At 40.2% G+C, this 72,089-nt stretch overlaps 1 protein-coding gene and 1 long non-coding RNA gene across 6 annotated transcripts; both read left to right on the top strand.

Moving 5' to 3' along the window:
- Positions 1-13,696: 13,696 nt before the first annotated feature.
- On the top strand, positions 13,697-29,081 carry LOC100714454 (melanoma-associated antigen 10-like). Of its 3 annotated transcripts, none has more exons than XM_063246508.1 (4): positions 13,697-14,051; positions 15,552-15,690; positions 16,938-17,044; positions 27,148-29,081. In XM_063246508.1, exon 4 carries the CDS (start codon positions 27,415-27,417, stop codon positions 28,159-28,161), a length of 747 nt encoding a protein of 248 aa, XP_063102578.1. In that variant the 5' UTR covers positions 13,697-14,051; positions 15,552-15,690; positions 16,938-17,044; positions 27,148-27,414; the 3' UTR covers positions 28,162-29,081. The 3 variants fall into 3 exon arrangements, with proteins under 3 accessions (XP_063102578.1, XP_063102577.1, XP_063102579.1); XM_063246507.1 differs by lacking the exon at positions 13,697-14,051 and adding an exon at positions 14,830-15,062; XM_063246509.1 differs by lacking the exon at positions 13,697-14,051 and having other exon boundaries at positions 15,684-15,820.
- Positions 29,082-46,206: 17,125 nt separating this feature from the next.
- Positions 46,207-59,564, top strand: LOC134475389 (uncharacterized). 3 transcript variants are annotated; one of them, XR_010046490.1, is made up of 5 exons: positions 46,207-46,506; positions 46,859-46,919; positions 48,717-48,823; positions 49,659-49,743; positions 57,671-59,564. It is a non-coding gene; the product is annotated as an uncharacterized LOC134475389 (long non-coding RNA). The 3 variants fall into 3 exon arrangements; XR_010046488.1 differs by lacking the exon at positions 49,659-49,743; XR_010046489.1 differs by lacking the exons at positions 46,859-46,919; positions 49,659-49,743 and having other exon boundaries at positions 48,710-48,823.
- Positions 59,565-72,089: the final 12,525 nt, after the last annotated feature.

Raw genomic sequence — 72,089 nt, 5'->3', positions numbered from 1 at the left:
CATTTTATATAATGTATAAAGTTTTGGTACAGATCCAAATTTAACACACGGATATTCATTTGTTCAAATATCATGTATTGTAAATATAATATTACCATGTTTTTCAGCTAAATTACTTAGATCTTTGCAAAAAATTGTGTCTGTCATTTAGAAAATAGCATATTGTGTTGTTGACTAAAGATCTATAGTAAATCTTAAAATCATGGAGTATGATTTTATCATCTCTTTTACTTTTTAAAAATTATCTTCTTATATTTCCCTTATCCTTGGTGAGAAGTAACTGATTTACTACATTGAGACGGGTCATGAACACAGTATGATTTTCTGTTTATGTTGGTCTTTATTTCATTGGTGTTTTGCAGTTTTGAGAACAGAGACACTGCATGTATTTTTAGGGTTTATGTGAGTATTTTAATTTTGCTATTAAAATGGTACTTAAATAATTTGTAGTTTTCAAAGATTATAACTTATATGGGAATATAATTTGTTTATATATTAAGAGTCTCTATCATTAGGCTTTGCTAAACTATTGATTTGTGATGAGTCTTTTGAAATCTCTGTAATTTTTTTTCAAATCCATTAATGTGTCTTATGAGAATAACTATATCATATTTCATCCCAATCTGTATGTCTCTTATTTACATTCAATATTTTATCCTATTGATACGATTGCCTCTAAAATTTTGAAAAGGATGAGAGAGAGTAACATCTGTCTCTTAGGATGCAAGAATTTGGTCTTTTCCTACAATGTTTGATGCTAGTTGTAGATATTTTGTAACTATGTATCAGGTAAAGCTTATCTGTTTCCTTCTATGAGGGTCCTTAAACATAAGTGGAGGTTTTACATTATTATCAAGTACTTTTTTATTTAGTTGGAAATGACTAAAAAGTATTTAATTTGTTAGTGTCACTTACTACATTGATTTATTATGACCTACTGAATCAGACTTGCATTCTTCCAAAGTGTCACATCTCATACTGTGTTATAATCATTATATATTTGAAAGTTCTTTGAGTATTACTGTGTTGGGAAGTTTTGTATCCATATTCCTGAGGGATTCTTGTAGTTTTCCTTTTCTCTGCTATCTTATCTTGGTTATGGTATAAATGTAGTGGTAACCTTAAAAAATGGATTGAGATTATTTCCTCTCATTATAGTTTTTGAAAGACATTTCTCATAATTCTTTATCAAATTGGATGAAAGCACCCATATATACATTACATCTAGAAATTTATTTTCAGAAAGTTTTAAAACATATTGAGTATTTTTTATTGAATTACTGATCAGGTGTTGTGAACTGGCTGAGTGAATTAAACCACAGATATTAATTTTGTCCTAGTCCTGGAGGCTGAATATTGGGGTGGCATTGTCTACAGGGATGCACTCACCTGAAACCCTTCTTGTGTTCTAGGTGGGCATAAGCATGCCGGATTTTCACATAAGCATTGCTCTTTGTACGCACGGCCCTGATTATTTTTCTATCGTTCAAATCCACTTTGTTCAAAAGGATGTTACAGAACATGGTTATTTATTCAAACTGCACAATAAGTTGGTAATTGAATAAGCTAGCTTGGTAGCACAGAACAGAAAGACTTCATTTGCATGATGTCCAAGCACAGTAATGGAGAGAATTCTGAAATCTGTGATCCAAGGGTATGGATGGGGCAAAGACAGAAGATTCCTAAAGGAGTACAAAAAGGTAACTGGACACAAAGCAATCAGTAATCTACATGTGTACAATCAATTTTCATAGCTCTTCAGTTGTCATATGTTCTGAATATGGAACTATTTCTGTGATTTCACTTTGGAAGTTTTGGATGTTTGACATCAAAATGTCACCCACTAGACCCTTTCCAAAACTCAAGAGAAGACTCCATGGCATCTACAAGAGCAACCACCTAGTCGTGGGAAGGGAAGCTAGGCAAACTTCACCAACATGACCCAGGTGGTAGCAGGCTGATAAGATTGCTGAGCTGCAGAAACTCCAAAATTAGCAATCTTTCATGTCAATTACAAGGAAGTAATTAAAACCAACTGAACATTTTGGTCTTTCTGTTGATTTGACGGAGACCAGTGAGATGGGATTCAAGCTCAAACCAACATAATAGGAGCCCAAAATTATCAAAGTCATTCTTAGAAGCTTTATGGTACATGATTAGAAGACATTTTGGAGAAGGCAAAGTAGCAGAGATGTTAAAAGACCCCTGACTTGACCGTGGTTCATGGAGGAGGAAGGGAAACAAGATTGATTAGGGGAAGGGAAGGGAATTTTTTTAAATGAGGAAATTTATTCTAAACAATATTGTAATCGTGGTTCCTTCACATTTACGCATTTGTCAAAACTCACTTAACTTGACACTGAGGTAACTGTAGAGTCTTCCAAATTTTGAGTATGAATGTGTCCACCAGAATGGTTTTAAAATCACTGTGTGCGAGACTGCCCTATAATTCCAAATTATGGCAAAGACAATATGAAACATTCCTCTAGCACTCCTACCAAACATGAACCTGGGAGGCTAGGTGCAGTCCCATTGCAAGATGTTTCTTGGCAATTGAGTGGGTCCTTCAGAAGGACTTTCCTTCCCAGAGGTTGGGAGAGACTGGATGCAGAGAGATGGGCCTGGGACATATCTCATTGATCTTCTCCATGGCCAATGCCCACAGCTCAATGTATGGATTCCTATCCTATTTGACAAGTACTGTACTTCATCCCATGTCTTAGTTACTTTTATGTCCTTGCTGAGACAAAACACCTCAAACTCAAAGAAGGAAACTATTTAATTCACAGTTTGTAGAGGTTTCAGTCCATAACCAACTGGCTACAAAGCAGGGTGGCACGTAGCACAGGGGTAAAAGATAAAAAAGGTAGCAGAAGATAGCAAAAGCATGACGCAGGAGAGAGAGAAAGAGACAAACCCCTTTTGATCACTTATATTATATTCAGGGTACCAGCCCTAGGGTGGGTGTAGCATTCCCAACCTTAATCGCAGCATTGGATTATGAATTAATCACAAACTCTAGATTCAGCTGCCTATGCAAAGCCTGCCCTCCATTACTGCCTAAGGCACTGGGAGACATGTAGACACTAACTATAACACCCCACCTAGGGTTATAACAAGATTACAAAATCTCCTGGGCTACAAAACATGACATAAATCATGAATGATGAGTGAATTTCAGAGGGTAAAGGAAAACCATACCAATCAATGCACATTTGAATCACTAAACACATTGCTACTTAGGAATATTAAAATTATTAGGGAAGATGTGCCTTGGACACACAGTAAAAAACCACTTCTGACTACCTTCTTCCTTTGTGGGAGGCATTTGGAATGTGGATTATATTGGATCAAAACTCAAATCAGCTGCTCAAATCTAAAAAATTGCCTTGAGTCTCAAAAGAGATTTGGACTTTGGCACTTGAAAAAAGCTGAAATTGTTCAAACTTGGAGGGGACTTATTTTATTTTTAGTCCTATGGGAAATAGTTGCATCATGTTGCATTAAATTATGAACGTGGTGTCATTGTTTTTATTTTGAGATTAAATATGGCTCTAAAAGATGTGTTTTGGTGTAAAATTCACAGGGGGTGAACTTTGATTGTTAAACTTTATTGGTCAACAAACAGGTTAAACCTAGCGGTTTAAGAAAGGATGCTCCCAAATGTGCTGGGAGCGATCATAGAAGCATGACTTTCAGTAATGTAAATGATCTCTGTCTTCTTCCACTCTGGTATGATTTGCTAGTTTTATTTTCTGGCCACCATGAACCAAGAAGCTTTGTGCCTCCAAGACCTTCTCCAGTGCTGTTTCTTCCTTGGAGCCAGCCTATTATAGACTGAAAACATGAGCCAAGTAACCCTTTCTTGCAGTTGTGGTTGTCGTAGCAGCAAATGAGAAGGATGGGTTACTGTCCTGTGCTTCTGGAATTAACAATGGAAAATAGCAGAAGAAAGAAGGAGAGAGAGAGAGAGAGAGAGAGAGAGAGAGAGAGAGAGAGAGAGAGAGAGAGAAAGAGAGACCTAGTTAAACACATAGAAGAAATTCACTGTAACCCCAAATGTGAAGAAGGCCTGGGGAAGACTAAAGACTGTGGAGCTGGTTCCTGGGTATGGGTGGATAGGGGCAGGGAAGCTGAGGCCTGCACAGGTAGCACATGCCAAACTAAGCCAGGAGGAAGTTTTGAAACTCCTGCCTCTATATCATGTGCTGTGGTAACACCTCATACCAGAGATCTCAGTAACATTCAGGTAACATCAGCCATCAGCCTTCAGGACAAAAGAGACAGTAGCTTTCAGAGACTGAGCTATAACTACCTGAAACCGCCTCATTGGGTGAGGACTGGCTTTCAAATCATCAATATTTGAATGGATGAAAGGAATGTAATAGAAATAGAATAGTAGTTAAAATTGAACCGTGCAGATTAACAGTCGACAAGATCTAATCCAATAAGCATATGTCGTATACCTACATGCATTTGCAAATGTATTTGTACAAATATGTACATAAATAACTGGCTTGACATATATATATATATATATATTAATACATGAGTACATATAATGTACATTATTATAGTCTACATGGATAATATATATATATATATAAATTAATACATGAGTACATATAATGTACATTATTATAGTCTACATGGATACTCTATACACTTTCCATTTCTATTGTATAAATTCCACACAGACATTTAGTCGAGATGATAAATAATTTCCTGTTCCTAAGTGAACACTGAAAGGTGATAATCACACCCTGGACTATGAAAAGTTGGATTACATGACAGATGCAGGGCTCGCCTCAATCCTCTGCTACTGCTCATGCTCTTCTCACTCACTGTCAATCTTTTACAAGGAAAGGATGCAAAGATCTGACTTCAGCAGGGGAAGAGACCTCATAGGAGGATGGGTTGTCCTTGAAGAGGTCACCATAATATTGAGTTCCTCATCATGGCCCCAAAATCAGCCCTGAAGGCCCCAGGGAGCAATATCAGCCTGACCACACCCCTCCCCTTGCAAGGCTGCCACCACCAAGGGCAATTTTGGAGATGGAGAAAAACTCAGTGAGGTGGGCAAGACCACAATCCAGGCTCTTCCAAGAACCAAGTTGACAGCCCACAAAGAGGATGGAGTACCCTGCAGAATTCAGTTCTAATCATTAGACATTACAACCAGTTACTTCCAGACCCATGGGGTCTGATCTGTGTGAGACCATGTTCTGAGTTCTTTGCTTCAGGTGACAGTAGCATAACAATCCTAGCTCAGGTATGTATCAATGTGACACCTGTCAGTGCTATAAGAAATCCCCAAACCAACGAGACTGTCCCCAAACAATTCAAAGGAATCCACACGTGGTCAGCAGAGGAAGAGAAAAGATCCTGTCCGAATCAAATTTGAGGGCTAGAGAATGAGAACTGATCTTGGGGTCTGCAGCCAGAAGGGCTCTCCATGCCTCATGTCGGAGCTCCAGGAACCAGGCAGGGAAGGTCTTGGCCTGAGGCAGTGTCTGCTGTGTTCATGTAGTTGAGTCAGACAGTGTCAGGAGTCAAAGTCAGGTGCATGCCCTACATGAGTACTAATGAACTTACTTGTCAAAGAGCAGAAGACTTCACAGGCCTCGAGTTACACATGCCCCACTATCTGCCCTGGATCCTTGTTCTATGCAGGCTGCCTGCGTCTTAAGGATTCACCTTACTTTCTGTGCCAGGTATACTGGGGACAAGTTCTCCAGGAGCACAAGAGCCTCTGAGGCCCCAGAGTACCACCCAAAATGAAGACCTGTAATAGACAATTCTGAGAACTACTAAGAGTGCTATGCTCAGCTGAGGCTGCTCATCGACTCTCTCTCTCCCACAGTCCTCTGATTCTCCATTATCAAGTCTCTGCCATCTCCAAGGAGTATCATAGTGCCTCATAGTCAGGGGAGTGACAGATCCAAGCTAGAGGGAGGCTGTCCTGCGCAAAGAGGCACTTTCCCTGGAGGGTGTGCAGGTTCATGAGCCTGAAAGGAAGGAAACATAAGTCACTGCTTCCTCCAACTCGTCCTATACTGCTATCCTAGCCATACCAAGAGAAGTGTCTGCTGATGAGACCTCAAATTATTCCTAGAATCTTCTGAGCATCTCCTTGCCCCCCCCATCATAGCCTCTACTCAATGGAGTCAATGCAGTGAGGGATTCAGCAGCCAAGAAGAGGAGATTCCAAGTACCTCACAAGTCCTGGGAGTCCCTCAGCTCCTATTGCTTATATACTATATTAACATGATTGTTATTTTGCAAATCTCTTGCTCCTCAAGTTTCAAAATATGCAACAGTTCACCAATGCAGACATCACTGAATAATGTTGAGCAGGATTTCCAAGACTACTTCCCTTTGATCTTCAGGGAACCCTGACAGTGTGAATGTCTTCTTTGGCACTGAAGTGAAAGAAGAACACCCTGATCACTCCACGATCTTGTCTCTGCCATGAGTCTCACCTATGATGTGATGCTGGGTGACAGATCAGGGCATGGCCAAGAATGGACTCCTGATAATCACCCTGTATGTCATCTACATGAAGGGCAACTGTGCCAATGAGGAGGACATTTGGGAAGTCCTGAGTGTGATAAGGGTGCAGACTTAGTGGAAGCAAGTCAACTATGGGGGGCCTGAGAAGTTCATTTGAAAAGCAGTATCTGGAACACTAGCAGGTGCTCAACAGTGATCCTGCTTGCTACCAGTCCTGTTAGGTCAAGCAAGATGAAAGCCCAAGAGATTTTTGCCAGGACCAGTGGAGGAGATTCCAGATCTACCTGCTTCAATATGAAGAATATGTGAGAGATAAACAAGAGGCAAAAAATACAGAGGGATAGTCAAGTCCATTGAGGATCAAGGTGCATACAAGGGACAGGGGACACTCCAGAGCCATATTACTAGCTTAGATTTTTCCAGTTGTGAAATAAGGCCCATTCCTCATTCTCTAACAAGAGCAGTCAGCCTTTTAAGAAATGGAGATCCAGGCTATGTTGGGGAAAATACGGTGTATAATATTTTGAAGTCAGTCCTATTTCAGTAATGTTGAAATTGATATATGTTACTATTATAATTTTTGAAATCTAGTTCTGTCATCAGAGGATGGAAGCAGCTAACACATCTGATAAATGATAATGATCTCACATAAATTTTTGCTTTTCCATCACGACTATAATAGTTTGCTATTTTCTAAAACCCACTGAGAAACTATTTTACTTTGTGATATGGAACAAAATACCATTTCATGGGAATAGAAATTGCCTTGGAGATGTGTAAGATCTTTACATTAAGACAGATGGAGTCATGAAATAGACATAAAAAAGAGACAATTCTTGACATCTTATCTCTTTTATTCTGTTGCTCTATGCAATTAAAATACTAAACTTCATTGGGTTCTTCCAGAACATTGGAAAAATTTAATATCAGTAAAGAACCCTGTGTGCCCCATGGTACATTGAAACCTAAACCTTCTTTGAGCAAGTGTTGTCCCCCATAGGATGGTGGGGTCTGGGGCAGCAGCCATGTCAATAATAGAGAGATGTCCCCAAGGACCCAAAGAACAAGTAAAAGAGCAGTGAGGGGATGGGGACCAGCAAACAGCAGTCCAGGAAGAATGTGGAGCCACAGAAGTTTGAGGCTTGGGAAAACTGCAATTCTATCTTTGAGAGTTAATTTTAACAGAGCTGCATATTGGCTGGGGCAGGACAATGGTTTAAAGGATCTGGGGGCTGAAACTGGAAAACTGTTCTGAGTAGTTCTATTTGGTTCATGTGGAAAACAGAAAGAAATGTCAACTTGCTCAGGTACGGGACGCATCTTGAGTGCTACCCCAGTACTGCTGGACACAACACAAAACCGAGAGATTTATATCCATTGCAAGAATTTACAAGGAAATGTTTTCTTTTTAAATTTGTGTCCTGGAATTTTGTTGTGTCCTAACAAAAATGTTAGTCAAAATGACTAATAACAACAGCCACTTTTGTGTGGGGTCAAACAGCCCTGTAAGGGCTGATGTACTTACAATGAAATGCAGTGTAATTTAAATAAGAAAAATGGATGAACCTCGACAATATAATTATAAGTGAAAAAGCAGACACAGGATTCAATATCATATAATTTTCTTTCCATAAAAAACCCAAAAGAGAAATAAGTTAGAGAGTAAAATAAAAGATAGATAATATGAAATGGGAAGATAGACCTTTTGCAAAAGCGAGACTCAAGAGATAGAGGACGTGGGCCAGGGAAGGGAGTGTATGCCCAGATACTCCGTAAGAAGAATGCCATCATTTATGTATCACAAACATGTACTTATAAAAATGCAATAAATGTTTCAATTTTAAAATGTATTACAGTAAAAGGTATATTGCCATGGATCCTTTTCAAAAAATTTTTCTTCTTTTTCTCATTTATTTTCCCTATCATTCTTGCCACTTTCAAAAGCAGTTTTAGGTAAATTTCTTTGAAAGTGAATCTTAAGTTGTGCTCTTCTGGCTGCCTTGAAACCCTGAAAACACTGAAAAAGTTTACTGTTATGAGTGAATGGACTTCTGGGAATACCCACAAGTCCCATGGTTTCAGGATCAATGAGGAAAGAGGAAAGGGGCACACCACAGTGTTTCTGGGAGCCTGCCTTTCCATGTGCAGCACGGAGCAGCAGCATTCACTCAGCCTCGTATCTCCACACAACACCTTGCTAATTCCATATAGTCAGGTGCAAATCAGGATGCTCACAGCTTTCTCATATATGAGACCCTCGGGTGAGCCAGAAATATAGGCTTCACCAGAAAGCATGTTTTTAAAAATATAGCACTTTAATCTAGTTGTGGTAATGTGCAGAACGGTGAGGAGATAATTTTCTGTTTTTTAAGCCACCCAGTCTCTTCTTCTTACAGGTAAAAACTAACAGGTAAGAAATCAGAAAATGACTTTGGCAGGGACAATCAGAGCAGTTTGAAAGAAGTAAATCTGATGCACATCTGTAAGCACTGTACTCAGCAACAGCAGCATCAATATTCTTCTCAGTACACAAAGAACTGTCTGCCAGAGAGACCATCTGGTTAAGCACGAAGCACTCCCAAGAAAGTGGAGAGGATTCAAAGTGTCTGTAGGCATATCTCCTCAATTGCTATTATTTCTCTTTTATTTTGCTCACTTAATTAAGTGTACGTGTACGTTTGGATTTCACACGCAGGATAAATCCTAATGTATTTGAGCTTGTGTTTCTGATTTATTTCACTAAATGTTACACTCTCAAGATTTATCCCTTTTCCTACAAATGACTCAAATTTATCATGAGTAATACACTGCCTTTTGTATAAATCCTGTATTTTCTTTTTTGTGTTCTTCTATTGATGGACCTACAGGCTACTTTCAAAGGCTGGCTATTATGAGTTGTGCTCCTCTAAACGCAGATATGCATGTATCACTGTAAAAGACATTTTTCACTCTTTGAGAGACACCTAGAAAGGCTGAGTCCAACAGAATTTCAAATTTTAATTTGTCTAGCAATCTCCATATTGTTTTCCTTAGTGGATATGCCGGTTTACATCGTCACCAATAGTGCAGAGAGGACCCTTTGTCTCTGGAGCTACATAAGCTTTTGTCACTTATGAATTTCTGATGATAGTGATTTTTTCTGGTGTAAAATGGAATGTCAGTGTCGTTGTAATTAGCATTTTGCTAATGACCAAAAACGTTGAACTTTTTTTCATGTACTTATTGGCCAGTTCTATTTTTTCTTTGGAGAAATGTCTACTCATTTCAACTGCCTATTGTTTGAATGGGTCTTTTCTTCTGGAAATTTAATTTTTTAAATTTCTTTATATAGGTATTTGTCCTCTGTAAGAGGAGTGGCTGGCAGAATGTTTTTTGCCTTCTGTAGGTTGTCTCTTCAGTCTGCAGGTTGGTTCCTTTGTTCCCTAGAGTATTTTCAACTCGATATAATGCCATATTTTTCTTTTTTGTCTCATTTCTGTACTGCATTTCCTCTTTAAACATCCACATCCAAACACCATTATATTCTGAGGTCTGAGTGGTGTCTGTCCTATGAATATGCTGGTAAGAGGACAAAATCCTATGCATAAAAACAACAAATAGAGCACAAGAAATGTGACAAGTGAAAGTAGGAGGTTTGCCAAAAGGAACCAAAACAAAACTGAGTGTCACTTGGGTTTAGACTATAATTCAATTGGAAGAGATCTTGCCTAGCATGCACAAGGCCCTTGGTTTGATTGTATGTGGCAATGAAACAGAAAAAATGTATAAGATGCACAAATGCAGCAGCCAGAAATTTAGCACTATAAAGCGTATGACATTCTTAAAGAGGAAAATTATATCAAACAATAACCCGTACTTAAAGACTTAGATTTCTAGTTGTGACCATAAAAGAAAAAGAACAACCAGGATGAGAGAAAGTGAAAAGAAAGAAGAGAAAAGAGAAAAAATCATATATATGATACCTAACACACTTATACTACTAATTTCTTTTAGTTCATTGAAAATATAGGTCTGTGCTTATATTAGTTGATCAATTTTGCATGCCTGTATCTTGTAATCAGAGCAATTATTTTGAAGACAACAATATGCAATATATTAACCATTATCAATTTCCTATTACCCTGTTTTGAGACTCTGTATTATTGTTTTTTTTTTTAAACAAAGCCGAGAGTGGTGGCACAAAGCTATAATCCCAGCACTTGAGAGGCTGAGGCAGGAGGATCATCGCAAGTTTGAGACCAGCCTGGGTTACAAAGTGAGCCCAAGGCAAGCCAGAACTGTATAGCAAGACCTTGTCTGAAAAAGACAAAATAATAATAATGAATTAATTAAATTTTAAAGACTTAGGGAGCAGAACAAGTGCAAGCCATCTGAAAATAAACATAAAGTAGGGATGAATACTACAGAATATGATGGAAAGAATGACATAGAGTGTAAAATAATTAGAGAAAGCTGATACAAGGAAAAATGTTTTGGTACCAGGAGCCAAACTCACAACCTTGCATTTGGCAGGCAGTGCCATGCCACTGAGCGATATCCCCTGCCCCTGAAATTTGATTTTTTGGGTTTTTTAATTTGTAAATGTATTTTTTGTACTGGGGATCGAACTCACAGCCTCACACTCACCAGGTAAGCACTTGAGCACTTGAGCTGCTGAGCTAAAAAGCCAGGGATGTATTTTTAAAAGATTAATGAATTACACACACCTTTGATTAGACCAAGCAAGGTAAGAGAAGCTTAAAATAACCAAAATCACTGTGAAACGTGATATAGTGTATGATTGCAGGTTTGTCATTCTGGAAAAGGTAAAATGAAAGGGGTAATAAAAGATCACTCTCTGAAAGTGGTTCATGGAAAGTAAAATGAAGAAAGGTGTGATACATGGAGGTAAGGTACTGTTGGGCAGGGAATCTATCCTGTACAGTAAATACTGTCACCGTGGTTCCTTGGTGATTACACATTTGAGAAAACCCACTGAAGTTGACAACGAGGTAAGTTTATACTGTCACAAGCCACAGTGTAATCAATAATGGTGTTAAAATCATTGTGTATAGGGCTGCCCTATAATTCCAAGTTATGGCAAAGAGATTGTGGAATTGTGCTCCTGAACTTCCAGCAAACACAAACCTTGCACACTGGGGTCAGGGAAAGTGCAGGCAGTTCCCTGGGCATTCGGCATGTTCTCCTGGAGTTTCTCCCTCCTAGAGCTTGGAAAAGGGGTGAGGTGCAGGGAGGTGAGCATGGAACAGGACTTAGAGGGCCCTCTGTGACTAACATCCATAGCTAAACACCAAGACCCTATCCTATTTGAGGAGGACTGAACATCACCCCCTCCAGGCCTAGAACAAGTTACATCAGGTAACTTTAAAAAGTGGTCAATCCCAGCATAGAATGAAACGATAGAGAAAAATCCTAGATGTATTACAGCTGAATCTACAATGTCAGTGTAATAGGTAGGAGGAAATCACTGTTGGAAATGAGAGAAGTCAGCGAGACTAAAGGTCAGGGAAGCTTCAAATAAAAACTGTGCTCCTGTTGATATAGATGTTCCCTGTGGTGTATAAAGGTAGGTTCAACACATCTGTATCTCCAATTCCAATATACTGGAACTGAACCATTAATTAAATAGAGGGTGTGTGATGGGCAGTATCCAGGATTCTTTCTGACTGAAGGGGGAGCTATAGATTGTCCAGAGGAGATGGTCAAATGATCCTTGTGGACATAGCTTACAGTTGGAGGCATCAGGATAAAGTCACATTCAATTTAATACTGAAACATGAGTTTATGTATGTCTGTAAATAATTTATAAAACATGCTGTATATACACAGTATATTCTTTGTGTACTCAGCAGAAAAAGCTAATAGCTGACAATTCCCCAGTATGACTGAGCATCCATAGCACCCAGATACTGATTTGTAAAACCATTCTCCATAGAAGGAACCAAACTTCCTTGGAGAAATGGATGAACTTAGAGCTGGAGAAGGTCATAATACAAGATGAACCTGTAACACCATTTGGTCCTAGAAACTAGCCAATGAAGAATATCTTAAAGCAGACCATTGTGTGGTGTTCAGCAAAATCGAGAGCATGGAAAATGGAATAGAATAGAGGCTTGCCTTTTCCAACAACTAAACAAATTACAAAAGAAAAGAGAGGAGGAAGAGGAAATCTGTAGATTAAAAATGATTTAATAGGCATAACAAGAATTATGGCATATGTACCACAATTGGATATGAATTCAGAGAAGATAACTATTGCATTTACTTAAATTGCCCTTATTATTCACAAATGTATATTGAAATTTTGTAAGATGAAATAATGGAATTACTTGTTTTCTACACTCTTCCAGTAGCTATGATGTACAAAGTTGGGCAGACAAAATGAAATGAGACTTGCCATGTGGTTTACGTTGGTGCTGCTGTGCTTCAGGTGTGGAGAGTTAAGAATAGTATCTCTGCTGTATGTTTCAGGCTTTCTGTAATAAAATATTTTCATGACATAGATTGTGCATTACAGGTGAAATCCTAATGGGCACTCATCGCCTTTATTCATCAAAGTCAGTAAATGTCCAAACAGGCAAATAAACAGAGAAGACAATTCCACTGCAGGAAATAAAACTGTACTCAAAGGTCAAGCCACCTCAGATGTTTCAGGGTAGAGTGTTTTGGAGAGCAGTTCCACCAATGGTCTGGGAAAACGAATCACCATTAGATGTCTGATCAGAGCCTGGAGAAATAGCATTTGTTCAGACAAGTCCCCAGCTTTTTCAGGGGTCGAGGTGAGAGTTAAAAGGGCATTGTGTAAGGCCCATCCCAGGCAGAGGGTCAGCAAGCAAACCAGATATTCCTGTTTTGTCATTCCAGAACTACAAGGAACACTTTTCAGCTGAGACCACATTGCCATTCAGGGGAGACTGGGAGTCAGCTTCTTGGAATGAGGGAAGCATCCTCAGTCCACAGAGGACAGATATTGGGACTTTGTCTCTAGAGAGGTTGTGAGCACTTAGGGAGACTCCCCTTCCACTCTTGGCGCGTCACACCCCAGGCACGTTGCTGGATGCGGAGTCCACTGACTGGGGCTGATTGTGTTAGAGCGACAGGAGGGCTGCTTAGGAGGTTCTGGCTTCAAGTGAGGAGTAGAGTGGGCGGAGGCTCAGGGTAAGGGTGATGGGATGTAGGGGGAGGAGATACATCCTAATCCAGAGAAAGTGTCTTCCTGTTCCTGTTCTTCCTGTTTCGTCAGCCTTTACCATTATAGAGATCGATTTGTTAGAATGAGCTTCAGCTTCCAAGGACACAGGGAGATAGTGTTTTGGACAGTGGGAAACAGAATGGTATCCATCAAGGATTAGGGTATATAGTCTCTGTCAGGAACCAATGTGTTGATCCTTAGGGACTAGGGAGAGGCCTGAAGAATTTCTTTCTGCTCCTGTTGTCAGCGCTGAGAGACCCCGTGCGTGTTCTCGGATGTAAAGTCCACTCACTGGCTCTGCTTTGGGTCAGTGACAGGAGATCCTGCTGTGAGGTGTGCTCTTCAGGTGAGGAGAGGGGGAGGAGTGGGTGGGGCTCCCTTAGTGGTCACGTTGAAGGATTGTGCAGGAGTGAGGAAGCTTCACTCCAGAGAGAGGGAACTGGAACAATTCAGATTCACTGGTACTGTCAGCTTGCAATACAAGAAGAATTTTTGAGGTGAGGGCCCGGACTTTGCCTCAGGGAAACCCTAGTGCAGAATTATGAGCCTTGTTCTGAGGTCCAGAGAGCAGAAAAAGAGGAATGGAAAGTCTCTGTTTTCCATTCGCTCAAGGTGAGGACTAAGGGAGGGCTGTGAAAACCCGATACCCAAGACGAGGTCCTAGAATATTCTTGAAAAGTATCAGTTGCCTATTCCATGCTGCATATGCAGTACAGAATTCTCCCAGAGACTCCTTTTGTCCTCTCTGGGAACAGAGACAATATGAGAGTCTCGTGATTGCTGAGCTTCAAGTGAGAAGGGCAGAGATTGCCTGGGATGAGTTAGGCCTAAGTGAGGTCCGGTGGGAAGTACTAAGGAATCCTCACCTGGGTGAGATTTCTGAATGTTCTCAAAAAGCCTCTTTTGCCTGCCTTGCACCACCCAGGCAAGATTCTCAGGAAGGCAGCCTCTTTCTCTTCAGAAGCTGAGAATCAAAGACTTTTTCTGAGGACTATGATTCAGATGGGAAGGACGAAAGGCCTGAGGTTAGGGGAGTCAAGATAGGGCTAAGTGAGAAAGCCTTACCTACCTGAGAGAGAGAGAGAGAGAGTTACCATAGTAACATAAACCTGCCTCAGTTGTTAGCTCAGCACCAGGTGAAAATTCTGAGAGAAGCGCACCTTTTATCTTGGAGCACTGGGAGAAGAGAGTCAGAGCCTTGTTGTGCTTGTGGTCTAGAGAACAGGGTGAACTGAGCTTAGTTAGGTCAAGGTGAAGCTATAGGAAAATTGTTAAAGCCTCTCCTCACAGAATTTCTCCAACTAGTTCAGATCTGCCTCTCCCGTGGGCTCTACACCACACAGGCACAGACTTTCAGGTATGAGCTCCTCGCCTATGTCTGTCACAGGGGACCCTGGGAGGTGGAGCCTTGTTCCGAGTTCTACATTTAGGTGGGCTGAGAAAATAGGACTCAAGATTGGTTGAGTTAGATTCAGGAGCTGAGAAAGAGAAAGGAAGCCCCATTATGAGTGGAAGGTCCTCAAATACCGCATGTCTGTCTCTGCTGACTGCGGTGCACTTTGTCATAGAGAATTCTCAGGTGAGTGCCCCCTTTTGCGTTAGGGCACTTCTTCTTGAAGTCAGAACCTGATTCTTAAGTTCCTGCTTCATGTGGGAGCGGGAGAGAACACCTGGGCTCAGCTAGGTCAGGTTGAGGAGTTGTGGGGTAAATGTGGAAGCCCCAAGTCAGGTATCATGTCCCTAAATAGTACATACTTGCCTGTGCTGTCTGCCCGGTACCTGGGACACATTGTCGGGGCACTCCACCTCCACTCCCCATACCCATAATGATGTTCCTCCCTGTCAGAGACTTTGGCTGCAAAGGAACACACCACTCCTGGCCCAGTATACGGGTCCTGGCTTTGGGAGAGAGCAATGTGAAGTCTGAGGAAGAAAGTGTATCCTGGAGCAAATCCCTTTTAGCACCTTCTGTCAGCCCTGTGAAGGTATGTGCGTGACAACCACTGACTTCAGCCTCTGGCGTTAATGAGAGGCAAGGGCCTCCTTCTGATGTCTGTCCTTCGTGTGAGGGAACAGAGAGAACTTGTTGCCACATCAGGTGAGGTCCTCAGGCAGGTAAGTTTCTCTGAACAATCCAGATCTGTCGCTCTTGTCACACCTAGACTCCTCAGAGGCAGGCTTGTCAGAATGAGTCCTCTCCACACTTTGGATTCAAGAGACCTGGAAGTCAGAGTCATTTTGGCACATTTATGTAAACAGGGACATAGGTAGTAACAGCCAGGAGCAAAGTTTGGGATCCAGAGGGAGGAGTAGAGGACATGCCACCAGAGGAGCCCCCGTGAGGGACATTGATGTCACAAGCATCAGGCCTGGCAATCTCTGGACATGGTGCCTGTTTGTGTGGTATACCTACTTCTACAGATGAGTAATCCTTGAGAATGGCACCAGCCTTAGCCACAGAGGAGGGTACCTTACACTCCAGAAGACGAAAGACACAACAGAAGCCTGTGCCTGCTCTGAGTCCACGAAAGCCCCAAGTATATTTAGCAGGCAGGACATTCCTGGCTTTTACAAGAGGGTCTGGGGGACCTTGGGGACTTTGAAGAAGAAGTAAGGCCACAGTCAAAAGGGGATACCAGGGCTGGTCCCTCACAAAAATGATGCAGGACTGTGGGGCCAAGGACACATGACAAATTGGACCCTGCCTGCTAATTCTTTCAGTATGAGTACTGTCTTGCATTGCCACCTAGAATCTAAGGGATGAGAATTCAGTTTTGCAGATGGGTAGGGCTGCTTCCAGGGTTCAAGGGAAAGACTTTGAAGAGACACTTACTGCTAGATCAGAGGGTGACCTCCACCCACACATCATCAGCACCTGGGAATGCAGTACACCATTATCCCTGGTTCTTCGTACCAGGAAAGAGGGAGCCTTGGTTTGAGCAGTGTGACCTCAAGTCTGTAGACTCAAGACATAGGAAGCCTGACCCTGATGGCAGACTTGGGTGGCAGGACTGTAGAGAAGAAACAGCCTGCCCAGTACTTCCGCCTCCGCTGTGATCAGGAGATGGTGGACTGGATTTTCCACCTGCATTTACAAGTCAGCAGCAAGAAAGTGTGAATCCCTCAGACCTGCACCAGATAATGGAGGGCCTCTGGATGACACTATTGTCAGTTTAAGGAAACTCCATAAGAGGTGTCCAGATATATGACATTTTTATTTCCCTTATCTCAGGGAGGTAGCCTTGCTGTGAGGATCTTCACTGCGTCAAAGGAGGAGACACATCCTGTCAGCAAAGGGAGCAGTCCAGGATCTGCTGGGACTCAAGGAGAGGAAGCTAGGTGAGCACTTAAGGTTTTTATTTGGTTTGTAAGGTGTAATGATTACATTCATTATGGGGACATTGTGACACATGTTCATTCTTCTTTCATGCCATTTCTCTCTCCTCAGCCTCTTTCCCTCACATGTTTGGAGTACATAATGATCACCTTCCTCCTAGGTATTTGGTCATGTGGAAACTACGATTTCCCCTTTTTGTGTTATGTCTCACCCCTCTTTCTCCATTCGTTCCATCTCTTGATTTCCCCTCTCATGCTAAAGATCAATCCACTATTTACTATTATCTAGCTTTCATTTTCCTCTTTATTTATAGTTTTAGTTTCTCATATAAGAAACCATGTGATGTTTAAGCCTAATGTCTGATTTTGATAACAATATGTTTTGGTGTACATGCATTTTTCTACAAATGACTTAAACATATTTTTCATGCCAGAGTGATATTCTATCGCACATAACTACCACATTTTCATTATTCATTCATCTATTGGTGGGCATATAGTCTCCTTAAAAGATTAAGCTATTAATAATTGTGCCACTGTAAACAAAGCTATGAATGTATTGCTGCCTGATATCTTCAGTTCTCTCAGGAAGACTCCTGGAAGGAGAATATTTGAGTTGAATGTAATTTTTATTGTTAGCTTTCTCAATAATCTGCGTTCTGATTTTCATAGTATTTGTCAAAGCTAACAGTCCACTCTGCTTAATTGTTTGCCCTGAATCTTTGTGTTTTTATGTTGTTGTTATTGAAATTATGGTCATTTTTATCTCTTGGTAGAATGTCTTTCAGTACTCTTTGTAGTGCTGGTTTGGTGGTCATGAATTTCTTCAGTTGTTCTTTTTCATGGAAGTGTCTTATTTCATTGATTTTGCCAGATTGTTTTGCAAGGCACATCAATCTGGGCTGGATTTTTTTTTTTTCAGTACTTGAAATACTTCACTCTATGATCTTGACTTGACAGTTTGTGTTGAGAATTCTGCCATGATTTTGATAGGCTTTCCTTTATAGGTGATCTTTTTCTTTCACAGCTATGCTGAATTTCTGTGATCTTGATTATCATATGTTGAGGTATAGATTTATTTTTATATGGATAATTTAAGGTCTATATGCCTCGCTTATCTTATGTCAGGTTTTTTTCCATGTTTCGAAAATTTTCTGTTGAACCCTGTTTTTATTACTTCTGCAGATAGTGTTTTTATGTTATTTGTGTTTACCTCTGCTTTTTTATTGACACCTATCAGACTTATCTTTTTTTCTGTATGCATCATCTTGTAGCTGGTGCATTATTATTTACTGATTCTGTGTTATTTTTAAGAGATCTTTCCTTTCATGATCACTAGCTGTAATATTGTCTTCATGGTCTGAAAGTCTGTCTTCAATATTATTTATGCAGTTTTTCCAGCTGTCAGTGGAATTCTTGATTTCCTGGGTATCTCATTGAATTTGATTCATGTATTTGAATTGTTTTCTGTATTGTTCATTCAAGGTTTTCATCATTTTTCTATGCTCCTTTTTTTTAAATCGATGTCTTCTTTGGATACACTTATCAATACTTTCATTATATTTTTGCGGTTTCTGTTTTTACCTAAGAGATTATTTCTCATCCATTTACCTTGATAGCTTCCTGGAGTTGTTTCTTAATTCCATTGCTATCGTTTCAGAAATTTCAGGTGTGCTATTTCATATGTAATACATGTCTATGTCTCCTATACTAGATCTAGTTGGGCTGGAAGTTTGAGGTTGCATTTTGCTTTTGATTTTGGCTTTGTTCTGTGTTCCTCCAAGCCAGCCAGATTGCAAGTCCTAGTTGCTCCCTGTGCCAGCAGTTCATTTGGCGTCAGGCCTTACTGAGGGTTGCCGATGGCTGTGGGTCTCTGGATGCAGACACCTGCTCTGTGCAGGCTTCAGAAATGGTTGCTGGTTGTGGGTGGGTCACTTAGGATAGACTGCCAGTTCCTGCTGGCATCACTGAGGGTTTCCAGGTGACTTCATATCACTAGATGCAGATTCCCAGTTCCCACAGACCTCAGAAATGTTTCCTGGATGTGGGCTTGTCACTCAGAGTTGCTTTCCTGTCCCCAAGAGCCTGACCTACGGTTCCTGGGTGTGGGAAGGTCACTATGCACAGCTTCCCAATCCCTGCAGGTTTCACTGTGGGTTCCCAGGTGACAACATATCTCTGGGCTCAGGCTCCCAGTCACTGTAGCTCTCAGAGATGGTTCCTGGGTGTGGGCACATCACTGGGCAAGCACTCCCTAACCCTGTGGTCCTTGCTGTGTTTTCCTGCATGACTGCAAGTCATTGGGTGCAAACTTCCAATCCCCACAGGCCCCAGAGATGGTTTCCATATGTGATTGCATTGCTAGATACAGCTGTCTAGTTCCCAGGAGTCTTACCTATGGTTCTTGGGTGTGGGCAAGTCACTGGGTTCAGCTTTCCAGTCCCTGCTGACTTCACTGTGGTTTTTTGAATGACAGCAGGACTCTGGGCTCAGACTCCCAGTCCTCACAAGCCTCAGAGCTGTTCTTATTTAAATTCTTTATATCTCCTTTGAAGATAGCCATAACCCTCCTTTCTGTAGTGAGATGAAGTCTTATTTTCCTCTTAATTAGTTATTGTTTTAGAGTCAGCAATGTTCAACACTTTTTTATTGGTCATTTGTACTTCTTCAACCTAGAGCCATTCATTTCAGAAGACCATTTCTTTACTGAACATTTTAATCTGTGTGTACTAAATTTTTGAGGTATTTATATATTCTAGGTATTCATCCATTGTCTGAGAAGTACCTGCCAATGTTTTCCCATTCTTAAGGTTGTCTCTTTATGGATTGTTTCCTTTGCTGGGCAAATGTTTTAAAATTTGACATGATCTTATTTTTTGGTTGTTGATATTATTTAGTGTGCACCTGAGTTTCTGTTCATTAAGAAATTCCCTCTGCCTATATCTAACAGAGTGTTACTTATTTTGTCATCTAGCAGAGTGCTTCTGTTTTAATATTTTGATATTTAATGCCTTTTGATTTTAATTTAGTACATGGTGAAAGATGTGAGTCCAAGTTTAATTTCTGCATAACCAGTTTCTCAGCACTATTTTTTTAAAATTTATTTTAAAAATACAGCATAGAAAACTCAAGAAGCAAAAATAAACAACAACAAAAAAGCAAAATGACAACAAGAACAACAACAGCAAACAATAGTGATATAGGATTTCAAACCAAGGTGATAGAAATTTAATAGTTGTTAAGTTGCATATTGTTATCTTCAAAATAGTTGCCCAGGTTACTAGATACAAGCATGCAAAATAGATCAAACAATGTAATTTCCCTTTGAGTAATTTCGTTCCCTTTTATTATATCTATAATAACTTTTGGGTCTTATTTACTCTTCCAATTTCTTACAATAGTGAGAGAATACAGTGTTTACACGTGCAAGTCTGATTTATTTCACTTATGAGTAAGGTTACATGAGGGCACATATATCGCTGTGGTTTGATGCTTTAAGTTCTTCTGATAAAATACACAGAAGGGGAATAGCTGAATCAAATGGAAACTCTACTAGTAGTATTTTGAGGTATCTCTGCACAGATTTCCAGTGTTTGTACCAGTCTACACTTAGGGATAGGAAAAGATTTCATGAACAAAAGCCAAACCACACATGAAATACTTCAAAGAATCAACAACTGAAATCTCATCTAATTAAAAAAGCTTTTGCACATTGAAAGAAATCACTCACATAGTGAAAAGAAGACCCACAGATTGGGAAAATATTTTTGCCATGGTCCTTCAAACAAAGCACTTCTATCAGTGGAAAAAAATCAGGCCCCCCAAATTCAAAGACCCAGTCCAAAAATGGGCATCTGAGATGAAAACACAATTCTCAGATGATGAAATACAAATGGCAAATAAATATGTGAAAAAATGTTCAACGTAATTGGTCATTCACGAGCTGCAATTTAAAAGGACTCTGAGATATCATCTCACTCCAGAAACAATGGCTGCCATTAAGAAATCAACCAATAATAAATGCTGGCAGGGTTGGGAAACCAGTCACTAAAAGTTGTCTTACCTCTAGGGAAATTATTTGACCCCTTGTAAAAATAACATAGCTGAGTTGCTTGTTGTTGTTTCTTTAGCTTCTATTCTGTTCCATTGAACTACAAGACTGCATTTTGTCAGTACCGTGCTGCTTTCATCACTGTAGCTTTGCAATGAAACTGAAGTATGTTATTGTGATGCCTCTTGGCATACTATTGTTGCCCAGGATTGCTTTTCCTGTTCTAAGTCTCTTCTGGTTCCTTATAAATTTTAAGATTGTTTTTCCTAGTTCTGTGAGAAATGCTATCAATATTTTCACTGCAATTGTGTTAAATCTGGATAAAAGTTTGGAAGTATGACCATTTTGATTATGTTGTTTCTCTCTATTCAGGAACAGGGAATATCTTTTCATTTTATGATATTCTCTTCAATCTCCGCTTGAACATTACTGTAGTTTTGATTGTAGAGGTCTTTCACTTTATTAGGTTACTTTCCAAGTGCTTGATTTTTCTTCTTGATATTATGAAAGTTATACTATCCTTCATTTATTTCTTAGTAATTTTGTTCCTGTTTTATAGGAATGCTATTTATTTTTGTGCATTGACTTTGTTTTTTTCTTTCTTTCTTTTTTTTTTTTTTTTTTTTTTTTTTTTTTTGGTCTTTTTCCTTTTTACGGGTACCAGGGATCGAACTCATGACTGCCTGCTTGCAAGGCAGGCGCTTATGCCGCTGAGCTAAATCCCCAGCCCCCTGTGCATTGACTTTGTAACCTAGTATACTATCTAATTTGGTTATTAATTATAGGTGGGGTTTTTGGTTTTGGTTTTGGTTTTGTTTTTTAGTACCAGGAATTGAACTCATAATCTCGCACTCACCGTGCAGGTGCTTATGCCTAGCTTTGGTGGAGTTTTTTGCATGTGCAGTGCAGAAGATCTTGTCATTTGTAAATTATAATTTAATTCTTCCTCCCCTATTCATATACCTTTAATTTCATTCTTTGCCTGAGAACTCTAGCCAATATGTTGAGAATTTTGTTGAACAACAATGGTGACAACAGACACCCTTGTCTTGTGCCTGGTTTTAGAGAGAGAGATTTCAGCTTCTCTCCTATTTGATATGAATTTAGCCATTGGTTTGTCATAGATAGTTGTGGCAGATTGAGTTTTGAGTTTAGGTTATTCTATACCTATTTTAGTTAGGATACTTCTCATGAATGATTGATGGATTTTATTAAATATATTTTCTGCATATATTGAGATATATTTGTATTGTTGTCCTTTATTCTGCTTATGCAGTGTATTACATTTTGGATTTGTACATGGTGAACCATGCCTGTGCCCTTTGATTTACTTGGATTCAGTGCATTCTGTTTGTCAGTATTTTATTGAGGAATTTTGAATCTCCGTTCATTGAAGAAATTGACTCTCTTTGGATGGATCCATTTTTCCTTTAGAAATCATGTTAGTACTTGCTTTCAGGAATGATTTTGGGAGTACTGCTTCTTTTTCAATTTCATTTAAGAGTATGAGGAATATTGTCATTATAACTCCTCTAAAATTCTGTTAGAATTAAAGACTCAATCCATTGGTACCTGGGCTTTTTTAAGTTGATAGTATTTAAGTAAAATTATTCAGTTTAATTAGCTAATATTGGATTATTTGGAATTTTTCTGTCTTTGTAGTCACTTCTGCTATGTACAATTTCAATGTAATACTTAATCTCTTGAATTTCTGATTGAAATTGTTTCATAGACTGTAATTCTTTCATAAACAATTCATGTTTTGAATGGTTTTGTTTAGCTATACCGACTTTTTATTAATGTCTTCTGCAAGTTCCTTGACCAATTTGGATCCTACTTTAAATATCTGTTTATTTATGTTTTCCTTGATTTCACTGAGCACTTCTTTGACCTTTTTTCTAAACCCCTTTTTCACCCTTCTGAGTTATTCAGGTACATGGTTCATGACATTTTCCCTTATGAAACTCTAGGATTGAATTTGAGATAGGTAGAAATTTTGGGAGACATTTTGTACTCTGGTTTTCTCAAGTTTCTATTTTTTGTATGCTGAAGTTTACAGTGGTTATAATGGAAAGACGTTGTTCCTAGATTAGAGACTTGTTTGGATCATCGCTAACTGCAGTCTTTTCCCTCTGCCCTAAGATCTGACAATTCCTGTTGATTTGGGAGGGGAAGATAATGTTTAATTGGCCCAACAAGAAGTTATCTGGGAATGTACCCTGGTATTATTAATATCACAAAGGAAATCTTGGTAATGTAATACAGAAAACCCATTAATGGTAACAATTGTGTTACCCTGGCAAAATTAAGAAAATCAGCTACTACAGTACCGTGCAACATATAGAGGTTATTAAAATACAGATAGTAACAATTACATACCTTAATAAACTAGAGAGTAGAAATGTACAATTTTAGTATAAACATTAAGATAACTCAGATATTGACACGTAGCTAATGTGTACTAACTTCAACAGTGATAACTCAAGTGGTGGTAGAAAAAATTAACAGTAGTATTATAGTCTTACCTAATTATACAAAGAATAATATATCTTAATGGTTATACTATTATAGTTATATGACCTGGAAAAAGGAGAATGCACGAGAAAATCACGAAAGGTCACACTATAAGATAAAAGAGGATAGAGAAGCAAGACAAAAGATCCTATTAGAAGGATTAGAAGGATGTTCATAGAATGAGGTGAAAGTAACAGAAAAAAACTGAGGAGAAATTGAAGACAATACAAAAAAGAGGAAAGATATGATACAGACAATAAAATAAGGAAAGATTAAAAGGAAAAAGGATGAGAAGAATGAATTAGTGTGAAAAACAGATGAGAAAAAAATCTGAGTTTAAATGGGTGTTTCTTTCTGGATCCAGAATTTTGGAGCGTAGCAATTCTTGATATACTTAGATGCCCCTCTGCTTTTCTCAAGGTGTAGATGTGTCCATGTAAAGAGGGGTCCACTCATACTGGTAGATAAGGAAGTCAGCCAGTCCCCAGATCGGAAAGGGAAAGGGCAGGGGAAAGGGCAAGAGTTTAACTAAAAAGCCATGACCTTCAAATCCAGAGAAACTCAGTCTGGGCCTGGCTCTGACCAAATGGAAAGGGCTCTATGGCCTTTCTAGCTGAGTTAAAATCCTTCATGGTGTCATTTTCCAGCCCCTTCCCTGTCCAGGGAAGATGCCTGAAACTCTCCCAGTCACTGTAGCAGGGTAGTACTGAGAACCTCAAAGAGAAGCTATCCTCTGGCTGTTCTGAGTCCAGGTTCAAACACTCAATCCTTTCCCAGCATGGTACCTAAACTTATACACTCTTCAGGGATATGGTGCACAAGCCTCACTTGCACACTTTTTCTTGTGTAAAGACTCTGTGGGAGCACAACTCAACACTGTCCCTGTGGATCACAGCCACTGCCAGTACATTGGACAATCACCTTTTTGATGTGAGACCTCCTGTAATCCCACAGGTTATGCTTTGATTGTATGAATTCACTTCCTTTCCCACGAGGTAGAAATAAAGTATAAGTCAAGACTCTTCTTAGTTTTAACTTGTCTGCATTATAATTGGCCTCTTCTACTTCTCTAGTATTTACTTTTCCTATCATTTCCTTCTGGACTACCAAAGATTCTCATTCATTTTCATATTCTCTCTCTCTCTCTCTCTCTCTCTCTCTCTCTCTCTCTCTCTCTCTTTCTCTTTCTCTTTCTCTCCCTCCCTCCCTCCCTCTCTCCCTCTCCCCCTCTCCCCCTCCCTCCCTCCCTCTCCCTCTCCCCCTCCCTCCCTCCCCTGAAAATGAGATTTTGCAGAGTGTGAATTCTGAATCTTGGAGAGGCTGACTGGCTATAGCTCAGCACTCTGCTATTTTCCAGCGTGGAAGATCTATTAAGTAACCCATACGCATAAAAATAAATGACCCTGCCAAGCCTAGATTGCCCTATTATCAACATAAAGCTCCAGTTGGGGAGCAATGGGTGCTTATAGACCCCTTGAAATTCTGTTAAGTGGTTGCAGTTGGGAGCACGAAGGGAGCTGAGGACCTTGGTCTACAAGGTAATCATAAATCAGTGGAGAAATCTAGGTATGTTTGGTAGATGGAGTATCCCAGGAGCTGACAGACTTAAGATATGACCAGTTCCTTAGGAGTTGGAGTGCCCACTATCCACAAACAACAGGCAAGGAGAGTCTGCCCATTGACTGCATCAGCCCTTGAGGGTACTAAGCAGATGCTCACCTTTAACTCAAGCAGGAAGGGAGTGTCATCAGGGAGGTAAGAGGAGATATATACAGGGAAAGATGAAGAAACTACAGAAGCGCATAAGTAATCTCATTGCTGAGTCACAGTTCCCAACAGCTACAATTCAATGGGGAAAATTTGATTGGAGCTTCCAATTTATAGAGGTTTCAGCCCATATGCAGCCAGCTCAAAGGCACAACAACAGAGTAGAATGGCCTGATGAGAGGAAAGCTAAGCACTGAAAATTCCACAGAAAGCAGACAGTGAAGAGGGAAAACAGAAAGATATAATCTGACCTGTCACACCCATGGTGACCCTCCTCATGCTGAAAGGCCCCACCTCCTAACAGTAAAGTTTAAGCCTCTGTAATTCAATCATCTTTCAAAATTTCCTCCCTATCATCCCATTGGAGTTTGGGGAGGAGGAATCCAGACTTAAACCATAGCAAGAGCCCTGCATTATAGAGTTAGGCACAGCTATTACAGTCAGAAATGGGGTCCTAATGTAGGCATTGTAAGATGGGTGCCTGCTCACTGCTTTAAAAATCCTTGAAATCTCAAGGATGTGAGCAACCTGATCTGAGGTGGGGTCTTCAGGTTGGCACAGAGAACCCCACCTTGTCAGGAAACCTACACTTTCCATAGCTTCCGAGAGTCAAGGTAAGGGCATTAATCAAGACTGAGCATACCCTGCCAAGAACACAGATGGTGAATGCTCCACAGATTTACTCGCTGAGCCCTTGATCATGCCAGGAAGGCTGGGCAGAGCTGCAAGCCTCAGTCAGCTCTCTTTGTTTTGCATGGTTGCTCTCAGTGAGGTGAAGGTTGAAAACAAGGGAGCTAGAATCCAACATGAGAAGTAGAAATCCAGGGCCTACCAAGGGTCTAGGTGAAGCAGAGAAAACCCTGCTTCACAGAATACACAGAACCCTAACTTCAACCTGTCCCTTTGTCACATGTCACCAGACCCAGGGAACCCAGATGAACTAGCTTCACCTCACTTTCCCTTTGAGTGCCTCACAGACATAGGGTGGTGGTTTAAAGAAGGTAAATACAGGTCATTGCAGGGAGAGTTCCAGACCTAACCATTTATCAAGATAAGATGGAGCAAATACCCTTTCCTAGGGCATAAGGACCCAAATGGGTTTTTCTACCTACAACTGTTGCCCTTGGCAGCCATGTCCAGATGCGTATCCCTCTTGTAGCCTTTTTTTCTATTAAGGAAAAAGACACTTTGTGAGAGTTTGCTTCAGGCCAACAAAAAGCTGGAGCCCAGATCTTGCTCAAGGAGTGCGAAGGGTCCTTAGTGAGTAGAGTGGGGATCATTCACCCCAAACAGTGGAGACAACAAAGACTCCAGCCTACCCTATCCTGTGAGGGCTGGAGGACTAAGACTGTGCTTGTAGTCTGCACCTTGAGGGGCCTTTCACCCTCTTACAGGAGCTTCAGGAACCAGTCAGGAAGGTCTTGGTATGAGGCAGCATCCCTAGGTCACACAGGACAGGAGGCCCAGAAGTGAAGGTGAACTGCGTGCCCTGAATATGTACCTAGGTCTCTACCTGCCAAGAGACAGATAGGAATCTTTGTGCACGGACCCCACATGTCCTACAGTCTACCCTTGATTCTGTCCTCTGCCATTTATCTGCAACCTGAGAAGCAGTTTGACTTTCTGTCCCAGATTCTTGGGTCCTCCAGTGTGTCTTGGAGGACAGGACCCTGTGAACACCACTCAAAGAGAAAACCTACAGTGGACCTTTGTGGGAGCTAACAACAGTGCTCTTGTCATGTAAGAACACTCACAGTCTTCCTTTCTCCTCTAGGCATCTGAATCATTATCACCAAGCTCTCGGTGTCCCAAGGAACTTTGGAACCTCTTCATGGTCAAAGGAAACAGCACAGAAAGTTAGGGAGAGTCCATCTTATCCAAAGAGGTGTACAGTGCAAACCTGTCAGAGAGGGAAGCAGCAAACACTGCTTCCTTGGGTTCCTCTTCCTCCAGTACTCAGCTCTCTGGTACAGCAAGGGAAGTTCTTTGGGCTACCAGGTTGTCCCCCAAATCCTCAGGGAATCTTCTCCCCACCACTGCCATGGCCTCCAGTCAAAGGAGCCAAACCAGTGAGTGTTCAAATAAGAATGAAGAGGATCTACGCACTTCCCAGGACGTGCTAGTCCTTCAGTATTTGCACCTTATGTTTCTAGATGACAAGATAACTAGATTGTTGCCATTAATGCTCCTAAAGTATCAAAAGCAAGAGCCAATCACCCAGGCAGAAATCCTTCAAAATGTGGATGATAGTGATCATGAGGAATACCCTCTAATATTGAAGGCAGCCTGTGAATGCATGCATATGAATTTTGGCATTAACTTGAGGGAAATGCATCCACCTGACCACACATATGTCTTTTTGCCTGTCTTGGGCCTCACTTTTCAAGGGATACTCAGTGATGATTGCCAGTGCCTTTCCAAAGCTGACCTCCTAATCGTCACCTTGACTATCATCTTCTTGAAAGGTAACTGTGCCAGTGAGGAGGACATAAAGGAATTCCTAAGAACTAGGGAAATGTTACCTCAGAAATATCACTTTGTCATTGCGGAGCCCTGGAAATTCATCAAAGAGGATTTGGTTCAGGAAGGGTATCTAGTGTATCACCAGGTCCCCGACAGTGAACCTGCTTGCTATGAGTTCCTGTGGGGTCCAAGGGCCCATGTTGAAACCAGCAAGATGAAAGTCCTGGAGCATTTGGCCAAAATTAATAAGAGAGATCCCAAGTCCTATACATATCTGTATGCACAAGCTGTGAGAGAGGAGCAAGAGGCCAGCGAGGCATCATAAATAGGCCAGTAAAGAGGCAAGGTGCATGCCAGGCACCACAGGTGGTCCTAACCATATCACTATCTTAGTTCCCATTCCATGTCAAATAACTCACGTTGTTTGTTCTGTGTTTCCGATTACACACAGCTTTGCAAGTAGTGAAGGATCAGGCGAGGGGGTAAAAGTACCATGCATGCCATCTTGATGCCTATTATATTTGACTTACTTGGAAATGATCATGTCTTGTCTTTTCTTTTTCGTTTTTCTTTTTTGGAGAGGATTTTTAAGTTGTGTTTTTGAGACAATGTCTCATGCTGTAGCCCAGGTTGGCCTTGAAGTCATTGTGCAGGCCAGGCTAACATCTAACGCTTGGCAATCCTCGCGCTTCAGCCTCCTGGGTACTGGGATTACAGGTGTGTGCCACCGTGCCCAGGAGTGATATGTCTTTTTTTATATATAATTTTTGAAATCATATTCCTTTTTTGAAAGCTTGGAAAAACTTGTACATATTGTTTTAATAATGGTACTGATCTCATGTGTATTTTTAGTTTTGTGATATTGATAATTTATTGTAATTTCTCATGTGAAGGTGAATTTGTGTGATATCAGTCATATAAGAATTTTGTTTTTCCATTCCATGTGTTCCTCTTCTATTTTGTGAAACCAATTTGGAAGCCTTTCGTTTTGTTTTGAAGAAGATGCTATAGTGTTGGAATCGGAATTTCCATGTAAATGAGTAAAAAGATTATATCAAGGATAAAAATCAATATTGGCTGCTGCTTCTCTGTTGTTTTGCAATCAAAGTATATATTTGCCCTAATATGTTTCATTTCTTCAATTACATGAGGGTAATTTATGATCAGCAAAGAAGCCCATCTGTTCATGGACCCATTGACCTCCATTGCATGTGTGCCCTTTGGAAGTCCCTGTGCCTCTGATGGTGATATGACTACACTAGACTTAGCAGGATCAATCCTACTCCACAGCATGGTGGAGTCTACAGGCACCGCCAGTGTTGCAATATAGAGAGATGTCCTCAAGGGACCCAGAAGACAAGTAAAAAGGCGCTAAGAATGTGGGGTCTAGCAGGGAGCAGCCAGTTCCATCTGCAGGAGATGATTTTAATGCAACTCCTTGGTGGCCATGGTCAGACCCTGAGATGTGGTGGTCTTCTTCAAGAGGACTTTTCCCCAGCCTCTGAAAGAATTTCATTAGAGACTCTCAGGTTAAGTGAGGCTGTACATTCCCTAGTCAGGTGGGTATATCTGCTTTCCAGGGCCTTGCATTGCCAGAGTTGACATGCTTTCCAGGACGCAACTGCACTTAAGACCACTTTGCTTCAAAACTCTCCCAATATACGTGTCAGAATCTGCCCAATAGCATGGGCCACTTACACAAATGATCCCATGATTGCTTGATCTAAAGTTTCTCCCTCCATGGGCTAAGAGTTTGTAAGAGGCCTCTCCTGGTCTGACATCAGTACTTAGGCTGGATCAGTTTTCAAATGTTTCTTTTCTGAAAGAAGCTTGCGCTGCTGTTGTCAGGGTGTATAATTCAGCTTGGAGCTTCATGGAAAAATATCTCCACTGAGCTGGCCTTGTCACTATAAATGGTCAAGGGGTTTAGGCCTCATTGTCATAGAGGCCTGAGAGCCTCAGCACTAGACTTATGGTAAAAGTAATTGAAAATTGTGACAGTGAAAATTTCAAAAATACTTAATTAGCTTTTTCCATCAAAAAATACTCCCCAACATCAAATCAAATAATATACCCTACTAGATAAAACATACAGAGGGAAGGTTTACTGAGTAGCAGTTTTGCCTGATTTTTTTTAGTTTTCAGTTCAGGTGCAGCTTCCCTGAGAAATCACACACAAATTTTATAGGAAAAGCATGATAGTATCTAAGCTAAAGTAATACTAGATGCAACTGCTTATCAGCAAATATTCAATGTATGCCTAGCATTCTATCAGGTGTTGCTGTACACGTCTTCCCTTCTACCATTTCTACAACCAAGTATGTGTGTGAAACCCATTTTATAGATGAAGAAACTGAGATCTACTGGGCTTTGGAACTTCTCAGGATCCCTATATAGTAAATGACAATGCCACAAACTAGACGCTTATTGTGAGGTCATCTCCAGGCCACCATTTTCATTTTTCTGACCTGAACCCATCTGTGTTCTGAATTTATTTCTCAGAGAAACAAAAATGCTTTAGAAAGACTCTGAATCCGAGACACTGAAACCCTGCCTGAATTAAGTGTATAAAACAGCAGAAAGTGGGTCCACTCCACTCGGGCAACTGCTCAGATTCACCTGCCGTCAGTTATCTCATGGACAAGGCACTGCCTGTCCCTTTGCTCACCCTTGAAACCATCTAGTAGCCACAGCCTTTTTGACATAAAATGTAATTTTGAACTACGGTGTGCAGAGCCTGGGTTAAGTGCCTGAAAATCAAAATAACACAGTCACAAGCTTTCCCAAAGGGTGACAAGTTGTTTGATAGGGAGCATCGTGGCTTATTTGTCTTGGGAGGTAAATAAAGCTTTTGAGACCCGCGTGGCATTTTTGTAGAATTTTAATGAAATGTGATACTAAAAAAGATTCACATAACACAAGTGTGGGTGCGTGAGCTTACATAAGTGGTAAAACCCACAGCTCCCTGACAAGCTGCAGATGAGGCAAGACCATACTCACCACAGTAGAGGAAAGAAAAACTTCAACTGTGGCTGAGTTCCTCTAAAACCTGAAGTCTCTGAGTAGGTGGTAAGTGCTTCTCTGTTGTTCTGAAAAGAGAACAAACATTTTTGTACTGTCTCTGATCTGTGTCCCTCGCCACCAGCAAGTCCTCGTTTTCAGTATGCCTAATGAAACCAGGTCTGGTGTTCAGAGACGGTCACTCACAGCATGTAAATGTGATTGATTCTAAATCTGAAGAATGTGCTGCAGAATAGGTGGCACTTGAAAAGGCTGAAGAATTGACAGGACTATTTCACACATGCAGCAGCTCTTCACAGCAAGTAAGAGAATTTTATCTGAATAAACATTATGTCCTCCTTTTGGTTGAGCATCTGCTACAATCCCATGCAACTAACTACATGTCCTGAGCCACACTCAGCTAATCTTCCCCTCTTTTTTGGATTTGGGAGTATTACACTTCACTTGTCCTTAGAAAGGTTTATTAGATAATCCCATGCCACAAAGATGCTTGCAGACCGATTGCTTATTTGTTACAGCTATCTCTATGGAAGGAGCTGCAGAAGCCCTGGATTATTACTCACACCATGGCCACACGGCACATAGACCTCTGTGTTTGCAGGCCTGGGTGTTTCACACGTGCATGTTTGCAAGAGTAAGTTAATTATGTGCCTTGGAGATCCCAGACAGGAGCTGCCACATAGATGCTGACTGCAGGGTTTCCTTCATGCAGCTTACACATGTCAGGTTCCTGAGCACACCTGTCAATCCCCTGGCAGTTGCGATGTACTCCCCAAGGAATGGCAAGTGGTACTAAAACCACCCAAATCTCTGAGCTGACTGTAGGTTTCCTTCTCCTGTAGCTCCATCCCACTCTTCCCCCCTCTCCCGGACCTGGTCTCAGCCAGCGAGATTTGAAACATTATGCTTTCTGAGTCCCTACTTGCACACACTTAGCCCAAGACAGGATCCAGTGCTGATGGCAACAGACAGATATCTCTGAAGGTCCCTAATAACAGATATGTTCTTAAGTTCCTCCTGTGTGTTTTTGGTGGAGCTGGGGTCGCACCCAACATAAAAATACCATGAACATAGTTCTCATTCCAATTGAGACTTGTTGAACAGACTCAAGTTTAAAAGCTGAACTGAAAGCTGTCACTTCACAGCTGGTCACCCAGCTCACGAGTCCCAATTTGAATAGGTACTTGTAGGAAGATGATCAAATGACTCATTTCATAGCAGGAAGATTCTCATCCTTTGAAGACTTCTTAAGGTAGCTGGTTGATCTTTTCTTAACTCAGTTCTCATGAGAAAGCGATGTGCCCCCTATTGCACTTGGCTCCTTTGCCACACTGCTAGTTTATTGTGTGCTTTGGAATACTGTCAAATGCAGTCAGCATCTCTGCTGTTCTTGGGAGTGCTAAGGTTCATAAACATAAGTTCATTGATTTGTGGATGACCAAAACAATGAAGCCATACATTTTGGCATAAAAGGAAAAAATATTTATTCAAACTTGCCCTAAGGAGGTTCAGTGGCCCTTTGCCTCAGATCTCCATCTTGCCTTGTGCAGGTGGGGAGGGCTTTTTATTCCTAGGCACAGAGGGCAGAGAGCGCACAGGAGGAAACTGTGGACCGCCACACTGACTTTGTCATTCACAGCCGTCTTCGGCTCATTCTCCACTGTCCTGAGGGCAGGGCACCAGGCTCCAGCCTCCCGGAGCTGGAGACATCTGCATCTTCTGTCACTCCTTTTGGGCTGAGGAGAAGAGGGGATGTTGATTATGTACTAAAAAATAGAAGGTCTGGATCAGTTGCTCATGTCTAATCAAAAATAAATCAAACTTTTAAACTAGGAAGACAGCGATGCACAATACATGAACTATTGTAACTGTCCTACTAATTTGTTTTGAAACAGTTTCATTGTTCATTGGTGGTATTTTCCCCTTCTTAAAATAAAATTTTTAAAAAATGAAAATAAAGTTGCACTTTGCAGAGCATGTTACAGTAGCACATTTGATGCTGTAACACAGACCCTTCTCCTTCAGGGTTCTGAGCCTCTTCCAGGCTATGAAATCAGGCAGAGAATCACAGAAACAAATTCAAAAGGATCACCTGGACACCTCTGTCCCTATTATGTAAGAGTATCCCTGCCCTCGCCTGATGAACAGGGTCATTTTCCCCGACTGGGTTGTGACTTTTTTCTGTGCCTGCTGGTATGAAACCAGAAGAACCAGAAGCCCTGCAGGTGAAGGTTGTGGGGGGTAGCTCAGCCCTGCAGCACTGGTCTGGTAGGTTCAAGATCCTACTAGAGGTCTGCAAGTGTTGGAGGGATCCATTCCTAACACTGAAAGCAAAATGCCCAGGTGGGAGTTAAAGCTTAAAGCTCCCTAGGATGCCCTGTTTCTTCTCTTGGTGGAAGGGTTCACCTTGGAAAATAAATACATTTTTTTAGCACTGTACATATGGGACCTAGCTACTACATGTTGTTATATATTACTGACATGTGACTACTGCTACTGAAGAGCTACAATTTTAATTTTACTTTGCATAGATTAAAGAGCAAACAGGTACACTTTAATGGACAGCACAGGTGGAGAAGCTCAGAGTATAACGCTGTGGGCCAGCAGTACATATTCCCCACGGAAGACTCAAGGAATGATAAGACGCATAGTCATTCCACATCTTGGTTAGTGAAATTTGTGTTCTACTTATTGCTGTCAGGTGAAGAAAATAGACCTAGAGTTAATTTAAATTTACAAATAATTTTCATTTTAAAATGGTTATTCCTTTAGTTGGGAGGACTAATATGTTATTCCATTGTTCCTGAGTGGTCTTCCATGACACAGAAAGTTTGGATCTCCTGTCACGTGGCCACTGAGGACCTTCCTTACTCTATATGGTATTGGGGCTCAAGGTGATCATACAAAATTTCCTCTGTTTATGTCTCCAGCTCCCCTAAAGGATTCTGTTAGTGGTGCCAGACAAGGCACAGGCAAGTGGCCAAATCCATTCTTGACAGATGCACAATTGATGGTAAAGAAGTTTCTCTGTGCCTTAATCGTCCACACATGGCTGGGTTGTCTCCCTGAGGAATGATGCCACATTGGGAATTCACTGATTTGTGTCCCTGGCAGGTTAAATATGTGGCATCAGCAATAGCAAGATAAGGCTTGATGACTGGGATCCCATGCTGGTAAGGTCATACAGGGAACGTTCCTTCCACCATGGCTACTCTATGCATAAGGCCGATGTGTAGTATTGATGTCTGTAACAGGCTGGCAAACATGAAGCAGTCAGATTATTCTGTCTTAACTGCTCACTACTTCTTTGGTCATGGGTGCTCTTGTGGACATTAAAATAGCACAAATATCTTTACATTCACTATATTTTCCCCTATGTTCAGCAATATACTCCCCCTCTCAGTTCTACTGGTCTCAGTATTCCAGTATTTTTTATTGTGGATTGATGAAAAATTTTCCAGTGCATTTCCACTCTATCATTTCACATGTACACTAACCTTCAGTTCCATTCTTGTTACATATAATAAAAATAACTTTTGCCTGTGCCAATCTATTCCTGCCAGGAGAAATTCCGCCCGCCAGTGTCTTTGTTACCCACATTTGACTGAGCTGGCATTATAGCAAGAATCTGTTTCAGCTTGTACCCCAACTACACGCAAAACCTCTGCTGTAGTTTGCATAAGTGTCTCCCCTGGGCTCATGCATTAAAGGCTTGATGCACAAGCTATGTGTTCATTGAGAAGCATGGAAACTTCAGAGATGGAACTCAATGGGTTGCCTTAAATCATTGGAGGAGCACCCCTGAACAGGACTGTGGGATGCTGGTCTCTTTCTCCCTCTCCCTGCTTCCCAGTAGCCAGTACGTAAAGAACTCCATCCAGAACGTGCTCCCACCTTACTTTACAGCCTCAGTACAGGCACCACAGCTATGCCAGCTGACCATAGACTGAAACTTCAGAAACCTAAAACCAGTCTTAACCCATCTTTCTTATAAGTTCACTGTCCAATAAGTTCATTTTGTTATAGTAACGATAAAAAAGTAATTGGAGCACAATTTTTCCTATATGGCACTAGGGCAATTATATATCCACATGTAAATGAATGCACCTAAATTCCCATTTGCTAGATTAAAAATCAACTCAAAAAAAAAAACTTGTAAGTATACCTGAAACTATGGAACTAGTATAGGAAAACAAATAAGAAATATGTTATTGTTGGATTGGGCAAAGGTATTTTTGGACAGGATGTTAAAAACATGGATAACAAAAGCAGAAGGAGACAAATGGGCAAATATAGCTAAAGATACTTTGTAACTCTCAGGCTTTCCACAGTGAGTCTCAATTACAGCTTAAATTTTCTACCCCGTTATTGATCTCAAATGTGATTTGTGATTCTGGACAATGGTAAGCTGTTTATTCATATGTAGTCAGTTTTGTGGTAGCAGTACTGCCACTGGTGGGGATAAGTAGACCATCATAGTAAAATTTCACAAATCACCTAGTTTATTGACATACAAGTAGAATATGCATTGGTTAAAGAGGAGGAACATATCAAACCTTCCAGGTTCTTTGTAACCTCAGTAGAGCAGTTCATATCTTTCCCATACCATGAGAGATAACGTGCAAGTTTGGAGCAAACTCTGGACAGGAGACACAAGGGTTTCCTTGAAGTCTGGCTCAATATATCTAGCTTGAAAAAATGAAGACACCCATGACTTTGGTCCATCATTGCAGAGCACAATAATGTACAACATAGTCCTCAAAATTCATCATCCTTACCTAGTGACCCACTGCCCACAATCCTCATTTCCTCTTCCACTGTGATACCATATGAACTGGGAGATATATTTTTTGCATGAATCCTGTCTAACCTTGTTAGGAAGCCTGTTCTTTTATTCCAAATGCCTTTATTTATAGTTGACACTACCTGGATGCCACCAAGAAATCTTTAAGAAGTAAATGTGTTTCTAATCTGTGATTCTTTCATGCAATCAACAGAAATAGAAAGAAATGATATATCGAGTAGTGGAAACACTGCATGTAACCTAAATGAAGAAGTCAGTTTGAATGGACTATGCACTCTGTGATCTCAACTATATAATGTCCTGAAAAAGGTAAACTATAGAAGTGACAAAGGCCAGTGGATGGCTTTGGAAGCAGCAAAAGAGTGATATGTAGGTTAAGCATGGAATATTTTATTTTTATTTTTATTTTAATATATATATATATATATATATATATATATATATATATATATATATATATATTTATTTATTTATTTTATGGTACCAGGGATTAAACTCAGGACCTTGTGCTTGCCAGGCAGGCACGTATGCCACTGAGCTAAATCCCCAGCCCAAGCATGGAAGATTTTAAGGAATTATAAATATTCTGTATGAAACTGTAGTGACAAACACAGTGATATGCATTTGTCAGAATCAGCAGGAACATTCAATGCAAAGAGTGAAACTTAATGAAAATAGTATATGTTAATCAAAAACACTGTGCATTGACATTGGCTATCTTTATTATTTGGATGACATCAGAAGACAATCATAATTATATAAAGTATAGGAGAATCATGCAAGATTATAATTATATAGGAAGCACTGTGTAAGGAAAAGGGGATGTAAAAGAACTTGTACTACCTGCTCAATTTTATTTCTCTTTTTTCTTATAATACTATCTAGTAGTTTTAAGAAAATAAAACCCTTGATCATGGTACAATTCAGAAAATATGTCCCTATGCATCTATCCTCAAGAACCAACAATTTATGATCTTGATAAATCTTATGTGAGCATGTTTGGAGCAGCTTCATTTTTTACAGTGAGGAGCTGGAAGAACGCGACCTAGCTGTGCTTAGGTGGGATAATGGTTGCAAAAGAAGCAAAATGCTTGGTACATCCATCCCTTGGAATACTACTCAGTATTTCAAAGGGTTACACTCTTCATCTGCCTACAGAGCTAGGTGAATCATTGTATCACGTTTACAAAGCAGTACCAAAGCTTACATATCCTTGTAAATTTATTTCATAACATCATTAAGTTATATAAATGATTAAGAAATTAGTGTTTTCCAGGGATGAGCAGGGTGTAGGTGTGAAGGAAGTGTCTCTAGAAGAGAAGCAGGAGGGGTATCCATGTTGACGGAAGTATTAGACATTATGGCAGCATCAATGTCAATATGCATTTGGGAAATTGGACAATAGTAATATTTCAGTACTTTTCCATTGAGGGTTGGGCTGAAGGTTGCACAGGAACTAACTGTATGATTTCCCACAAGTGGAGATGTTTCAGATACAATTCAGGAAGCATCCACACAACACTGTTAAGAGCATTTACATCTCCAAGATGCATTTGGAAGCCTCAGGAGGAGACATCCACAGGGCACAGTGATAGTGTCCCACAGGATTTCTTCAAGTAAGCTGTGAGAGAGAACTGGGAGTTTCTTCAACAAGGCAGGAGACCTAGATATCTGTAGGCTCCACATTTTGAAACAGCAAGTGAAACCCACTGGTCACTTCTCAAACGTTAGTCACACTCTACATCACTGGGGCCTGTGAATTTGACCTTATATGGCAAAAGAGATGGCAGATGTGGTAGAGGAGAATGAGATGTGCAATTTTTTTCTGTAATGTGTGAGTCCTAGATTCCTTCAAAGAAATGGAAACAATTTGCAACTGATGCAGAAAACAAAGGAATCTTGACCACAAAAACCTAAGTTTGCAATGCCAAGTTCACATGTGTAGCAGTGCTGATCCTTTACAAACAAAGTCATGAGCCTTGCTCATTTGCTTTTACTTCGGTTTTGTTGTACGCTTTGTTTTCATTTTTGGAGCTGGCTTTGGAACCCAGGGCTGCACGGCTGCTAGGCAGATTTCACCACTGAGCTCCATCCACTGCTCTCCTGCTGCTGATTTTAGCACTGTAAAACTCATTTGGACTTTTGACTTCCAAAATCTTAAAGAGAATAAATCTGCACCATTTTGTGTGCTGTTTAGGATATAGAGAAAAATGAATTCTGGTATAAATATAAATTAATACAGCTGTTGTGGAAAATGTTATGTAAGTCCTCAAAATAATGAGACAGAAAACTTCCATATCATCCAGGAATCTCTCTTAATTGCACATCTCATTAAAAACAAAAGTGCAGATAAATATGGGATTCATGGGCTCTCCACTACTGAATCTGCTCAGACCACTGCTGTGAAATAGAAACCAAAAACTGGTCATATTGGTTGAAAACCAAATGTGAATCCTTTTTTAGCTTTTTATCTATTATTAGCACACATTTGACTCTACATGTAGCCCTTTTTCTAAAAAGAAAAAATCTCAAATAATAATTTCACCTATAATTTGTAGAATTAGGAAATGAAGAATTTTGCTGAAGTAATCCTAAATAGGAAAATAGTACTGAAGAATAGGGTAGAAAGAATAAACCAGTAGATAAAAATAATGGAGCTGAGGATTTAGCTCAGCAGTGTAAGTACCTGCCTTGCAAGTGTGAGGTCGTGAGTTCGATCCCCAGTACCCCCCCCAAAAAAAAAGTGGAAACATTGATGCAAATAAAGTTTGAATTTTAACAGATTAATGAAATTCACACTTCTTTATGTGGACTTAACAAGACAAATGATAGAAGTCAAAATTTGCGAAGATCATTTTAAAAAGCTGTTTATTATATGTTTGCAGATTTGATTCTGTGAAGAAGGCAAAGATAATAGATATGACAAAAAAATCCCTCATTGAGTGTAGTTAATAGAGTGTCAAGGGAATAAAGATTGACTAGGTAAAGACAGGTGAAATTTTAAGAGAAAGAATAATATTGTGCATTATACTGTAATTATGGTTCCTTCACTAAATTCCATTTGTTAAAACATTCTTAAATTAACACTGAGGTTAGTGGATCTATTTGAAGCCCCGAAAAGGAATGTGTAAATTACAACCGTGTTAAAAATCACTGTGTGGAAGGCTGACATGCAATTCCAAGTTGTAGCAAACAGAATTTGTAACACTATGTAGCACTCAGAAAAACCAGGCCAGGGTCAGGCACATTGCAAGATGTTTCTTGGGAATTCAGTGAGTTGTGGAACAGGATTCTCCTAGCAGAATTTGGGTTAAAGATTATGCAGGGAGGTTGGGCCTCAAGCATGTCTTGTTGGTCTTCTCCATTGCCAACATCCATAGCCCAATATGTGGTTTCCCATCTTATTTGAGAAACACTGAGCTTCATCCTACCCAAGGCTGCAACAATTATATAATCTCTTCTGGGCTCCAAGACATGACATAAGCCACATAGAATAATAGACTTTCAGGGGATCAGGAAATTCACATAAATCAATGCACCTGGATTCAAAGACATATGCACATTCAGAAATACTAAAATAATCAAAAACATACCTTAAACACAGAAAAAAAAAACACTTCTGATTACTTCATACCTTTGCAGTAGGCGTTTATTATCTATGTTATATTGGATACAAACTCAAATTTATGGTTCGAAGATAAGAGTTTGTCTTGTTTCTCTGAAAAGAGTTGCATTTTATCTTTTCAGAAAGTTCTGGAATTGTTCACACTTTAAAGAAGGCATTATTTTATGGGAATAGTTGCATTATGTTTTCTGAAATCATGAAGTTGGTATTACTGTCTTTATTTGGGCATTAAATGTGCATTAAGGAGATATTTTAGGTATGAAATTCACAAGGGCTGAACTATGATTACTAATCCTGACTGGCCAACAAGCAGGTTAACCTAAAAGTTTAAAAAAACTTGTTCCTAGATGTGTATGGCATGGGGTATTAGAAACATGACCTTAGGTACTGTATACGGTCTGTGACCCTTCCACTACAGTACTGTTGTCTAATTCTGCTTCTAGGTAACCATGAATTGAGCAGTTTTGTGACTCCAAAATCTTCTCCCATACTATTTATACCTTGAACCCAGCCTATTATGGACAGAAAACATCAAACAATTATCTCTCTACTCTTTGCAGTTGTGGTTGCTATAACAGCAACATGACAAACAAGTGTGGGTATTATTTGTGCTTCTGGAATTTATCATGGAAAACAACAGCAAAGAGAGAGACAGAAGACCTAGCAAGCCCACATGAGCAACTCACTGTAAACAGCAAAGCATGAGGAAGGCCTGCAGGAGACTGAATACCGTGGAGCTGGTCTCCGTGTGTGCGTGGATAGGGGCAGGAAGCTGAGGGCTGCACAGGTAGCACAGGATAGCGTCAGCCAGGGGAAAGTTTTGAAACTCCTGCTTCTGTGTCACTGCATAGGCTGAGGTAACATCTTATGCCATTGATGCCAATGAACTATGACTAGCAACTGGACAGCAGGAGAATGGAGGCAATCTGGTTGCAGACACTGTGCTGATAACTACCAAAACCCATGCTAGTGGGTGAGGACTGGGTTTCACAACCATCATTGCTTTAATGGGACATAAATAATGCACTAGAAATAGAATAGAAAGTAAAAATTAAATCATGCACAGTAATGGTTGGTATTCTACATTCTGATACACATATGAGTATACTATAATCATGTACAAATATACTTGTGTAAACATATACATATAAATATAAAACACATATCCTATATAAATATAAATATTATAATGTAAACTTATGCATTCACATAGCACTATGCTTCTATGCATAAGTATTGTTTACTTTATATACTTTCTATTGAAGTGAAACCTACCCATTCATTTGGTAGAGAATTTAGTTTCCTGACTCTAAATGAGCACTGAAAGGTGAGAATCATGCTGTGGACTGTGAAAAGTTGATCACTGAACTCATCCCAGTCCCCTACTGCTGCTCACCCTTTTCGTACTCAACATCAGTTTTTTAGAAGGAAAGCATGGAGAGACCTACGTTTGGCTGGTGAAGAGACCTCACAGGGGGTCCGCCCTGAAGACAGTTAAACTGCCCTGGCCACTCCCAAGTCTTCCCATAGCTGCCACCACAGGGGACTCTGGACGATTGAGGGAAGCCAACAGAGGCAGTCAGCATCAAGGTCCAGGCTCTTCTGGGAACCAAGGTGATGGCCACCTGGGAGGAGAGAGGTGAACTCCAGAATCATGGTCTACACATTGCTGAATGTGACATCCACTGACTGCCTGATCTGTGGGGTCATATCTATGTGAAGACCACTTTCCTCCTAGAAGAACTAGACTTAGAGCCTGGATCTTAGGGGAACAGAGGCAAGTTCATAGAGGATGAGGATCCTGACTGCAGCAGTCCAGATGACAATTCCTAAGGGGAAAAAAAAAGATGCCAAGAATCCCATTTTGCTCTTTCTGTAAGGCCTGGGAGACCCTGGGCATATTTTCAGGTGTGACCTCCACTGAATCAAGCCCATGGGATGAGAAAGAGATGAGGTCTCTTCTGAATTTCTTGCTTCAGATAAGGGGAGCAGAGAACTAGGTTCAGTTAGAGGTCACTTTCATTGACTGTAAGGAAAGAAGAAGCCCCATCCCAGAGATAGAGGGTCCCCAAGCAATCCAGATTTCCCATGTTGTCATTCATACACTCTGGAGGAGAATTTTCAGGTGGAGATCACTTTGTCTTAAGGGCACACAAAGTACAGAAACATGCCTTGTTCTGAGGTTTCAGCTTCAGGGGAGAAGAATGCATAGGACCTGGCCTGAGTCAGTTCAAGGTGAGGGCAGAGCGGAAACAGGAAGCTCTGCCCCAAAGGAAAAGAACATGAACCTTTGCTGTCTGTCCTATATCAATTGCTGTATAATTCTCTAGAGAGCATACTCTTTCACCTCATTTGGAACTGTCAGGAAAGGAGTGCCTTGTTCTGAGGACTGAGGTCAGATCTTTGGAGTAGAAAGGGTCTAGGAGATCAGGAAGCTCAAGTTCAGAGGCTGAGCAAAGGCTAAGGAAGCTGCATGAGAGAGAGACAGAGACAGAGAAACTGAGACACACAGAGAGATCGAGACAGAGACAGAGACGGAGACAGAGACAGAAACAGAGACAGAGACAGAGACCCAGAACAAACTATAAATATCTGTTATCAGCCCTGAACACTGAAGAAATCTCAGGTGAGAAGCCCCTTCTCAGGGGAGCAGGAGATTCAGACCCTTAGTCGGAGGTCCCTGCTTCATGTAGGACTAGGAGTAACCTCTAGGGCCTGGCTCAGTAAGGTCAAAGTAAGAGGCTGTGGGGGACCAAGGAAACCCCTTCTCAGGCAGAAGAACCCAGATGATACAGATGTGTCTCTGTTTTCAGATCTGCACCACACTGGGGGAGATTTCTGAAGAATCCCTCCTTGTTAGCACAGGGGTCCAGAGAGTCACAGCCTTGTCCTCAGGTCTGTGCTTCTGTGGAGAGATGAGGCAGGACCAGGGCTCAGTTAGCTCATGGTGAGGGGCCATGAGGAGACTGAGAAAACCAGAGAGTGGGTTCCAGAATGTTCTACAAAAGTCCTGCTGACTGCTCTGCAGTGCAAGGTGCAAGTCTCACAACAGCACTCACTTTCACCACACTGGGGGAGATTAGTGAGAAGGAGCCCCTCCCCCTTGTCAGCACAGGGGTCCAGGGAGTCACAGCCCTGTCCTCAGGTCTATGCTTCTGTGGGGAGATGAGGCAGGACCTGGGCTCAGTTACCTCAGGGTGGGGGCTGTCCTTGGGAAAGTGAGAAAGCCCTACCCTCATGTGATCCCAGAATAATCCAGAACTCCCTCTGCTGTCCTCTGTTCCCTAAGGCAGGATTCTCAGGTGAGAGGAAACAACCTGGCCAGTTAGAGGCTTGTTCTGAGGGTCTGCTTCAGGGAGCAGAAGAGACAACCAGGGCTCACTTAGCTGCAGGCTCTGTGGGAGGAAGAAGCCTCACAGGAGACAGAGGGTCCCTAAATAATTATTCATTTCTGCCCCTTTCACAGCCCTGCACCACACAGTGAGAGAGCACAGCCCTCCCCTAGGTCTACGCCAGGGCACCCTGAGTGTGAGAGTCTGGTTGTGAGGTTCACCCAGCAAGTTTGGGGAGCACGGATCCTTTGACTCTTTTAGGGGTCATGGGAAGATGCTATGGCAGAATGAAGAACCTTCTCTTCAGAGAGTTCCCAAACAATACTGATGTGTCTCCATTGCTGACTGTAAATTTTAATGCAGAATTCTTAAGTGAGTGTCTCCATTTACTTCAGGGACTCTGAGAATCAGAGGTTTATTCTGAGGTCTGTGCCTGGAGTCCTAAGAGGTGTTAGGTCTTGGAAACGAGGAGAGCAGAATGAAGCAACGTCATCCCAGGCAAAGGGTCCAAGGTAATCCCACCTTTCTGCAGGTGTCAGCATTGGACCCTCGAGCTGAATTGTTAGGGGGATTCTACTACCCCCTGCAACCCTTTTCTCCTCAGAGTTTCCTGGGTGTCAAAGCTGTGGTTTGAGGGGAGTAAAATGAGTTGGGTATGGGATGGATGCCCACAAAGAAGACCATCTACGTCTTCGGCACCAAGACATCTGCAAATCATGTGCCAGAAGTTCAATGGGGTGTTTGCATGTAGGAAAACATTTTAATGAACCTTTGCATTGCTTTCCATCCTGGCTGTGATGATGAGTATTGAAGAATGATGAATTCAAGGAGCAGGATTGGGTTTTGGGAGGGACTCATGCTGGAAAGGGAGAAGTGAAACTATTTCGGAAAAATAAGAAATTATTGCATAAAGTTTTATCAATCAAATACTTTTAGAACAAATAATTGAGTTTAGATATATCACTGGATTTACAATCACTATACTCAACTCTTTATACTATCAATGAGCAACTGGAAATTGAAAGTTAACAGTATGATCTAAGGTAAAATAAAGAGAATGATTTAAAATTGATGATTCCAGGGCTGGGGATTTAGCTCAACAGCATAAGCACCTGCCCTTGTAAGTACTGGGTCATGAGTTCAACCCTTGGTACCAAAAAAGAAAAAAAAAAGTGATGATTCTAACAAAACATGTAGAATATCTCCACATTGGGAAATATATTAAGAAGATGAAATAACAAAGTTCTAAATAAATTCAATGCTTAAACACTGTCCATTACCTGGATGATTTAATATAGTCACAAAGTCATTATTTCCCAAATACTTTAATAAATTCCCTACCACCCAAATAAATATTCTGAGTCTAAAATTCATATAAAAATGTAAAGGACCTAGGACCACCAAAGAAATTCTAAACAAATATCAAAGTTTGAAGGAGTTACTCTACTTCAGGAATTACAAACAACAAAAAGCCAGTGCAATTTTAGAAATACATCTAAAAATGTATCAATGTAACAGAATGAAGCCTAGGAATAGATATATATATATATATATATATATATATATATATATATATGCATATACAAACAACTAATTATGAGAAAGATTGTAAATGATGATTACAAGAGAGAAAAGAGACCCACTAAAATAAGTAGTTCTGAAACAAATGGATATCCACCTGCAAAAAGTAAGCCTCAGTCTACTCCACATTTCTATCTGTTTATATAGATATAGATATTTCTTTATTGGTTTTCTCATTGCTGAGATAAAATACCTGACAACCACCAGTTAAGGGAACAGAGGTTTATTCTGGCTCAGAGTTTTCAGCCAAGAAACAAAGAGACAAACAGAGAGAATACACCTTGCATTGTTCCTCTATGTGACCCACCCCTGTTCACCAGGCCCTAACTCCAAATGGGAGATTCTGGGGACATTTTAGATATGAAGCACTGCTATTAATCTCTCCAGAGATATATGTAAATAGTAACAGGGATATTTTAAAGCATTAGATCATGTGGTTAGCTCATTTCAATTAACATAAACAACTGTAGTCCCTAGAACTAACATTTACAAAACTTTGAAATTTAACTTTTCATTTACCACAAATAATTCTTGAAAATCTCTAAAAGTAAGCTTAACAAAAATTAGCTTTTGTACATATAATTATAAAATTCTACTGACACATTCAGGTAGCAGGATTCTGCTATAAATTTAGCAGTTTGTCATATTCATCGATGAGAAAAAGAATAAGGTCAAAATTTCAATTTTTCTTAAAATTCCTCATTACTTAGTGTCTTACCTGTCCAGGGAAAAATGGCAAAGTTAGGCTATAGCCTTGTGCTTCCTGAATTAACCCTGGAAAACAGAGGAGAGTTAGGCAAAGTAAAAGCTAGCAAACACACATAAGCCACAAAATGTAAACAAACAATAGGAGGAAGTCACAGGAAACACTGAAGATTGTTGGACTGAGACTTATATTTGGATGGAGCGGGGAAGTCAGCCTAGGTCTGCACTAAGGCCAGCTTACATTACCCTTGATAGCAGGATTTGGGAGAAAGTTTTAAAACACCTGTCTCTACAACAGTGCAGTCTAAAGGCAACACCTCATACCAGAGATATCAGCGACCTAGGAGAAAGATGAGCACAGCAGAAAAAAGGAGATCGTGTGTGTCCAGAGACGACTAATAATAACCTGGAACCACCCTGGTGGGTGAGGACTGATTTTCAAAATAAATATTAAGAGAACGTGAATATAAGAGAAATAGAAAATAAACTACAGGAGTGAAGCAAGCATAGTCCACCATAGTTAATCTACAACCAATAGGAGTGTCCTCCTTTCTGTCCCAAAACACCCTGGGATCTGTCCTTACTGTGAGACAAGGTCTTTGATTCTTAGGTCTATAGATGACAGAAAGTATTTATTCTGTACCAGGACCCAACGTGAAGATCACTAAGAAGGGAAAATTTGGCCAGCAGAATCCCCTTCTTCCCCTCCTATCAGGCCGTGAGCTCCTTGATGGATATGATACCCATTACATGATTCTCAATGGGGTCAGAGAGATGTGGTGGCCTTGTTCTGATGTGCCTGCTTCAGGTGATGGGATCAGAGAATGCCACAGCTCACTGGGCAAGGTGAGAGCTGAAGGGGGAGTGTGGAACAGTCCTGTCACAGAATGTCTCCAAACAACTCAGGTTGTTTTCATTCCTGTACCACAAGGATTGATTTTCAACTGAGATCACGTTGCCATGTGTTTTGGGAACTTGGTCTGAGAGGAACAGATCCAGGTCCATGGAGGATGGGGGTCCAGGCCCTGCTAGGATTCCATGTGATGACCCCTGGGAAGTATTGGGGGATGGGGAGATTTCCTTTCTATCCCTCTATCAGTTGTGGTATATTGCTGGATGTGGGGTTTACTGACTGCACTTTATTGGGTTAGAGCAACAGGAGGGCTTGTTAGGAGGCTCAGGATTCAGGTGAGAGTAGAGTGCACTGGTCTCATTTAGGGATAATGATGATGAGCTGTAGGTGGAGGCGTAATGTTTTAATTCAGAGAGGGGGGTCCCCAAATTATTCAAATCTTTCTCTCTTGTCACTTCTGAATCTTACAAGGGCTAATTTGTTGGAATGAGCTTCAGCCTCAGGGAACGCTGGGAGGCAAAACCTGGGACAGTGGCAAACAGAATTCGGTCCATAGAAAACTGGGGCATAGGCTCTACCAGGAACCAAGATATTGATATGAGAAAGGAGGGAGGGATCTAAAGAATCCCTTCCTGCTCCTGCTGTCAGCCCTGGGAGACCCCTTGCATAGTGAAGGACTTGACATCCACTGACTTCGACTTCTTCTGGTCAGAGGGACAAGAGGACCTGTTCTGAGCTGCACAATTCAGGTAAAGGAAGCAGAAAGAGCCTGGATCAGCTATGGGTCACGTTGAGGGGTCACTGGGGGAGTGAGGAAGCCCCACTCCAGGGAGAAGGATCTGGAGCAACCAGATTTACCTGTGTTGTCAGCCCTGCACTCTGGGAAAGAATTTTCCAATGGGGGCCATAATTTTGCCTCAGGATACCCAGCACACAGAGTCATAACCTTGTTTTGAGATCAGGGCTTCAGGGGAGAGGGTGGACTGGCCAACACCTGGTCTCAAACCAAGTGAGGCCTGAAAGAAGACTGAGGAAGCCGCCCCTCAGAAACAGTCTCAGCGCTTTCTGGAAAAGACTCAGTTGCCTGCCCTTCACTTCAAGGTGCAGAATTCACAGGAGAACACCCCTTTCACCTCACTGGGACAAGAGCACTGAGATTCAGGTGAGAGGGAGCACAGAAGGTGTTCTGAGGTCTGTCTTTCGGGTGGGCTAACAAGATAGGGCCTGCACTTGATTAGGTTTATGTCAGAGACAGACAGAGGAGTGAAGAAATGTGACCCCAATGGTGGGTCCCCAGATAACTCCCATCTTCCTCTGCCGACAGCCCTACACTGTGCAGTGGAGAATATCAGGTAAGTACTTTCTTTTGAGTCAGGGAACTCATGGAATTCAGAGCCTTGTTCTTGGGCGCCTGCTTCAGATGGAAGCATGAGAGAAGTTCTGTGTTCAGCTAGGTCAGGCTGAGAAACTGTGGGATAATTGTGGAAGCCATAAACCACGTAAAGGGTCCCCAAATAATACATACCTGCCTGTGTTGTTAGTCTTGGACCTGGGGCACTCCACTTCTACTCCCCACCTGCACAATGATGTTTCTGCCTTAGACGTCTCTGAGGGGCAGATACTTTGTCCAAAGGGGAATGCTCCAGGGTCATCACAGGCCTAAGGTCCTACATTTGTGTGAAATCAAGGTTTGAGGGAGGAGAGGGGCCATAAAGTAATGCCTTTTAGGGCCTCCTATCAGCCCCATGAAGTCCCTGAAAGTAGATGGGTGGCACAAAATGACTTTAGCATCTGGGGATGTCAGGGAGGTGAAGGCTTTGTTCTGAGGTCTGACTTTTAGATGAGGATAACAGAGAGAACCTGTTACCAATCCAGCTGGTCTCCCAACTAGGGATTGAGGAAGCCCCACCCAAAAGTGAGAGTCTCTGAACAGTGCAGAGCCATCTCTGTTGTCAGACCTGGACTACATGGGGGCAGGCTTGTCAAAATGTGTCCTCAGGAGATCTGAAAGTCAGATCCTTGATGTGACAAGGCACACTCAGGTAAACAATGATGGCAGTGCAGACTGCCAGAAACCAAGGTCAGGCTCCACAGAGAGGAATTAGGGGAGCCACCCCTCTAGAAGAGCCCATAGTGTACTTCTCTGCCAGAGTTATCAGACCTGGCAACCCCCATGGTGCCTGGATGCCTGGAACTGTAACTTGCATTGGTGAGCTCTCAGATTGGTGACAGTCTTGGTCGCAAAGGAGAGTGTGCTACACTCCAAAAGCTTGCCCTTGTTGTGAGTCCAAGAAAGCCCCAAGCAGGGTTTTCAGATAGGGGTGTCTGGTTTTCTACAAGAGGATCTGAGGGACCTTAGGGCCTTTGAAGAAGAAGCAAAGCCTCAGGAAAAATGGAGACACAGGCCCTGGCCCAGGCAAGATGGAAATGAAGCAGGAATTCAGGGCCCAGCAAACATGACAGATGGAACCTAAATCTGAGTGCTGAGCTGCATTCCCACCTAGAATCTGAGCGAGGAGGCTCTAACTTGACAGAGGAGTAAAGCTGCATCCAAGATTCAAGGAGAAGATGTAGAGGGAACAATTATTGCAAGATCAGAGGGTGACCAACCCCTGGGGGATGCTGCACCTTTGGCACCAGGCAGGAGGGGGCCTTGGTCTGAACAGTGTGGCCTTGGGTCAGCAGATCCAAGATATGAGAAGCCTGGCCCTGCTGGCAGGCTGGGGCGGCCTCAGGATGTACTGAGAACACTCACCCTGCCCCATACTTCCACCTCTGCTGTCCAAGGGAGATGGGGGACTGGATTTGCCTCATGATTCTGCAGGTCAGTAGAAGGGAAATGTGACCACCTGGGCCTGCACCAGATGATGGAGGCTCTCTGGTTCTACTCCTCTGTCAGTTTGGGGAAACCCTTACAAAGGTGTCCTGATGCGCTGCACTTTTGTCTCCGAGGTCTCAGGGAGGTGACCTTGCTGTGAGGATCTTCACCAGCTCCCAAGAGGAGGCACATCCTGTCGGCAAAGGGAGTAGACCAGGGTCTGCCGGGAGTCAAGGAGAGGACCCCAGGTGAGTGTGGAAGGCTGTTTGTATTGGTTCATGTTTGTCATACTCAATGATTACATTCATGGTGGGGAGTTGCCACATGAACATGATTCATGGTCATTCTTTTTTCTGATCTCCTCTTCCTCTCTTCCTGCTGCCCCTGCCTAACTATATGTACATATTTCTAGTACACAATGATCATGTTACACATAGACTTAGGACATGTGAAAAGTTTATAAATCACGCTTTCTTTTTTAGCTGATACCCTTTTCCTCTTTCCCTTTCTCTGCGACTCTTGGCTCCCTTCCAATATGCTAAACCTCTCTCACTGTTACTTGTTCATCTTTCACTTTACTTTCTATTTTGGGTTTTGCATATGTTATTAAACATGTGTGTCTGATTCAGTTCACGGGACTGTATGCTGTCATGGTGCATCCATTTTCATATACATGACTCAAATATGTATTTTTTATGGTAGAGTACTACTTTATTGTACATAAATCCTAAAATTTCTTTATCCATTCATCTGTGGATAGACATGTAGGCTCATTCCAAGATTTAGCTGGCATCACTTGTGTCACTACACATGTATCACTTTGATATGATGTCTTTAATTCTTTACCAAAGGTACCAGTAAATGGAATATCTGAGTTTAATGCAATTTTTCTATTGTTTTCTAAATAATTTCTTTTATTTTTGTACTACAAATTGAACTCAGGGCCTCACACTTGCCAGGCAGGCAATGTACCACTGAGCTAAATTCCCAACCTCCTCTAAATAATTTCAATACTGACTTCCATATAGTTCGTACCAATTTACGTGTTCTCAATAATGAATAAGGCTTTCCTTCTACCTGCAGGTGTGCCATCATTTGCTTTTTGATTACTTGAAAAAAGCCATTATTTAAAGAGGTGAAATCTGTGTTGCTGATTTTGCTGTTCTTGGTAGGTCTTATCTGTGTCCTATAAATTTTATGATATTTTCTCCTGTTTTATGAGGAATACTATTGTTACTTTGCTTAGATCACATTAAACCTGTGTAAAATTTTTGTAAATATTGCCATTTTGACTATTCGTTGTGCCTTTCCAGGAACAGAAAATATTTTTCCATATTTTCTTTGCTCTCTTTTTTCAGAATACTGTGGTTTTCACTGTAAAGTTTTTCACTTCCTTGTTTAATTCTCAAGTATTTCATTTTTATTGATGCTATTATGAAAGTTGTATTCCTTTCGTTTTATTTTTGGCATATTTATCACTGTTGTATAGGAATGCTGTTGATGTTTTGCCTTGATTTTCAACCTGCTACATTGCTAAATTCGTTATTAATTTTACAAATCTTTCTATAGTTCTTATAGTCTTCCATGTAGAGGATCATGTCATTTGTAAATAATGGTAATTTCATTCTGTTTTTCATATATATATATATATATATATATATATATATATATCTTTGATTTCTCTTTACCGATAGTTCTGGATAATATTTTGTGATTCATTTGGATCAGGAATAGTAATGGAATAAATCTTTGTTTTGCTCCTGATTTTAGAAAAAAATATTTTGACTTCACATTTAATATGATTTGGGAATTTTTCATATATGGATTTTATCAGATGGAGATAAATTTGTTCTACATATATTTTCTTCAGGATTTTTTTTCTCATGAGTGGCTATTGGATTCTGTCAAATATTTTTGTGCATCTATTGAGGTGATCATGGATTTGTTTTGTCCTTAATTATGTTTATGCAGTATATTTTATTTTTAATTTACACATGTTGTACCATCCTCACACCCCTGGAATGAATCCTACTTAATCATAGTAAGTGATCTTTTTGATACTTTAATGTGCTCTGTTTGCCAGTTTCTTATTGAGGACTTTTGATTCTATATTCATTCTAGAAATTGACTTGTAGTTTTCTCCTCTGATTGTAACCTTTCCTGGCTTGTTTTCAGTAATTATTTTGGGAATATTGCTTAATTTTAATTTTATAATTAAATTTTATAATTTTGAGTAATACTGGCATTAGATCTTTTCTAAAATTATTGTAGAATTTGACAGTGAATGTGCCAGGACTTGGACTTTTCTTAGTTATACTTTGTTTCTCTAGATTTGATTTCATTTAATGATACTGGACTAGCTGGAATTTTTATGTTATCTTGGTTCAGTGCTGGTAGTTCTTGTATATGTAGGAATTTATACAGTTCTTCTGACTTCTCTATTTTTTAAAGTAAAAGTTCTTAAAATTAATACCAGTGATCTTTAGAATTTCAGCAAACTATTATGATTTCACCGTTTATACTTCTGATTGCTTAGATTTGAGTCATTTTTTCCTTTGTTTTGGTAAGGCTGGCTAGGACTTTGTTAGTTTTGTTTATTATGTATAAAAAACCAATACTTTCATTCACTGATTTTTTGTATCAATTTTATTAATTTCTGCTTTGACTTTTATAATTTCCATCTTCATACTAGCTTTGGAATTGGATTATTCTCATTTTTATAAGACTTCAAAGAGTACCCTGAAGTGGTTTTAGGCTCTCTTTCTTTTTCTGGTGTGGTAAACTCTCTGCTTAGGGCTGCTTTCATTGTGCCCCATAGTTTCTGATATGTTGTACTGGCGTTACTATTTGATTCTAAGAACTCTCTAATTTCTCTCTTGACTTCTGTAACCCATTGATATTTCAAGAAGGTCTTATTTAGTTTCCGTATGTTTTTAATTTTTTTCATTTTAAAAAGTGAAACAGAAAAAAAGGATAGAAGTGGTATAAAATTTCAAAAAATAGTACGAAATTTTGGTTTCTCTTGCCAGTGGCTACTCATTTCATTTCACTCTGATCTGATACTATGCATGGCCTGCTGGTTCTTTTGCATTTACTTAAGCATGATTTATGGACTAGAATGGAACCTAGTTTGGAGCAAGTCCCATGTACTGCTGAGAAAAATGTGTGTTCTACTATTGTTCAGTTGGACCCTGTAGCTATCTATTAAATCTATTCTTTCAAAATTTGATTGAACTGTGATATGCTCTTCTTGATTTTTTATCTATGAGATCTGACTATTTGTGACATGGAGTGTAGTTCCCTGATTGTAATTGTGTTAGTTTTAGTCTGATTTTTATGCCCATTTAGTGAGTCTTTTATGAAGTTGGGTGTGTTGGTGTTTGGTGTTTGTATGTTTATAATTGTTACCATTCTCTTTTGAGTTGCTCCTATACCCAACTTGTGGTGACCTTCTATGTCTCTTTTGATCAGTTTGGTTTGAAACTTGCTTTGTCTGAATTTAGGATAGCTACTACTGCTTTTTTCTGTTTTCCTATTGAAAGGAGTATTGTTTTCCATCCTTTGATATCAAGTCTGTGAATTTCTTTTTAGGTAAATGTGTTCCTTTTTAGTTAAATGTGTTCCATTGCTTATGATTGGGTCTTGACTTTTGATCCATTCTACCAATCTAAGTCTTTTGATTGGAAAGTTGAGACTTATTCCTGAAAGGTATTGATTTATTCTTGTCATTGCATCATTTTCTTGTTGCTTATTTTCTTATATTTTTCCCTTCTTGTTAGATGCTCATCCTGTCAGGTTAAATCATTCTATTTGAGTAATTGACATTGTTGGTTTCATTGTCTGTTTATAAGATATTATTGAGAATTTGTAATGCCTGTTTGCTGATCATGCATTTCTTGAGATGCTCCTTGTAAAGAAAGAAACTTATTTCTCCATAAATTTTGAAGGAACATTTGTAGGATATGTAAGTCAGAGGGAATTTATCTTTTAGGAGTTGAAACACTTCATGCTTCCCTAGCCTTTAACATTGTAGTTGAGAAGTCAGTAGTTTTTCTAATGTGTTTGACTTTAGAACAGATTTGTAGCTTTTCTCTAACAGCTTTTAAGATTTTGTCACTGTGTTAGACTTCTAGTATTCTGACAATTATGTAACATGAAGAGGTTCTGTACTGGTCATGACTATTTGAAATTATGTATGCCTCACTCATCTGAATGTTTATTTTTCTATGTTTCAGAAGTTTTCTGCTATTATTTATGTAAAGAATTTTTTATGCCAATTGTTCTAACTTTGGATTTTTTAGTTATTTGAATCACTCCTAGATTAGTCTTTTTTGCCCCATGTAGTATGTATTGAATATACTTTTAATGTTTTATTTTCGCTTAAAGTTTTCTTTAATTAGTTGGTCTTTGAAAGCATCCCTGTCTTCTAATTCTGAAATTGTGTCCTCACATTGCTCCTCTGTGCTGTCTATACTTTCAATATAATATTCAATCTCCTAGATGTCTCTTTGAAACCTTTTCATGGGCTCTTAATAGTTTACTAAACACTTCAGTAATTATTGTATCAAGCTTTGTGTGGTGGTGATGCCTGTATTCCAAGCTCTTGGGAAGCTGAGACAGGAGGATCCCTGTAAGTTCAATGCCAGCTGACATGCACAGTGATCCTGGGCTACACCATAAATTCAAAGGCAGAATGTACTACATAATGATTCTCTGTCTCAAAACAAAACAACAAAAATATTTTTGTATCATTTTGTTCAGTTCATCTAGCATTTTATTCATATCTTCTGAAATCTGGATTTTTTAGTTATTACTTCTATTATCTGTTCAGTCATTTTTCTGTGATCCTACTGAGAAGTATCTGTTTGATCTATTTTCTGAATTCCCCTGTTTTCCTTCTAAATAATTGGGAGTATGACATGTTTTTCTCCCTCTCAGTGATTCCTACACTGGCTTTGTGGGAGTTTCGGAGTTTGAGGTGCATTTTGTTGCTTTGCCTTCTCACATTTCATTTTTTTGTGTTTGTTTGTTATTTTTGTGATGAAGTTAATGTCACTTAGTGGGAAGACATTATTGATAGTATAGAGCTTTTGTTTAGTCTGCTTCTGAATGATTTAATTTTGGCATAGCTATCTACAATCGGTTGTCCCTTGTCCTAAGATCAGACCAACTCTATTAATTTGCTAGAGGAAGGTGCCATGCAATTGTCCCAACACCAAATTATGTGGAAATGTGCTCTGGTACTGTTATTGTCAAAATGTATTCTGAGCATTGGGATACAGAGAAAAACCCATTAATGGCAACAATTGTGTAATCTTGCCTATGTAAAACAAATCAGCTACAAAGTAGCATCCAAAGTAATTTGGATAGTAATATGCGATAAAAAACGATTAGTTACCATCCTTAACCATGGAATAGAATTCTTCACTTATACCATAAACACTAAAAGAAGCCACTTACATACAGCTAATATGTACTGAATGTGACACTTATATCTCCATTAATGTTAAAAAAAAACTTCAACAGTAATTACGTAGTTGTGATTATATAAGGTTAAGAAAGCATAATGTTTATTATATAGAAGATACAGGAGGTTGCAAAAGGGGGGATGCAAAAAGAAAAATTTGAAAGCTTTAGGACAGTAGTGGTGAACCTATGAGACATATGTTATTTGTTTTTCTTTTAAGACAAAAGATATTAATGTATGAGAATTTTTTCTAAACTAAACAATCAGTATTCAGGTTTAACCTCAGTGTTGGAACTTTGCAACAAGTAAGCGGGCTTTGGATTGCAGTTTGTATACTAGTTTCTAGGATATGAGGAAAGATAGAAATTGAACAAAGAATCTTTTAAGAACTAGAAGAGTGTTTATAGAATTAGGTAAATATAACAAAAACACATGAGAAATTGAACACAACAGAACAAAAGAAGAAAAGGAAAAATTATGTGGAGAATAACAAATGAAAAGGAAAGAGTGTGTTGGGAGAACAAGAGGTGAGAAAAAAATAGAATATTAGAAAAATAACCTGTGATTTTGAACAAAGAGTTTCCTTCTGGGATTCCAAATTTTGTAACCTATCAACTCTCAATTTTCTCAGATGCCTCTCTGCTTTTCCTGTTCTATGTACAAGTGAAACAACTATCTGTGCTCACAGTGGAAGGTCAAGAAGGGAGCCAGCACCCAGATCTGTGCTGGAAGTAGACAGAAAGGCAACGGCTTCAAAAACCATGCTGAAACTTTCAAACCCAGTGCAGCTCAGGCTAGTTTGGTTTCTGACTGCTGAGAGTGGGACCTCTTCCCTTGCCACCCAAGCTCAGTTTTCAGTGGGTCTCTTTCTAGCCGCAATCGTCTCCATGGTTGTTTTCTGAGAATGTCTCTCACCCAGTCACTGAGGGAGGAAAACACTGGGAGCTCTGAAGAAGAGTTGTCCTGTGGCTGTTTGAGTCCCAGGTTCAAACACTCAACACTTTCCTGGAGTAGCACCAAAGCATGTGCACTCTCCAAGGATATGCCAAAGGGTCAGTCTCCTGCTGTTTCCTGAAGGACTTATTACATGGAATTCCACAAAGTTCCAGCAGATCACAACCACCAGTCCACAGAACAGTGCCTTTTCTCCCTGGGGCCTCCCGAAGTTCCAGATTTCACTTTGGTTCTATAGATTCTATCTTCTTTGCTAAAAAGCAGAAGCCAGCACGAAAGACTAGATTGCTTTGTTCCCGTCATTTCATTTTAGTCTGTATCTTCAAATCTGTATTTTATGCTTTTCCTGTCATGTGACTCCAACTTCCTGGGGATATATCTCTCATTGGCATTTATTTTCTTCTCTTTTTGGCTCTCCCAAAATTGTGATTTTCCCAAATCCTAATGGTTGTTGCTCACCACTCTGTTATTCTGTGTCATTTTGAAGGTAACTCACACCCATAAAAACGGAAACACACAGAGCTTGGCTTCCCTTGTTTTAAGTCAGGAGTTCTCAGTGACTGGGGAAGCATATGAATTATTCACATTTCTGCTAAGTAGCTGCAGTAAAGGACTCAAGGATATGAGGACCTTGATCAAAAGGTGACTCAAATCAACAGAGGGAAATACATGCTGGCAGTAAGGAGAGGACTCCAGGAACTGACCTTAGCTAGCCTCTTCCTTCAGACTGTGGGTACCCACTGTCAAGAAACAATAGACTCACAGACTCTTCCTGATCCTGGGTCATTCTTTAGGGTCCCTAGGTGGCATGCTCTCTTCTATCATAAGCAGGAAGGTGGGGGAGACTTCAGGGGATGAAGTCTTCGTATCAAAAGAGCAGGTCATCTATTTTCTGGTAGGGTGGTGATGAGGAAGGCTATGCCTCATAAGGAGGAAGGTACAGAAACTACAGAAGCACATATGTGATAAATTACTTATTTTCTCATTGCTGAAAACTAATACCAATACCTGCAATTTAATGATGAAAATGTTTATACGTGAGATTGCAAATTACAGGGGTTTCAGCCCACAATTGGGCAGTTCCAGGGCAAAACATCACAGCAGAAGGGCCTTGTAACAGGAAAGGTGCTCACCACAAGTCTTCCAGAAATCAGAGAATGAAGGGCTGAGCCAGGAGTGGAGATACACCGTGTCCTCGTAATGGCACTCCTCTTTTTACTTGGACCCACCTTCTAAAAGCACATCACCTGTTAGCCCCCATAATTCAGTCACCTTCAAGACATCCTGTTTTTGATTCGCCATGAGTTTAGTGGAAAATCTAGATTAAATCAGAAGATATGGTTATAGGTTCTGCCCTGAGTCCTGGATTCCCCATGTAGGAGTGATGGGATGGGCACCTGCTCACTTCTTTTGAGAATCCTAGAGATGTTAGGGAGGTGAAGACTTGACCTGAGATGGTGTTTTCAGTTTGGCCTAGACCACTCCATGTGGTCAAAAGACACAGGAGTCCCAGGATCTGCCAAGAGTCAAAATGAGAACTCTAAAGGAATTGAGCTTATCCTGCACCAAACACAGACATATGCGTGTTAGGAAACATATAACCTGCACATTGCAGTGAAGCTGAAGCCTCTGTCTTAGTTCTGGGTAATTTGTCTCAAGGAACAGAAAGTCTTAGTAAGAAGAGGCTAGACTCTGGACAACAAAAGTAGGACACCAGGTCCTGGCAGCAATCTAGGTAAGAGCAGAGGGAACTCTGTCAACCGAACACATAGTACCCTGACCTCAACCTGTCCTTTTGTCACCTGTCATCAGACCCAAGGAATACAGATGGGCTGACTTCTCTTCACTTCTTCTTTGAATGTCTCATGGAGATAGGATTGTAGGTAAAGCTGGGCACAGATCATCCCATGGAGAGTCTTAGACCTTTCCATTTGTAAAGGTAAGAATGCAGTAGATTCATTCCCTAGACCTCTTGGACCCAACTGAATTTTTATACCTGCAGAAAACTTCACAGCCTCAGGTAGCTGAGGCCCAGATGTGTGCCTCCTTTACTGCCTTATATTGCCCCTCAGGAAGGTGGTCAATTTCTCTGAGGGGGTGTCTCAGGCCAGCAGAGGCCTGAACTCAAGACCCTACTCAAGGACAGTTGAAGGCCCTGAATGAGCAGAGAAGGGACTATTCATCCAACACAGTAGGAATCTCACAGAGTCCATCCCACTTTTCCTGCGAAAGCAGCAGGACAATGCTTGTAGTGTGCAACCTGAGGGCTGCCATCCCTCCTACAGGAGCTCCAGGAACCAAAGGTGAGGGTCTTGGTCTGAGGCAGCATCCATAGCTCACACAGCAGCAGAGGAGGCCAGGTAGTACCAAGAGTCAAGATGAGGTACGTGCCCTAAATGTGTAACTGGGACTCCCAGGACAGAGGAGACTCCATAAGCTCAGGCACCATAAGCACTACTGTCTTACCTAGAGCCTGCCCTATGTGATTCAGCTGCAACCTGATGAGCAGTCTTAGTTCCCGAGCCAGGGTTTTGGGGACAGTGCCTTCAAGAGGACAGGATTCTGCAAGACACTCGAGCACCACTCAAAGAGAAGACCTGTCCTGGGCCTGTGCTGAGTACCATTCTCAGCTGAGTTTAGTCACAATCTCTTTCTCTCTCTGTCTCTCTTCCAGGCACCCAAGTCTTTATCACCAAACTTGCTATCCCATGGGAAGTCAAAACATCTTCATAGTTAGATGATCCAGCACATCACCCTAAGAGGTGGAGGTGCAGATTCTTAAGCCTGAGGGAGAGCAAGTAGAAACCACTGCTTCCTCTGCCTCCTCTTCCTGCTATCCTCGAATCCAGACCACATCTAGAGAAGTGCCTCATGGTGGGATCCTGTCCCTAGAATACTGAAGATGACCTCTTCCCACGGTGACATGGCCTCAAGTCAAAGGAGCCAGTTCAGCGAGGTCTCCAGCAAGCAAGAAGAGGAAGATCTGCGCCACTCTGAGGATATTCTAGTTCGTCAGATCTTGCGACTTGTGTTTCTAGATGACAAGATAGCTAAATTGTTGCCAGTCCTCCTCCTTAAGTATCAAAAGAAAGATCCAATCACCAAAGCAGAAATACTACAGATTGTTGATGAGGATTACCATGTGTACTTCCCTCTCATTGTCAGTCTAATCTGTGAGTGCCTGTGTCTGAGCTTTGGCATTGAGATGAGGGAAGTGGGTCCCACTGGCCACACATATGAGCTTGTCTCCATCTTGGGCCTCCACTTATAATGGGATACTGGTTAATGATCAGAGCATTCCCCAAATCAACCTCCTAATAGTCATCCTTACTACCATCTTCATGAAGGATAACCATGCCAGTGTGGAGGACATAAGGAAAGTACTGAGAATAAGGGAAAGGTTGCCTCAGAGTAAGTACATTGTTATTGAGGAGCCTTGGAAATTCATCACAAAGGATTTGGTAAGGGAACAGTACCTGGAGTGTCGGCAGGTGCCCAATAGTGATCCTGCTCGCTATGAGTTCCTGTGGGGTCCCAGAGCCCAAGCTGAGACCAGCAAGATGAAAGTCCTGAAGCATCTGGCAAAAGTTAATAGGAGAGATCCGAGGTCATACACCTGTCTGTATGAAAAGGCTATGAAAGATGACCTACAGGATGCCATGCTGGAGTGATGGCCCACAGAGGTGGTTAGGTACTGGATAGGGACAGGCAGTATTCTGAAGCCACATAACAAGCTTAACTCCCACCTCATGTGAAAAAGGGCCATTTTTCAGTCTATGTTTGTAGAGATCAGGCAACTTTCTAAATAGCTCATGGCCAAGTTATGATGGGGATAATATAGTCCATGCCATGATGGTTATTTTATTTGGATTCCTAAAAATTGACATGTGTTTTCTTAATGACTTATCTTGTTCCCTTTTTTAAGATTGAAGGAGTTTGTGCATCTTGTTTGAAGAATATTGATGTTACATATGTTTTTAATTTTCTGATATTAATGGTTGATTTTTATTCCAGATCTGTATGTGATTTTGTATAATATTGATCACACGTAAATTTAATCTTTTATCCTGAGTGCAGGCATCTTTTAAATTTTGTAAAATCAACTGGGAAATTATTTTGTTTATAAGATGAAACTGGTTATCACAACATTGGGATTAGAACTTCCTTAGAAATGTGTATGAGATTTATGCCAGATTTATGTCCAGAAATAGGCATACAGATAAAATCTGATGTTCTACATTATTAAAGATATAGGTGCACCTGAATTTTCTGTTTTGTTCATTATAGTGTATCAGGAAACGTTTTGTCAGTGTAGAACTCCACCTGCTCATGGGAAAATTGAGCCCTGAATTCTCATTACAGCTGTGCTCTTTGGAAGGCTCTGTGTCTGGTAGAGAGATGAGTAAAGTATCCTGAGCAGTATTAAGCCCATGCTATAGGACGGTGGAGTGTAGCAGCACCACCAATGTTGAGAGATAGACGGATTTCCTCAAGAACTTAAAGGCAAGAAACAGGACACTGAGGAGGGGAGTATAGTAGAGAACTGCCTTGGGTGGGTGCTGAGCCATAGCGGGTTGTGGCAGGGTAACTGCAGTTCCTTCTGCAGGAGTTGACTTTAATAGATATTCGTGGTATTTTAATAGATATTCGAGGCCAGACCCTCAGAAGAAAGCCTGGGAGGATGGAAGACCACTCTGAGCAGCACTTTTAGATGGTTGACTTCACCGGGGACAGCGATGAGAAGATTGGCCCCAGGAAGGGCAGTAACCAATGGACATATCCTCAGCATCTGTGAGGTTTACCTGAGAGATAAGGATGACTCTCAAGTGAAATGAAGCCCTGAGGAGTAGTGGTTTCCAAGGATGAGGAAAGTGTGGTGTGAAGGAATTGATGTGACCCTAAAAGGGAAGTAGATAGGGTCCCTATGCCAATGGAATTATTAGATATCTTGGCAGCATCCATGTTACTATACATTTGAGAAATTTGACAATAGTGTTGTTTCAATATTTTTGGCACTGAGGGTGGGACTAAAGGTTGCCAAAGACATAACTGTATTTCTTACACTTGTATTCAAATATACAGTTGTCTAAAATAGAAACTTGAATCACAGCACTTGTTTACAGTTAATCCTACTCTGTACAGTGCACAGTAAAAATGAATCACTCCCACTGCCTGTCCCCAGCCAACCACTCCATTCTGAGGAAGTGGCCAACGTAGTGTTCATTCTGTGAGTTTCAGTGCCATCATTTCAGTGTTTCAGAGTACTATTATGGATCTTTGGTAGGAAAGCTTTAGTTATTCTGAAGACCTTGAGTTGCTTACAACTTAGGACTGGAAGCAACAAATGTCACTGTGAGGTAGGTGTGGAGGGAATTAGAGTTTGTGCTTTTCCTGAAAGATTTCTATGTGCATTCCAGCTACTGGTGATTTTGTTAGCATTTTTGAAATGTCCTGTACTCCCTGTGCTCTAACAGAGGCCTCTGAACTCTTTATACATCCCTCTCAGGACATGGAGTGATCACATCATGCCTCAGGGAAAACAAGCTAATACATCAGAGCACAGTAACTCTAGTTCCATGGGGAAAGCGAGTCTAATGACGCAAGGATGGTCTGCTTGATGACAGGGACTTTTCTTAGCATTACTCCACAGCCTTCCAAACTAAGCTACCAATGCCAATCATCCTTCCAAATCCTATTTTGGTGTATAACATCATAAGGAGACAGTGACTGCCACACTTTCCCTCAGACAAACGATTCAGCACTACATTCTGTGTTCTCCATTAAGAATTATCACCTCTGCTGTGTGTGGCTTGCCTAGAATCCCTCCGTGCTTATCTGGCCACATCTATCACATCTTTGTGGAAATGTGGGTCATCCCACTTTCTACCTTCAAACACTTCTGTGTCCCATGATGTGAATTCACCTGTTGGCTTCTACCAAAGGATGTTTCTATTTAACCTCCTCTTCCCAGTGTTACTTTAGTTTCCACTAGTTCTGTGCGCTCTTCATGAAATCATTGGCTTAAGCTTCAGCCTATCAAGACTTCAGCAAATAAACATGTTGAAATGGGTATCCTCATCTTGTTCACAATCTGCAGGGTCTGCTTGTCCCAGCAGATGTAGTATTCAGGCTTGGGTTTTACATCTTAGAAGAGATGGAGCACATATTCATGTGCCAGTAGTTATGTGGGGTCTTTGCCTTTAGGAAACTGAGGATACTGGTTTCCACAGTGGTTTACCTAAGATATACCCTAAGATTGATGATTCACAGAGAAGTTTAAATTTTGAGGAATTATTCAACATTGCCTTTAAGTTTCTATTCAATATTACAAGAATTTGATGAGATAATCCATAAGGAGAAAAGATGTATGAGCCTTCACATATACAGAGAATAAGAAAATAAGCATTTTTAAATTAAGGAAATAGTTCTAGAATAATTACTGAGTTTAGCAGTGTCACAGAGTATAATATCACTGTATATATTATTACAGTAGCAGTGAGAAACTGGAAATTAAAATAATAAAAAGTACAACTTAAAATTAAATTATAAAGTGTTGTAGAGAAAAGAGTCCTCAGCCGTGGAAAGAGAAGAGCAAATGTTTCATTAGTTTTCTTTCTAACCGTAACTAGAAAGAGTTAAAACTCTACTAGAAAAATTCCCTTGGGAGTAGTCTCAAGGACAGGGCAGAGAAAACAACCAGATATGGAGAAGGCATTCGCACAGGTGGCATTGAACACTACCAGAGAGAGAAAGAGGTGACAGGCAGGGTACAGAGAGTGCCAAGAATCCTAAGCCAAGATAGCAGTACCTCCCCTCCCCCAATAGAATGCAGGAAAGCAGAGGGCAGAGAGTTAGAAGGGGGAGAGGTGCCTGCCTAACTTTGGGGAAAGCTCTTATTCAGTATGTACTCACATCTATGGCATATATATATATATATATATATATATATATATATCCAGTATAGGGTCACTATATTACTAAAATAAATATCCATGCATCTCCTTACTAACTCTAAGTTAACTATTAATAAGGCACTCCATTGCCAACCAGCTGCCCACCCCAGAGATAAAGCTCTGTCAAGGACAAATCAACACATAAACAAAAAGAGGTTACATATACACTACTCAAAAAGAATGACATAAAAAGGGATGCTGGGAAGCCAATGGAATTATGGGAAGTTCCAGGTAGGAGAAAGGGTCTCTGACTTCCTACAGAAGAGGCCAGTTGAATCCTACAGTTCTTCCATTTTTCCCGGGGCCCATACCCAGGTCCTTGTCAGCATGGCTATCTGTCTCCTCCTTTTCCCGTCTTTTCAATACAGTCTCTTTATTTCCAATTTTGTATCTTCAATTTGTTATTGGTTCTGAGTTTATGATCCCAGTGAGCTGCTCGGATAGTGGAGCAGTAGTGTTTGTCCCCAGACACAGCAGTGTGAGTTGAGGGCAGAAATCCTATAAAGATGTAGAAGATCTCTGCATTGAGAAACAATATATTGAAAACATGAGTTAAAGGGAATATAAACAAATAGAGGTATAAACCTTGTTTTCAGATGATTTAGTTATGTCAGTTCTTATCAAATACCTGGATAGATTCAATACCATCCAAATCAAAATTCCAGGATATATGCTGAAATTGGACAGCTGATTATCACATTCATATAAAAATGCTAAGGCCCTACAACAGCCAAAGACAACTGTCAAACATAGAACAAGTTGGAAGAGTTGCCCCAGTTTATGTCAAGGAATATGAACTAATGGCCCTTAGGACAGTGAAATAGCACTAGGAATACATCAAAGGGGCAGTATGAAGTCCAGGAACAAGTCCATGGTGCGATAGGTGTGGAGGGAGTGTCAGGCTGTGCTTTCCCTGGGAGAGACACTGCCCTCCCACATGACCGCCTCTCCCCAGCCAGGTGGGAATCAGTGCACTGACACAGAGAAACAGCATACTCTATGCCTATGGGACAAATGTTAAGGGAAAAATTTCTCTTCCATGCTCAGGCTTGAGTCACCTCTTCTCTGCCCAATCTGCCTGCCAAGGACCACTGGCCATGAACCTCAGCCTATGGGACATACCAGCATCCCTTCTAACTCACTCATCTCTTCCCTTTGTCTTTCTGCTTCCCGCCATCTTCTCATAAGGCATTGGCTGTATTTTCATTACACTTGTGCAGCAGTTGGGATAAAATTAACTGTCCACTCTCTGGACCTTTTCTCAGGGACATGGATTCTGGAGACATCATGAAGAGTTCTAAATTCTGTGGCCTCACTGAAGTCATAGGCTGCCCATGTCTTTACTTCAGGTCATAGAGTTCCCCATGCTCTGCTTACCCTGCTTCAGCTCCGGTTGATAATGTTTCTCATTCAGATGGGGAAAATGGCAGCGCTGTGCTGATCCTCCCCATTTCATGTATTTATTGGAAGAGATGTTTGCTGATGGGGAGGTTTCAACCTAAAGCACCCTTGCAAGGTCATTGGCGGGTTCTTATTCAGTTGGAGATGTAAAAGGACACCAGGATCGCAGAAGGGCACTGTAATGGGGCAGAATGTGGAGGAGGGAATGGAACAGGGGTTTCTGAGAAGGGTGTCATGTGAGGACAGGTGAGGTGTCATAGGGGAGGATTCTGGTGGAAGAAGAGCACCTGCTTGTGTGTCTAATTACCTTGTGTTTGCACTGGGTTTAGTTATGGGACCTCCCTCCTCTTGCCTTGTGCCCGTGTGCTGGGGAGTTTAATTTACACTCCAGTTTCTTGTGGTTGACTTCCCATGGCACTGCAGGTATGAAGTGTCTAGAACTTCTTGTGGTCTAAGAGTGGTCTTCTGATATCCATTTACCCATGCCTCACAGAAAAACGAGTGTCCAAGGTTCAGATTTATTTGGTCATACAAACACCAAATGAATACTGCCAACTCATCTAGTCCAGTTCTGGGCGATAGCAGCTTAGACACCAGTCCACAGCAGCTGGGCAGGTCTAAGAAGAAAGATGCTCCATGCAGTGGGACATTCGATTTTTCTGCTCCTTTCTCATATTACCTATTTGTGTGTGGTTGACGTGAACTTACTCCAATTTAACCTGGCATGTCTAAGTATACGTGGTGATGAGTATCATCCCACATCTGCCCTATACATTCTTCTATGCATTTTGGCACATTGAAGGTGATTCACTGAGTGTCTATACTGAAGGATTCTTAACTGACCTTTTCTTGCCTGTTTTTCTTTAGTTCCACTAGTTTTATCTACTTGTGCTTGAAATTAATGTATTCAGTCTGCCAACTTCAGTAAATAAACATGTTCTAACAAATATCTTAGTCTTGCTTACAGTCTAAGTGTTCCAGTTGTCCCTGTAGGTGTGTTATACTGGCTGCGATTGCAACAGTGCAAGAGAGACAAGCCTGCATCCATGTGCCAGAAGTTATGTGGGATCTTTTCCCAAGGGGAGACACATTGAGGAACCTCCATAGCAGTTTGGTCAGTAACCTTACTAATATACAACCTGATGCTGCTGATGTTACATAGAAAAGTGTTGGAGTTATTATTCCACATTGTCCTTAATTTTATGCCAATAGAACAAGAATTTTATAAAGCCTTCTGATTGGGAGAGAGAAGAAATACTACAGATTTACTGAAAACCAAAGAAATATATGTGCACTGTTCCATCACTTAGAAAGCTTGTACAATTAATGATTGAATTTAGCCATGGCAGATAATACAAGATTACTATGCTTTTATTTTAAACAGATGAGGAGCATCTGGAAATTGAAATAAAGCACTTCAACTTAGAATTAATATGGATTACAATGCATACATCTGACAAAAGATGTAGAAAATCTGTATATCAAGAAATATATGGAAAACATGAGAAAATTAAGGTCTGCTTAAATGGAGATGTAAAATCAGTTATTACGCAGATGGTTAATATTGTTACAAAGCCATCTCTTCCCAAATATCTTAATAGATATTTAGTCCATACATGTTGTTTTAGACAGAAAACAGCAAACGTTTATATACAAATACAAAACATCTAGAAAAGCCAACGGAAACTGTTAAACAGAATAGTGTTGGAGGAGTTCCCCTACTTTGTTTCAAGTGTTATGGAATAAACATAATCAAGACTGTGAGATAACTCCAGAAATTTCAAAAATGGAGCAAAATGATGTCCAAAAAATATATGAATTAATTATGGCAAAGATACAAATGAAAAATACAGGAGAGATGGAAAAGTCTTTGTAAAGGCTACTTTTGAAACAGTTGGATATCCATTTGCAAGAACAAAAGTTTGATCAATACTGTATCAATCTAAACCTGTATCCAACAATATAGATATAGATACATTCCTTTATCAGAATTCTTGTGATTGAGTCACCATAACATATAACTATTAGTTGAAATAGGGGTGGCTTATTTTGGGTTACAGTTTTCAGAGGATTCAGTACAAGGTTTGTTTGTTCCTAGAAAAGCCAAATGAAACTTTGAAACACAGATCAGCATTTGCGGAGTGCCCCAACTTCATATATTCTCATACTGACCCAGTCACAAGAGTTCTGATAGAGAAATATCTATATGCATAAGTATATCATGTATATCATCTATGTATTTATTGATGTATAGAGATTTATATTTATAGAGATCTAGATGTAACAGCTTGACAGAAGGACACAGAGGGCAAAAGCTGCTCATCTCAAAGTGGAAGGAAGCAGAGGGAGCAAACAGGTGCCAAGAGTTAATATACCCACCTCTGAGTCAATCACCAGGACTTTCTGCTTCCTACAAGGCTCCTCTTCCAAACAGAAGTAGTTACGGGGAATTTTTCAATCTAAAACATAATATTTCTCTCCTGATCCATGCACAAATTTTTATGCAAACTGCAGCTAACCTACCTCTAAGAATTGAAACAATCTTAACAGCTCGAGCATTGAAGCAAAGTGCAAGTCCAATCCCCCCTGAGAATCCAGGAAAATGCTTAGCTAGGAACTACTGTAAAACTAAAACAGAAAACATAATACTTCAAATGTACAATTACACAGGGCAAACCCATTCTCAAAGAATAAGGAATGAAATGGAGTTGGAGCAAAACAAAAATGAAGCTCAGTCTGTCCACACATTAAAGCCTGTAGGACCAGGTTGTGAAAAGTGAGCTCCAAGCGGCTGAGACAGCCCTGGACCAAAAGCCTTGTCATTGCAGCCCCACGGCTTGCCCTGTGGCTGGCTCCACTCATTCCCTGTGGCTTTCCTCCACAGCTCATCCGTGTTCCTAGATCCCCACCTTCCAGGGCTCTCCATTGTTTCTTTGACCTCACACTCACTGCTTCAAGCACTGCCCTCACATGAGACTCTCGTAGGCACTGTGACACAGTTAAACTTGACGGCCTAGCCCCCAAAGCCTTCTTCTGGCATTTTGGAGGAAGCCTCAATGATTCAATAATTATTACATCCTGCATTCCTGGAAAAATAAAAATAGCAGATGTAAATAAGAAAAAAATGGCCACCTGTTTGAGCAGAAAAGAGAGCCTCTTGAAATGCTGTTGCAATGGCTGACCTTAGGCATGCCCTTTCCTAGGAAGCCCTGAACGAGCCAGATTACCACAGATTCTCTGCTCAAATGCAATATTTAATGTTCGAACTCACAACCGCATGCTTGTAAGGCAGATGCTTATGCTGCTGAGCTAAATCCCCAGCCTGAAATATTTACTGTCTTATACTTGGTGTCCTATGCTGGTTGGGGTCTTGATGATTTCTGATATGCCCACAAGCATATTTCATTTGGTCTCTGAAAGATGAATGCTAATCTTTCAGCAAGTATATTCTCCTTTGCCCCAATTTTTCAGGTGCAAACAGTAGTGTTCCCAAATCATTCCACTCTTCCGGATCTGGCTAACAGGATCCATCAGTACTCATGACACAGGCTGAGTGCTTGAGGGCCTTGAAAATTCTTTGGCCAAATAAGTTGGCATTAATCCCAATCACTTGCAATAACTTAGGACATGGGTAAAGTATAGATGAATTCTACCTGTACATAAAACCTGTGGCATCTAGTACAATTGCTCATGGAGTTCTTCCCAGCTAAAACATCCTCAGCCCGGCCTTTACTGTTTGCATTTCTGTCAGTATTGTACTATTCTAAGTCCTCACCATTTTTGCCCAATAAGCACCACTTACAATGTTCCGGGATTCAATAGCCTCCTCCTCCAAATCTTGACAAATTCCTTCTGCAAAGCCCTTACAGTTCATGTACATTACCAGGAATGGCACCAGTCTTGACACCAATTTTCTATATTAGTCACTTTCTTGTCACTGGGACAAAATACTCAACATGCGTTTGTTAAAGAGGAGCTGCTACAGCTGCCTCCAAAATTCAGTAGATTCAACCCATGATCAGGTGAATCAAAGGCAAAAATGACATGTCTGGATGAGAGTAACACTGGAAAGCACTATAGTCTTGGTGGCCAAGAAGCAAAGAGAGAAGTGGGAAGCTGGGGATGAGAAACACAAAACCTCATAGTCATTCCCCTGGTGTTTCACTCCTAGAAGGCCCACTTGCAACCAACAGACCTTAGAGTGACATTTGTGATCTAAACTAACAATAACAATTTATCTTTCCATAAAGAGACAAATGTAAAACACAGATTTTTACATAAACAAATAATATGATTTTATAAAAAGAGATCAACTCCTAGGGCTGGGGATTTAGCTCAAGGGCATAAGTACTTGCTTTGCAAGCACGCAGTCATGAGTTCGATCCCTGAAAATAAATTCTGAAAACTAACTCTGAAAAAGAGATAAAAAAAAATCTGAAAACTAAATTACTCTGAAAAAGATATCAACTCCAAACCCACAGAGAAGATCAGCAGTCCAAAAACTCACAAAGCATTTTTTATGTTTTTTTTTTTTTTGAGACAGAGTTTCACTATGCAGTTCAGGCTGGCCTTGAACTTGCAGTGATCCTTCTGCCTCAGCCTCCCAAGTGCTGAGATTACAAGCATGTGCCTCCATGTCCTGCTTAAATTTTTCTTAAAATATATTATTTTGCTCTTGATTAACATTGATAACTTACACAAATTAATAGAGAAGTTCAATGGACTATTTCAACATAGAGATACTGTATATACTAATCAAAGAGCCTCTTTTAATCCACATTAACCCCACAGTCAGAACTCCACTTCACTAATCCTAGGGTGGTTGTTCAAGCAGAAGGTTCACAAGTTACAAGGCAGCCTGGGAAATTTAGTGATACCCTCTCTCAAAAAAATTTTAAGCACTGCAGATGTAGCTCAGTGATACAGTGCTGAGCTAACATGCAGGATATACTGGGGTCAATCATCATTAGGGTGGGGGAAGACTAAAAAGGTGATCATCAGCAAGCCAGGAACCATGTTTTTTCTGGTTCTTTCATCAGTTTGAGGTAACATCCAGCATTGGAGTAGATATGTTTGTTTATCATGCTATCAATTCTATTATCACTGGTTGTGGGAGCATTAACAGAAAAAAGTCACATCAGTTTTACAATCAGCAGAAGAACTAGAAAGAAATTGATGCCTAGACCAATAGGATGAGATAACTATTTTTAGAAAACATCTGACAGAACTGCACTCAATAGCAGGGTCAACATATGTCTGATGAGAACATAGAGCAAAGTCCAGGACAGACTGTATGACACATCACTAAACACCCTCAATAAACTTTAGAGGCTTAAGAAGACTTGAACTCATATGTAGTATATTATCTGAACAAACACTGTGAAATTAGAAGTCAATACTGAAGAAGTTGAAGAATTTTGCAAAATAAAAGGAAGGCTACCAATGGATTTGTATACATCCATGTGATTTCTAGGCCTGTCATAAAATTACACTAACTGGCTGAGTGACTGAAACCACAGACATTTATATTCTCATGGTCCTGGAGGCTGGAAGAATGGGATGGAATTGCCCAAGGGGTGGATTCTCCTGAGCTCATTTTCTTGGGTTAAATGTGTAATCACAGATATGCTGTGTCTTCACATGAAGATTTCTCTGTGCATGCATACACTTGAAGTCTTCCAGTGTATGTGTATCGGTCTCTGCTGTTCCAAAGGATTTGAGAGGACCAGCATCTTTCTTCCCATTGCCAAATCTGCTGATCAGTGTAACAACTTTTGTAACACAGAAATACATTTTTTTACAAGGTGCAAATGGAGATCAATGTCCGAAATCTGCCTTGCAGAAGTATCGATGGGACAAGTGGTGGGGTGGTATAAAGCCTGGGAAAGGACACTGACAGAAAAGAGCCAATGATCTGCACATGCACAATCTATCTTCATAGCTCTCCAGTGGTCATAAGATCTGAAAACATAAGCATTAATATGATCTGACTGTGAAAATTTTAAATATTTTCACCAAATGCCATAGAATGGACTTCTGCCAGAACTCAAGTAAAGTCTGCATATTGTCCCTAGAGCAGCCTACCAGTCCTGGGAAAATAACCTAGACAAACTTCACGTTCATGGGCCACCTGCAAAAGGCAACAACTATGGGAGTGCTAGTAGTATAATGGGAGTAAGATTGTTCACCTGCAGAAAATCTAGAATTAGTGGTCTTTCAAGTCACTACAAGACGTAACTAAAAGCAAACAAACAGGGACTTTAGGTCTTTTCTTGATTTAAAAGATAATATAAAGAAAACTTTTATAGACAAGGAGATTATACAGAAACCATTGCTCACTTTCTGTTAGTTGATTCTAAATACCCTGTAATAATGTCATCCCCTTGAACGGTTTTACATTGTCTTCATATGTTTGATGCTAGAGTATACGAAGTTATACTCAAAGATTTCAAGGAAAGAGACAATATGGTAACTACTTTTATGTCGGGATTATCTTGTGGTGAAACACTATTTTGCTTAAATGTTATGTTTTGACCTGCGCTGATTTGTTGTTATGCCCTCTTTTATCTCAATCTCCATTTTATTATTTACTTTTTATTTTTATCCTTTTAACTAAGAGAAAAATAAATAAAAATAGCAGGATATAATATAGTAACCCACTTTGATTTCCTATTAACTTGATATGAAATCCTGTATTGCTCTCACCATCTTGTTTTGACTGATTTTCCTCTGTTCTATTTTGCTTGATAGTACCAAGTTCGAAAGTATAGGCAACAGCTATGAAGATAGTAAGATTCATTATGACGCCCATTCTGGTTGACTATTATCTTCTTTTGAAGACCTGTAATGTCTACAGTGTTTTGGTTTTATTGGCTTTGTTCTGTACTGTTTTGTTCAATTTTATTATAACTGATGATATAGGAAATTATTTTTAAGATAGCAAGAGGCATTATGGTAACCATTGTTAATCACCTTGTATTATGTTTTTACATTATTTATTATCTCCATCCTTTTGATTTGACTGACTATGTTCTGTTATGTCACATTCAGTTTTACTCTCTTCAAAAAAAAGTAATAAGAACTGTGGGAGTAATAAAACCCAAAATGTGTAATTGTCATTGTCCAAAAGAGAGGAAAAGAAAGTGCTCTAAACGATATAACTGCATGTATATTTAAGTATATAAGAGAGATAACAATATTACTGAGTTTTGTTGGATCACTGAACAGAACTGTTTGCAGTTTCACTGTTTGAATGTCCGCTTTATATGCTTTAATTTTGTAAATTGAACAAATATTTCTAAGATGAGAATATGTAATCTATTAACTAGTGATTTCCTACTGTTTATTTTTTTTCTGAAATTCTGTATAACTTGTACCCTTTTTCTGTTTTTTTTTTCTTTTCCTCCTTAAATAAAATTTAAAAAATATTCTTCTGATGCAATTTGAACAGAGTGGGGAGAAAAGGATGAATTAAGAATTGAAATGTGTTACATACGTGTACCAACTCTCCAGGAGGAATGTAATTATCATGTATTTCAAATAGGTATTAATGAAAAATAAAAATAAATTGTCTGTTTTTTTTTCTTTTTAAAGAAGGGCATTTCTAAAATTCGTTATACATTTTCCATATGACAGTTGATTTCATAGCTGATCTGCAAGCACGTTTTACCCATTGAAGCCTCACTTTTCATGCTGACTTTATCTATACATTTTTTTTCATTTTGAGTTAGTCCAAATTGTTGACTTTTATTTTATAAATCATGCTCATTGTGTTATGTTTGAGACTTCATTACCTAACTATGGTTAACTAGGATTTGATTTCATGTTTTCTTCTGAAATTCTTGTGTTTTTTAATACTAAATTTATCCAGACATTATGAAAATCATGACATGCATGTGGGCAAAGCTGTCAACTTAGCAGGAGTCAATGTCTGGTATGTATTAAAGTACATATACAAGTTTTCTTTTTTTGAAGAAAAATTAGACATTTTAATTTTAGCATATAGTTATTCAACTACCTCTTACTGAGAAAGAAAATACATTTCTATTAAACTAATTTTCTTTTTAAAAATAAGTTGGTCTTAGTTCTGTAGTATTATCTCTGGATTTTATTACATTACAAAGATGTAAATGTCTATCTTTTAACCAATACCTCATTGTCTTTTTGACTAAAATTTTGAGGTAAATCTTAAAAACAAGGAAAATGGTTTCAACAAGCCTTCTGAAAAAATATTCTGCTAGGATTTTACTTGTAAAACTTTTGTACAGATGTTTTGTTGAGAATTAACTGTTTGGGACAGTTCAGGAACACAGGACAGTTCTGTTTTTATCATGATATTTGTTTCCTTCTTGAGCATTTTCCAAGTACCAGCACACAGATATTGCAAATGCTTTTTTGAGGGGTGTGATATGTGAGTGTTTTATTTACTGAGGCTATTTAAAATGGTGTTTCAGTTTGCAAAGTTTATAACATTACATGGAAACATAATTTATATTTATAAATTTTATATTTTTAATTTATATTTATGTATTGACCATGTCTATCATGCTCTCTTACTGATCTCACTTATTAGTTCAAAGAAATGTGTGAAATATCCTTAAATTTTTAAAGATGAATAACTATGTCTTATGAAAAATTAAAACAAAATGCCCTACTTAAATTAATACTTTTCAGAAGAAGTACAAATGGGCAGTAATCACATGGAGAAAAGTTGATCACTTCTGGCCGTTATAGAAATGC

The sequence above is a fragment of the Cavia porcellus genome, unplaced genomic scaffold (assembly GCF_034190915.1).
Source record: "Cavia porcellus strain 051 isolate PalLab524CR breed Dunkin Hartley unplaced genomic scaffold, mCavPor4.1 scaffold_3, whole genome shotgun sequence".
NCBI lineage: Eukaryota > Metazoa > Chordata > Mammalia > Rodentia > Caviidae > Cavia > Cavia porcellus.
Note: the sequence above shows the minus strand (reverse complement) of the source record. Positions and strands in the feature narration are given on the sequence as shown.

Excerpts from the sequence above, each read along its gene's own strand:
- LOC100714454 (XM_063246508.1), top strand. The coding sequence starts at position 27,415 with ATGGCCTCCAGTCAAAGGAGCCAAACCAGTGAGTGTTCAAATAAGAAT.